At 39.4% G+C, this 72,089-nt stretch overlaps 2 protein-coding genes and 1 pseudogene across 5 annotated transcripts; 1 reads left to right on the top strand and 2 right to left on the bottom strand.

Moving 5' to 3' along the window:
- The first annotated feature begins 36,776 nt into the window (after nt 1-36,776).
- On the top strand, nt 36,777-41,751 carry C1GALT1C1 (C1GALT1 specific chaperone 1). The gene is made up of 2 exons (XM_082680631.1): nt 36,777-36,897; nt 38,979-41,751. Exon 2 carries the CDS (start codon nt 38,984-38,986, stop codon nt 39,938-39,940), a length of 957 nt encoding a protein of 318 aa, XP_082536757.1. The 5' UTR covers nt 36,777-36,897; nt 38,979-38,983; the 3' UTR covers nt 39,941-41,751.
- A 9,547-nt stretch (nt 41,752-51,298) lies between these two features.
- Nucleotides 51,299-59,660, bottom strand: MCTS1 (MCTS1 re-initiation and release factor). 3 transcript variants are annotated; one of them, XM_082681150.1, is made up of 6 exons: nt 59,384-59,660; nt 58,038-58,190; nt 57,408-57,505; nt 54,277-54,410; nt 52,258-52,325; nt 51,299-51,494 (listed from the first exon to the last, which is right to left on the bottom strand). In XM_082681150.1, the coding sequence occupies exons 1-6, from the start codon at nt 59,392-59,394 to the stop codon at nt 51,413-51,415; spliced, it is 546 nt and encodes a 181-aa protein (XP_082537276.1). In that variant the 5' UTR covers nt 59,395-59,660; the 3' UTR covers nt 51,299-51,412. The 3 variants fall into 3 exon arrangements, with proteins under 3 accessions (XP_082537276.1, XP_082537275.1, XP_082537277.1); XM_082681149.1 differs by lacking the exon at nt 59,384-59,660 and adding an exon at nt 58,760-58,896; XM_082681151.1 differs by lacking the exon at nt 59,384-59,660 and adding an exon at nt 58,822-58,848.
- An 11,417-nt stretch (nt 59,661-71,077) lies between these two features.
- LOC309839168 (large ribosomal subunit protein P1-like) lies at nt 71,078-71,407 on the bottom strand (annotated as a pseudogene). The gene has a single exon. The product of its transcript is annotated as a large ribosomal subunit protein P1-like (transcript).
- Between the last annotated feature and the right edge of the window lie 682 nt (nt 71,408-72,089).

Below are 72,089 nucleotides of genomic sequence, written 5' to 3'. Positions count from 1 at the left end.
CATGCTTCTAGGATCCAACCTTCTAAGTGTGTTAGTATCGTTATACAGGGTCCTTGCCAGGGTGTTAAATCCTGTATCACAGGAGAATATTCCTATATTTATAAACTATCTTTTATCCAAACTTGTGTTCTACCCCTCCATGGTTTAGCAAAATCTTTGCACATACCTACTGTCCCAGCTCCCACTGATACATTTTGACAGATGCTGCAGTTTTATCAGGGTATTGTCCCTTTCCTATCTTAGCAGCATAGCACATCCCCAGTTGGATTACATGGTGATTTAACCCTTGTTATTGGAGGAGCAAGGTGGAGAGGTGGGGAGGCAAACCCTGAGGGAGGAAGGCACATATTGTCTTGTAATGGAGAGGCCTCTGTACTGTGTTCAAGCAAATGAGGAGGAATGGGCCACTTCTACAGGCTCAGAGAGTCAAGGCAATCTGGAAATTCAAGGTTTTCAAGGCCCAGAAGTCCCTTTCTCATATGTCAGTCTCATTCTTTCCCCACCAGAGCCCTGACCTTGGCATTGCAGACCTGCCTTAGTTGGGATTTTAACTACCTTTGGAGATTGACTATCCTTATGACTAAGTCTTGGGCCTGATCCTTCCCTTTCTCTCTCATCCTGCTGCAGGAGTGACAGCCTCTTTATATGCTACCAAAGAGGTTCTATGGCTTTCACACTTAACTTTAAATTGCCAACTAATCGCTTTCAGCTTTTTGTAATCTTTTTCCAGAGTGTCAATCAAACTTAGAATAACCACCAAATTCTATTATTTTACAGATTACTAGTCTCCTCATATTTCTAAAATATATATAAGCCAATAGCTAATATATTCCCTTGCACCAACGAAAGTTTTAACTGCACTGTGACCTTGTGTCAGGGAATATCCATGCTCCATCTCTCACCAGTATGGCATCTTCAGTGCCAGCCAGGCAGTGGGTAATCCAGGTCCAAAATCCTGTAACATGTGCTTCTACAGACCACTCTGGGCACCAACTATCACAGAGTCTGGGTTCCCCAGGCAACAGACTCTGAGATAGGGACTAGTGCGTGAGATGTTAATTTGGGAGTGCCCTTCGGATCAACACCTGTGGAAAGGCAGTGGAGGAAACAGCATTGGTCAGTGAAGCTATAATGCAGTCCTAACAAAGGCCTCAGCCAACCCCATGGTAAGCTCTGGAAATAGAATAACTGGTTGTCCCAAACTGGGTTAAGAGGCCTGGGCCTCTGTACCCCTGCATTGATTAGTCATCGGATGTAGGTTTCCCTTGGGTGAGGCACTTTTCTTTAGCTGAGGTGATCCCTAAGGAAAGCTGACACCTGAGGGCCATCTTCTAGATGTGCTCCCAGCAGCTGAGGGAATAACATCTTCATTGCTGAAAGGAGATCTAGGCAGCACATTAGAGCATTCAGCACATGTGCTGATAGCCATACCATGTGAATGCAAACTTTCTGATCTGCTTTCTAATGGGTATAGAAAATAACACATTCATTAGATCAATAGCCACATATGTTAATCTGCTCTAGTGATGATACCACATTTGACACAGCAGTTGGTACTACTACTCAGTAAAATTTTTGGTACTTCATTTTGTCACCTGCCGTGATTCATCTGGTTTTTTTTCAGGGGCCACACAGTGAGTTAAATAGGAACCTGATGGGAACTGCACTGTATAAGTTGTTGAGAGCACTAAATTCTGCAATTCTCCCTGGGATGCGGTATGGTTTTTAAATTTTATTTACTTACTTAACTTACTATCTTGATATGCGGGAGTGAGGAATTTCTGAGGCTTCTATTTGGCTTTTCCTACCACAATAGTTCTTACTCTACTGGTCAGGGAACCAATGTGAGAGTTCTGCCAACTGTTGAACTTCTCCAGTCTAGTTATACAGTCTGGAACTAGGGAAATGACCATCAGGTAGGTCCATACACCCAGCAGACCCATGATGAACCATTCCTGGGCCAGGACTCCATTAGTTATCTGACCCCCAAATGTTCCCTCTCGAACGAACTAAGGGCGCTGGGTTTCTCCACTGTAAAGTTACTATTTTTCCCCTTGCAATCAGTAAGTATCTTGGGGGAGGTACTTTGAGACTACACAAATATCCTATTTCTTCTCAAACTTTTGCCCACTGATGTTAGCATCTATCTTATCCACAACAATTATTATTATGATATTTGTCTAATGGTGATTTTGTATTTTTCTCATTTTTTCTACATTTCTTACTTGGAATTCATCTGTAAGGTTTGTCCCTTCTCCCCAATATTTAGGTGATTTCTAAGCTCACTTAGGAGTCATTGTATTCATCACAACTTGTAACTTTGTTTTTCTGTGTAATTGGTATGGGTCTGTCCCTACAATCAAGTAGTCAAGCAGTCCCTAAGCAGCAATGCATTGGCAGCTGCTAGGTTGACTTACTACACTTTCATGGATTCAGCCAATTGGAAGACAACGAGCCTAAATGGATACAGACAGTTTATTACTTACACAGGCAGCAAAAACAAGATCATCATGGTGTCGGCACCCCATGTCCCTAGTCCCACAGGATGACATTGAATTGGAGGGGCCACGTGACAGATGACATGAGCAGTGGGTCACTGTTGCAGAGGAGCCAAATCTAAACTACAGCCAAGCAGCTTATACTGCAGCTATACTGAAAGGGATTGTGTCCGTGATGGTGGAAAGCTCTATGCCTTACCAGAACCAGAGAGACAGATGAGAAACTGTTTCATGGTAGCCTCCCACAGGATAGGGAGGTGGATAAGAAATGGTCTTGTAACAGTTCCTCACAATGTTGCTTATCTTGCCATGTTCCGGAGAGGATTACAGGGCATTCCTCTAAGACTTGAGTCAGACCATTGTTGAGCCTTGGCTATGTGGCCTGTGTGGAGACATTCATGGTCACCAAGGCACCGTGGAGGAACTATTCTCCTGCACCCACAACTAGGGTGAAAGTTCCATGATTCTAAATTCTATATCTGGCTTGTTCACTGCTATAACCCCACTACCCAGAATAGTGCCTGACATATAGGAGGTGCTCAGTAAACACTTGATTTATGAATTAATTAATTACTAGGGACATAATGTCTGCTCTTCTGAAGTGAGGAGATGTCTGCCATCCCTCTCTCTACCTCAAAGTGGGATCCATGTCCTTCTCTTTCCTGGTTCTTCTTTAGCTCTAATGATTTACCTCTGTCACTGCTATTCAGTTTGCTTGCACTACTAAAATCAGACTCAACAAATGACATTTCTAAGATGTTTTTTTACTCCCCTTCCCTCTTCCCCATTGAATGCCCTGAGACCAGTCTCTGAGAAAGTTGGACTGACTCTTAGAATGTTGAGTCACTGACTTTCTGTTAGAGCAGTGTGGTTCTCAACCCAGGCTGCACCTTAGAATTAGCTTTAAAAGAGAAGAAAAAGGTAACTTTTTCCCAGGTTTCACCCTTAGACTCTGATGTATAATAATTACTCTGCTGTGGGGCCAGAACATGGGTAATTGCTTTAACTCTCCAGGTAGTGTTAATGTACAACCAGGGTGGAGCACCACTGCCTGAAGTAGAGGACAGTAACCCACACCAAGTGCTTTTGGGTGCACCTGCTTTTGAGACCTTAAATATTTTTAACAGGAAACAAAATGTTTCATTCCACAAAAGAGAGAGAACAATGAAATGCAAATGGCACCAGAGATGAATTAGACTGGACCGAAAGACAGTAGTGCTTGAGCGCTGGGTTCTGAAGTCAGATGACCTGGGTTGGAGCACAGACTCAGCCACTAACCAGCCAGGTGATCTTGGGCAATTCACTTAACTTCTCTAACTGAAGTTGGAAAGCACCGATCACCATGCCTGGCATGTAACAGGTCCTCAATATGTGTTTATTTACTCTGAACATGAATCTCTGAACTTCATCTTAAATTGAGGGCAATAATGCCCACCTGCCTGCCTACCTCCTAGACTGAAAATAAATAATGGCTGTAAAGGCACTTTACAGATGTTTAGGTGTTATACAAATGTAAAGTATAAACATTATTTTTCTTTTATGGAAATGTTAAACATATATAACACTTTTTGGAAACTTTTCTAAGAATTTTTCTGCCTGTAGTCTCACAGAGCCTCACAACAGCCCTAGGATTAAACTGGGCAGTAAATTAACTAATAAGAGAACTGAGACAAGAGAAGTTGTTGCTCAGCAGAACTAAGAACTGGATCCTAGAACGGTTAACTCCAAGGCAGAGACTCTCTTCACCAGATGACTGTTATGAAAGGTCTATTCATAGATCCCCTAAATAAGTAGGTTGGTCATCTGATCAGTGCTCTGGACTGTTGAACATGTTGGGACAGTTTCTATTACTTGTCCCTTTCAAAGCAGGGAGGAAATCCAATCACTATTCCCTGGGTCTGTGTTCAGTCCTTAGGTACACAGTTTATTTAGTTTTTGGTTTCCCTCCATCTCTGTTTTCTCATATAAAACATTTCAGTGACCATGCTGCTGATACATCGAGGAAAAAAAAAAGACACCTTCCCCACTTCGCCACCATCACCTTAGTTTCTTGCTATGTGCCACTTTTCTAATTTCAACACTGAAAAACACTGTGACAATGGCAACACTAAAGACCAATAGCCACAAGATGGCAGAGTTTACCATTTCATTTTTTTCTTGCTTACATCATTCATTCATTCATTCATTCAAGAATTATTCTTCGAATGTCCGCTATGTGTCTAGTGCTTTTCTAGGAATCAAAAGGATTACAAAAGAGGCACACTATGTGATATGGTTCCTGTCCTTGATGAGCTTGGGGGAGGGCAGTCTGTGGGGAAGAAAAAACACACCTGAGAACATTTAAATGAAAATACACATTAATGTGTGATTACAGGCCAAATGAATGATACAGGCTGCTGTATGACTTTACAATGAGCCAGAATGGGCAGGAAAGTCTGCATGGAGGGGGTGAAAAATGAGCTGGGGCTTGAAGGATTAATAAAATAGATAGGTTGGAAAGAAAGAATAAATCCTAGGCAAAGGGACCAGTGTGGGTCATGCTACTGAGGTAGAAATGAGCAAAACATGTGCCCAGGTCAGTGATGAGACTAACCTGGTTATAACAAATGGATATTGGGTAAACAAGATTGAAATAAATTAGATCTCCATTGATTTTGCTAGAATGATGCTCACCATAAAAGCTAAAATTGTCTATTAAGTCTGCCAATAACCATAGCCTTTGGGCAGGCAATTTGGTCTAGCTTCAGTTCTGTCGTTTGTGAAATGTGCAGGTTGGACAAGATGACCTCTAACAGCCCTTCCAAATATCCTACCACCTTTTTTCAGAGCCCCTATGTATTTAGATCTATTATTATTATGTAACTATAGTTACCACAGGCAGAGTTATGAGACTCTGAAGTCAGACTAGAACTAAGTCCTCATTCTGCTACTATCTTTGTGACTTTGAACAAGTTGGCCTTTTCTGGGACAGTGTTTGTTCTCAGACTCATGAGACTTTAATGAGATCACACATGAAAAGTGCTTAGTACAGTGTCTGGAATATAACATGCACTCAACAATATTACTGTTACATCTTACAGATGATTGATTAGTCTGAGCAAGTACCTATTAAAATGTACAGCAAAACCAGAATATCAAAGGGCCTGTGACAGTATGCTGTCTCAGCCTGCCGGGGAAAAAACTCCCTCATGATATACAAACATGATTGAATCTTCCTGTAACCTTGAGAAATAAAGGGAACTTTGAAGGAGGCAAGAAAAGCTACAGAAGGTTGAATTGGGGCCTCCGAGAATTAAAATGTATTGTTTACTTTATATGCTAATAACATCATCTGGAATGCAGAAACAATGGAGTAGGCCCCAAAGGATTGACTTTCGAAATGGTAGCAAACCTCTGAGGGTACCAATATAAAATTTATACTTGATCTAATCTATCCTACTTTGGATCTTTGTGTCCCTGATTCTCCAAAACTCCCTGATTACCTTGAGAAAACTGAATTAATTTCCCATGTCCTTTGTTTGGGGGAATTAGCTAACAGCCCATTTTCCTCCACTCCAGTGTTATCTGATGTGCTTAAGCCACTGCTGCTCCTTTGAATAGATATCATTCTAAAAGGGATCTTTGGGTAGGAAAAGCCTTCATGAGGCAAGGGATTGAATCTCCAAAGGTGGAATCTAAGAAAATAAGACATGCAATGGAGGAAATAGATTCAGGAAGAGCACATCACTCTGTGTGCTTCAAATCAGGCAGTGGCCAGGAGCAGGTGTTTAGAATCAGACAGATGGGATTTCAAATCCAATTTCAAGTCCTAGATCTACAACATACTAGCTGGGTGATCCAGGTAAATAAATTAAGTCCATTTCCGGAACTGTAAAATGAGGATAATAAGGATCTATCTTACCAGGTTAGAAAGATTAAATAAGATGACATAAAGTTATCCAAGAAGAATCTGGGTTTTTTTTGTTTTTTTGTGTGTTTTTTTTGTTTTTTTTGCGATACGCGGGCCCCTCACTTTTGCGGCCTCTCCCGCTGCGGAGCACAGGCTCCGGACGCACAGGCTCAGCGGCCATGGCCAACGGGCCCAGCCGCTCCGCGGCATGTGGGATCTTCCCGGACCAGGGCACGAACCCGTGTCCCCTGCATCGGCAGGCGGACTCTCAACCACTGCGCCACCAGGGAAGTCCCAGGTATAATTTTTTGAATGCTTACATATTGTTATTATTTAATCACATCTGGTGATTAAATAGAACTGACCGTGTCCTAGTCTTTTCTGAAACCATGGTGGGCTCCTCCCAGAGAGCCCTGGGGCCTGTGAGGTGGTCTACCCTCTTTGTATTTCAGGCAGAGGGTGGAAGGAGCAGCAATGATGGGAAGCCCAGACCTCTCTCTGGCCACCGGTCCCACTGCATGGGTAATAGCCACATGCAAGACACAAAGAGGGAAACTTAGACAGATGAAACCCATACCTTCCTCACTACAAGTGAAAAATAAAAGCACAATTCAGAATAAATTATGCCCAGACTTCTGCTGGGAGAAGTTTGCCCACTGTTTTACATAAAGGCCACCAGGTCTATTAACACCCTGAGTGCTTAAAGGAGTGGAGTTGGGGGAAGCAGGTAACAGGCAAGAGCTTTCCTCTCCTCTACCCTCCCAACAACTACCCTTCCCAGCAAACCTCAAACCTCAGTTTTTCAGACCCCTTCAGTCTGCTCCCAGAAACCTCAGATGGTTTCTGCTTCCCACTTTGGAGACTCCAGGCTTTTCCCAAGTCGTTCCCCTCTATCAAAATGTACCTATTTGTTCCCTCAAGTCCTTACTCTTTACCAGATGTCAGGGATATAATTCGGGGTTAAAGCACACTAATATTTTGATGATTTTGTTTCCACTAACTGCAGATAAGAGTTTCAAAGAATGCATTATGAAGGATATTAAATCAACAAATATTTCTGAGGGCTTAGTGTGCACCCAGCATTGTGCTAGATCCTTTAACACTGTACCAAGGAACAGAAGATTTGCCACAGTGGGTCTACCCAGGCTACTACCCAGCTGCTAACATTAGCAACAAAGAATATGCTCAGGAAAAAACAGAGATGGAATGTTCATAAAACCTTTCTGGCTGGCAATTTAGCCAAACAAAGCAAAAGCTTTAAATTTTTATATAATCCTTGACCCAGTAATTTTGCTCCTAAGAATTTTTACTAAGGAAGTAACCAGAGATATATACAAAGATGCAAGCACAATGATGTGTATTGCAGGATTATTATCTATAATACCAAAAACTTGAAAACAATCTATCCAGAATAGAGGACTGGGTAAATAATTCATTCTGCATCCACACGATAGAATACTGTATATACATTAAGGTCATATTAATACAAAACTCTTTAAAAAGAGAAAAAAATTATTTATTGCTGAGTGTGAAATTTTTTCTTTTAATTTTATGCATAGAAAAAAGATTGAAAAGATATATACCCTAAATGTTGAAAAAAATGATTATCCCAAAATGACAGGATTACTAAAGACCTTTTTTTCAACTAAATGTTTTAAATTTTCCTGAAGAAACATTCTTTTTTAATTGGAAAAAACAATAAAACTTATCTATTTTTTAAATTTAATATTCCCTGAGGACTGTTTGTCTTCCTTATAACATCAAAGAGTAGCTAAAATCCCAGCTTCTCCTAATGTAGCCATTTATGGTTTTGCATTTATAAGTGTGTCTAACACTTTTAATCCTTTTGATTTCTGGTTAGTAACTTCTTATTATTTTTTAATCACTATACATTCAAAGAAAGTTGCAAGAAATGTATAGGGAAGTCCCATGCAATGTTTCCTTGGTATCCCCAATATTAGCATCTTATACAACTATAATGCAACATCAAAACCAAAAATTGACATTGGTACAATTCACAGTGCTTATTCAGATTTCACTAGTTATACATGTATTCATTTGTGTCTGAGTATGTGTATGGGTGGGTGTTTAGCTCTATATAATTTTATCACATGTATAGCCTTGTGTAACCACCACAACAATGAAGATATAGAATATTTTCATTACCACAAGGATCTTTCATGTTGCCACACTTACCCACCTCCCTCTCCAATTCCCTAACCCCTAGGAACCACTAAACATTCTTCCATCTCTATAATTTTGTTGCTTCAAAAATGTTGTATAAATGGAATCACACAAGATGCAACCTTTTGGGAGTAGCCTTTCTCACTAAGCATAATTTGGTGATTCATCCAGGTTGTCGTATGTATTCACAGTTTGTTACTCTTTCTTGCTAAGTAGTATTCCAAGGTATGGATGTGCCAGTTTGTGCAACCATTCATCCACTGAAGGACAGTGGGCTGTTTCCAGTTTTTGGCTATTACAAATAAAATTTCTATGGGCATTCGTGTACATTTTAGTATTTTTTAATTCTCAATTTATGTCACCCAAGAACCCAAGAAAGCCTCCTTCTCCTGTATACTAGGACTTGTTGAAAAAATCCATGTTTACCTTACCCATACTGGCACAATTTTATGAGAAACAAGTTAGACTAAGAAAAGAACATGGAGTTACACTGTATTTTCTCACTGAATTTTTTAATTTATCTGTCTCTGTCCCTCGACTATGAACTATATGGAGGCAGGGATCATGACTGAATTGCTTCTACTCCTAAGGCAGGGCACAGGACCTAGCATAGAGTAGGTGTTTAGAAAATGTTATGATCTCTAGGGTGGGTGGGGCCCAGGGATAGATGTTCTATGAGAAACTCCACGGATTATAATAGGCAGTCAAGGTTGAGAACTACTATTCAGCTGAATAAATTAATATATAAAGGAGAAGAAGGAAAGCTCATGATAGGAGAGGGCAGACTCAGGACAGAGGTGTGGATAATGATGTTCTATTATCCTTCTCCACCTTAAAGAGAGAGTTCTGTGTCCAGATTAACCTCTAGACTGCATGGTAGAGATCAGTAATTTCCAGTGCTGTGTTTGAGAAGTGCTATTGTTGAATTCCTACCTCTGACTAGGGCAAAGAAAAGCCAGCTTTTGTCTTCCCTGTGGTGTTTTCCCTATTTGAAAGGCTGCCCCACTCATCTCTGGAGGCCCAGACACCTTGAGGAGTTTGATGGAAAAAGCAACTGGTGATATGACTTACCTGGAGGCGCTTATTTGTTTAGATGGCATAATTACATTTGGCAGAGCTTTGGAGGAGAGGAACAATGGCTCCTTATATTACTGGATCGCCTGGAAAACACAGCCTAAAATTGTCCCTTGACAAATGCCAGTCCTGCCAAACCTCAATAAAATACATTGGACATATAAAATCACAACAGGGGCTGGGCACAGACTGGGGAAAGATGACTGAATATCCAGGGCCCAACATTTAAAAACACTGGGGGGATTCTGTAGACACTACAGGACCTGATTGAAGGACTGTTCAAAGATTGCAAAACACCTCAGTGAGTTGGTTCCTGAGATCAGAAACAGAAGACAGAGCTGAAGAAGGAGGGGAAGGCTTGTAAAAATACCAGGGCCTGTCAGTCAGGAAGACTTGTTCTTGGGGCTCAACTGTGTTGCATATCAGAGTAAAGCTGCTGGGGGAGGCCTTCAAGATGGCGGAGGAGTAACAGGTGGAGATCACCTTCCTCCCCACAAATACATGAAAAATACATCTTCATGTGGAACAACTCCTACAGAACACCTACTGAACGCTGGCAGAAGACCTCAGACTTCCCAAAAGGCAAATAAATCTACACGTACCTGGGTAGGGCAAAAGAAAAAACAGACAAAAGAATAGGGACGGGTCCTGCACCTCTGGGAGGGAGCTGTGAAGGAGGAAAAGTTTCCACACACTAGGAAGCCCCTTCACTGGCAGAGGCAGGGGGTGGGCACGGGGGAAGCTTCAGAGCCATGGAGGAGAGCGCAGCAACAGGGCTGCAGAGGGCAAAGCAGAGAGATTCCCGCACAGAGGATCAGGGCGACCACCACTCACCAGTCCAAGAGGCTTGTCTGCTCACCTGCGGGGGCGGGTCGGGGTGGGAGCTGAGGCTCGGACATCGGAGGTCAGATCCCAGGGAGAGGACTGGGGTTGCCTGCGTGAACACAGCCTGAAGGGGGCTAGTGCGCCACAGCTAGCCGGGAGGGAGTCCGGGAAAAAGCCTGGACCTGCCTAAGAAGCAAGAGACCATTGTTTCAGGGTGTGCGAGGAGAGGGGATTCCTTCCCTGTCTGCCCAAAGAAGGCAGAGCACCACCTAAAAGAGCTACAGAGATGGGCGCAAGCCGTGGCTATCAGCTTGGAACCCAGAGACAGGCATGAAAGGCTAACGCTCCTGCTGCAGCCACCAAGAAGCCTGTGTGCAAGCACAGGTCACTATCCACACCTCCCCTCCCGGGAGCCTGTGCAGCCTGCCACTGCACTGTACCATTTTTCTAGGTTCCCATAAATGCATTAATACACAATATTTGTTTTTCTCTTTCTGACTTACTTCACTCTATATGACAGTCTCTAGATCCATCCACGTCTCTATAAATGACCTAATTTCGTTCCTTTTTATGGTTGAGTAATATCCCATTGTGTATATACACCACATCTTCTTTATCCATTCCTCTGTCAATGGCATTTAGGTTGCTTCCATGACCTGGCTATTGGAAATAGTGCTGCAACAAACATTGGGGTGCATGTGTCTGGCTTTCTCTGGGTATATGCCCAGTAGTGGGATTGCTGGGTCACATGGTAATTCTATTTCTAGTTTTGTAAGGAACCTCCATACTGTTCTCCATACCGGCTGTATCAATTTACATTCCCACCAACAGTGCAAGAGGGGTCCCTTTTCTCCACACCCTCTCCAGCATTTGTTGTTTGTAGATGTTCTGATGATGCCCATTCTAAATGGTGTGAGGTGATACCTCATTGTAGTTTTGATTTGCATTTCTCTAATAATTAGTGATATTGAGCAGCTTTTCATGTGCTTCTTGGCCATCTGTATGTGTTCTTTGGAGAAATGTCTATTTAGGTCTTCTTCCCATTTTTGGATTGGGTTGTTTGTTTTTTTAATATTGAGCTGCATGAGCTGTTTATATATTTTGGAGATTAATCCTTTGTTTGTTGATACATTTGCAAATATTTTCTCCCATTCTGAGGGTTGTCTTTTCTTCTTGTTTGTAGTTTCCTTTGCTTTGCAAAAGCTTTTAAGCTTCATTAGGTCCCATTTGTTTACTTTTGTTTTTATTTCCATTACTCTAGGAGGTGGATCAAAAAAGATCTTGCTGTGATTTATGTCAAAGAGTGTTCTTCCTATGTTTTTCTCTAAGAGTTTTATAGTGTCTGGCCTTACATTTAGGTCTCTAATCCATTTTGAGTTTATTTTTGTGTATGGTGTTAGGGAGTGTTCTGATTTCATTCTTTTACATGTAGCTGTCCAGTTTTCCCAGCACCACTTATTGAAGAGACTGTCTTTTCTCCATGGTATACCCTTGCCTCTTTTGTCGTACATTAGTCGACCATAGGTGCGTGGGTTTATCTCTGGGCTTTCTATCCTGTTCCATTGATCTATATTTCTGTTTTTGTGCCAGTACCATATTGTCTTGATTACTGTAGCTTTGTAGTATAGTCTGAAGTCAGGCAGTCTGCTTCCTCCAGCTGTTTTTTTCCCTCAAGACTGCTTTGGCTATTCGGGGTCTTTTGTGTCTCCATACAAATTTTAAGAGTTTTTGTTCTAGCTCTGTAAAAAATGCCATTGGTAATTTGATAGGGATTGCATTGAATCTGTAGATTGCTTTGGGTAGTATAGTCATTTTCACAATATTGATTCTTTCAATCCAAGAACATGGTATATCTCTCCATCTGTTGGTATCATCTTTAATTTCTTTCATCAGTGTGTTACAGTTTTCTGCATACAGGTCTTCTGTCTCCCTAGGTAGGTTTATACCTAGGTATTTTATTCTTTTTGTTGCAATGGTAAATGGGAGTGTTTCCTTAATTTTTCTTTCAGATTTTTCAACATTAGTGTATAGGAACGCAAGAGATTTCTGTGCATTAATTTTGTATCCTGCAACTTTACCAAATTCATTTATTTGTTCTAGTAGTTTTCTGGTGGCATCTTTAGGATTCTCTATGTATAGTATCATGTCATCTGCAAACGGTGACAGTTTTACTTCTTCTTTTCCAATTTGTATTCCTTTTATTTCTTTTTCTTCTCTGATTGACGTGGCTAGGACTTCCAAAACTATGCTGAATAATAGTGGTGAGAGTGGACATCCTTGTCTCGTTCCTGATCTTAGAGGAAATGTTTTCAGTTTTTCACTGTTGAGAATGATGTTTGCTGTGGGTTTGTTGTATATGGCCTTTATTATGTTGAGGTAAGTTCCCTCAATGCCCACTTTCTGGAGAGTTTTTATCATAAACGGGTGTTGAATTTTGTCAAAGGCTTTTTCTGCATCTATTGAGATGATCATATGGTTTTTCTTCTTCAATTTGTTAATATGGTGTATCACATTGATTGATTTGCATATATTGAAGAATCCTTGCATCCCTGGGATAAATCCCACTTGATCATGGTGTATGATCCTTTTAATGTGTTGTTGGATTCTGTTTGCTAGTATTTTGTTGAGGATTTTTGCATCTGTATTCATCAGTGATATTGGTCTGTAATTTTCTTTTTTTGTAGTATCTTTGTCTGGTTTTGGTATCAGGGTGATGGTGGCCTCATAGAATGAGTTTGGGAGTGTTCTTTCCTCTGCAATTTTTTGGAAGAGTTTGAGAAGGATGGGTGTTAGCTCCTCTCTAAATTCTGATAGAATTCAACTGTGAAGCCATCTGGTCCTGGACTTTTGTTTGTTGAAAGATTTTTAATCACAGTTTCAATGTCATTACTTGTGATTGGTCTGTTCATATTTTCTATTTCTTCCTGGTTCAGTATTGGAAGGTTATACCTTTCTAAGAATTTGTCCATTTCTTCCAGGTTGTCCATTTTATTGGCATAGAGTTGCTTGTAGTAGTCTCTTAGGATGCTTTGTATTTCTGCGGTGTCTTTTGTAACTTCTCCTTTTTCGTCTCTAATTTTATCGATTTAAGTCCTCTCCCTCTTTTTCTTGATGAGTCTGGCTAATGGTTTATCAATTTTGTTTATCTTCTCAAAGAAGCAGCTTTTAGTTTTATTGATCTTTGCTATTGTCTTCTTTGTTTCTATTTCATTTATTTCTGCTCTGATCTTTATGATTTCTTTCCTTCTGCTAAGTTTGGGTTTTGTTTGTTCTTCTTTCCCTAGTTCCTTTAGGTGTAAGGTTAGATAGTTCATTTCAGATTTTTCTTGTTTCTTGAGGTAGGCTTGTATAGCTATAAACTTCCCTCTTAGAACTACTTTTGCTGCATCCCATAGGTTTTGGATTGTCGTCTTTTCATTGTCATTTGTCTCTAGGTATTTTTGATTTCCTCTTTGATTTCTTCAGTGATCTCTTGGTTATTTAGTAACGTATTGTTTAGCCTGCATGTGTTCGTGTTTTTTACATTTTTTTCCCTGTAATTGATTTCTAATCTCATAGTGTTGTGGTCAGAAAAGATGCTTGATATCATTTCAATTTTCTTAAATCTACTGAGGTTTGATTCGTGGCCATAGATGTGATCTGTCCTGGAGAATGTTCCATGCTCAGTTGAGAAGAAAGTGTAATCTGCTGTTTTTGGATGCAATGTCCTACAAATATCAATTAAATCTATCTGGTCTATTGTGTCATTTAAAGCTTGTGTTTCCATATTAATTTTCTGTTTGGATGATCTGTCCATTGGTGTAAGTGAGGTATTAAAGTCCCCCACTATTTTTGTGTTGCTGTCGATTTCCTCTTTTAGAGCTGTTAGCAGTTGCCTTATGTATTGAGGTGCTCCTATGTTGAGTGCATATATATTTATAATTGTTATATCTTCTTCTTGGATTGATCCCTTGAACATTATGTAGTGTCGTTCCTTGCCTCTTGTAACATTCTTTATTTTAAAGTCTACTTTATCTGATATGAGTATTGCTACTCCAGCTTTGATTTCCATTTGCATCGAATATCTTTTTCCATCCCCTCACTTTCAGTCTGTATGTGTCCCTAGGTCTGAAGTGGGTCTCTTGTAGACAGCATATATATAGGTCTTGTTTTTGTATCCATTCAGCAAGCCTGTGTCTTTTGGTTGGGGCATTTAATCCATTCACGTTTAAGGTAATTATTGATAGGTATGTTCCTATGACCATTTTCTTAATTGTTTTGGGTTTGTTTTTGTAGGTCCTTTTCTTCTCTTGTGTTTCCCACTTAGAGAAGTTCCTTTAGCATTTGTTGTAGAACTGGTTTGGTGGTGCTGAGTTCTCTTATCTTTTGCTTGTCTGTAAAGCTTTTGATTTCTCCAACAAATCTGAATGAGATCCTTGCCAGGTAGTGTAATCTTGGTTGTAGGTTCTTCCCTTTCATCACTTTAAATATATACTTTTTTCCTATATTTTTTGGTTGCATGTCTTTTGATCACCTCTTCATCCAATACACCTTTTGTAGTACAATTTCTATAGAGAGAACAGAAAAACAACTCGGTTTTTTTCTGAGAGTTTGAAAAGTATTTTGCAGCTTCACAAGTCACCACCACTGGTCAATGTCATGTAAATTTTTTGGATTGTTATAAAATTTGGGAAATCCTCCGTCATTTCTTTTATACGTAAGCTGTAAGATTTTACGATGTGTCACGGTTTTTAAGTAATAACTAATCTTAAATAAGTTTTAGATTTACCACTTCAGAAATGTTTCCACAAGTCATTCCTACAGTCGTACAGCCAGCAATAACTTAGCTATATGCAGAAGTGATAGCAAACCACATAAGTATATCCCACTAACTCCAAATAAATGTATATGCAATTCAATTTCTCTTTGGTTTGATCCCCAAAAGAATAGCTCTGATGAAGACAGAACTCTCCCTAGAAAACAAAGCAAGGTAGGGAATTCCCTCGTGGTCCAATGGTTAGGACTCCATGCTTTCACTGCCGAGGGCCCAAGTTCAATCCCTGGTCAGGGAACTAAGATCCCACAAGCCACTCAGTGCAGCCAAAAAAAAAAAGAGAAGCAAAGCAAGGCAGAAAATATGAAAAGGCAGAAGTGTTTTCTGGGTAGGAAGAAGGTAGAAGACACTCATTCTTAATATACCTTGTATCATTCAAAGTTAATAAAAGTATTCCCTTCCCATGTACGTTTGAAAGTATTCTAGCGTTGTGAATTCTGTTGTAGAATTTGGAACACCACACCCCAGAAGAATGAAGCCTCAGAGGAAAGCTGGTGGACCTAACTTAAGGTAGGAGAGGTTTCACCCCCATTGAACTTCAAACCTATGCTGTGGCAAAAGATTTTCTAAAGGAAGACAACAAGGGAATTCCCTGGAGCTCCAATGGTTTGGACTCTGTGCTTCCACTGCAGGGGGCGCAGGTTCAATCCCTGGGCGGGGAACTAAGATCCCACAAGCTTCACAGCGTGGCCCCCCCCCAAAAAAAAGAAGAAGAAGAAGACAGCAAAGACCAAAATCCTAAAGGAAAAGATGGACAGATTTAACTGTATTAAACTTTAAAACATCTGTGTGGTTAAAGTAAACAAAATCAAACATCAAACAAAAAAACTAGAAGAAAAAGTACCTGTCATTCATATTACAAAGGCTTAATAGCCCCAGTACAGAAACCCATTAAAAATTTTAAAGCATGAGGAATCTAACAGGAGAACCATCAAAGAACATGAACAGGCCATTTACAGAGGAAGAAATACAAAAGGCAAAAGTTGAAAGAACTGGCCAAGATTTAGGGAAACTAAGCCCTCTCACCCTGTTATCAGGAATGTAAATTAGTTCGCCTTTATATGGGGCAATTTGACAATATAAAAATAACACTAACATTTATAAAGAGCTTACTATTTACCAAGTACTCTGTGAAGTGCTTTATACTGATTGAGCTATTCAATCCCCACTCAACTTGTATGGACATTCAATGTGCATCATGTGTAATAACGAAAAACTCGAGATTCCTCAGACACTGAACAATAGGGTTTGGTTAAATAGAACATGGAATCTCTATACAATGGATTGAAATAATTTATATTTACCAACATGGAAAACCCTGTAAAATGTAGTAAGTTTTTAAAAAGGCGACAAAAGAGAATGTACAATATACCTGTTAAGTAACAAAATTCAACTAAGTTGTTTTTTAAAGATTTATTTATTATTTATTTATTTATTTATTTTTGGCTGTGTCAGGTCTTAGTTGTGGCACACAGGATCTTTGTTGAGGCATGCAGGATCCTTCGTTGCAGTGTGCAGGCTCTTCGTTGTGGTGCGTGGGCTTCTCTCTAGTTGTGGCATGTGGGTTTTCTCTTCTCTAGTTGTGGTGCACAGGCTCCAGGGCACGTGGGCTCTGTAGTTTGCAGCACATGGGCTCTAGTTGAGGCACGCAAGCTCAGTAGTTGTGACATGCGGGCTTAGTTGCCCCTCGGCACATGGGATCTTAGTTCCCTCACCAGGGATCAAACCCACGTCCTCTACATTGCAAGGTGGGTTCTTTACCACTGGACCACCAGGGAAGTCCCTCAACTGAGTAAGCTTTAAAGATTTTATTGGCTTTATTCAACAATTCATGAATTGGGCAGCATCTCATCTAGCAAATAGAAAGGAACTCTGAAGAGCAGTACAAAATAGAAGACTTTTACAAGCAGAAGGTGGAGGGACAAGGAAATTACTAGCAACGAGTGGATTGTTTCAAGCAAGGTCACCTTCCTTTGGGGGACAGCAGGGGTCTATCAGGTGGATTACCTCACTACAGCTGACCAGACAATTCCAGACTGACTGGAATTACATTCCTGGGAGAGGCTGAAACTGCAATTAGGTTAGGTATTAAGTCTCAGTTTGGTGATGTGGGCTTAGCACAAGTGACTCCATTTGGGGCCTATTGTCTCTTTTTTAACAATTCCCCCCTTCTGATGAGACTCTCAGCTTAACTGGGAGATGTGATCAAAATTTAAGCATTAGTGGCACTTTCAGCTACCACTCTGAAGTTCCCACAGTTTTTGCTGATCCTCTGTGTAGTATTCACAGGTCATGACTTTTTAGCTGAACCTCTGTGTCATTCACGGGTCATAACTTCAGGTTCACAATTTTTTAGCTGGTCGTTCTCTTCGTTCTTTCCTGACATTCCAGTCTTAGAACATTTGCTTGGTGGTGAGCAGCTGCAACCATGCATTTAAAGCTTTTGAGAGAACACAGCACACCAGGGAGACTACTATGACTGTGGTAAGCAGGATAATTCCCAAAGTCTGGAGTGCACTTTGGAGTCATGGTCCCCAAGACCCAAACCAATCAACTACATCAAAGAAAGAACCCGTTGAAGGAGTTACTTTCTTAAGCCAGTGACTTATTCAGTGATCTTATACAGCTGAGTTTCAACTTCAGCAGTACTAATCCAGGTGCAGCAAATGGTGCTGGCCACAGCACAAACAACTCCTTGCTCAGCTAAAAGATAATCAAGGGTTATCTTTTTATCAAGAGCAATCTTGATCAGAGAGTGTAAGGATTTTTGTTGGGCAGCTATGGCTTTTGCAGTAGATTCTGTAGTATTTTCGAGAGTTAAGGAGAGGTTCCTGATCATAGCCTTACTTGTATTCACTCCTAACCAGGGAAGTAGGGACCTGCCAAAGGAAGTGAATCCTGAATCATGAACACCTCCTGGGAGGTCTTTTCTAACTGGACGATGTAAATTCAGGGGAGTTGACCAATGAGGTGTCTCAGTTTGATTGTGGACAGCTAGGGGCACAGTTAGATAACCTAAGAGGCATTGATTGCTCAGTTATGCACCAGCCATCTAGGCATTCATGGGCTCAAGGAGAATGACAAACACCACAGACAAAGATAAATCCTGTCAGGGCACAAACCATTCCCACCAAGGTGGTATTGTTAATGGATTGTTGCATTTGTCCATTCAAGCCAGGGGTCAGTTAGGTTTTCAGCACAATTGGAAAGTAAACCTCTAAGCCTGAAATTAAAAGTTGTTCTAATTCCTTGCAAAGATGAGTGCTGCTGGTGAGAGCTTTTCATGATTGGGGGAAGATCTGATTTAGATAATCATAAGAACATGGGGGTGCATATGTACTATGATTTATACAGGTATTTGTATCTAACTGGGCAAGTACAGTTATAATTGAAGAAAAGTCAAAGAAGGCACAGGATGTTCTGGCCATGAAAGTCAGACTCTAAGTGACTCCTGGTGGGGGCGGGGGGGGCGTCAATTGGGAATAGAAGAGAAATTGGTCACAGGGAGGACCAGGGGGTCTTCTGGCAACACAGATAGGCATTTTTGATGACAAATCCAGCAGTCTGAAAGGTTAACTCTATTAGCAATGGCCTGGAAGAGTAAAGGAAAGAAAGAGAAGGAGAGAGAGTTTCATGTTTAGCTAAAGTATGAAGTCTTGATCTGGCATCTTGGCAGTCTACATCAATGTTAGCTACTTCTCTTCCTCTGATTTGGAGTCTCCAGTGTCTACACAGGACCAGTTGTCGGGTGCAGCCTTCTTTAGCTGTGAGATGTGTACCCAAGGTTCAAGTCCCTGAAGTTTGGCTGCCATCTGGATAAATGAGGAAGACCTGGTATAGTCCCTTCCAAGAAAATTTAACAGCAGCCTTTATTCTCAGTGATTCCAAATCAGAAGGGTGGGAGAAAATTGGAAACGTTAGTTTGGAGAGTTATAGCCAGATATTTGAGGAAACTAAAAGAATTGAGGATCCAGTCCAGTTTACAGGTATATAACAAAATTTCAAAGACAGTTAACAGGACTAAAATCTAGTATCTACAAAGGTGCAAACATTTTTCTCTCTACAATCACCCCCATTTTTTTACCAAGATAATCACAGTAAAACTAATTTGTTTGCATTAAAACTGGCCTTGTTATTTACATAAGTGCAGCAAGAATAGTGATTGACCATATAAGTTCTTTTTAAGACAGCTTTGCTGGAACTTTTCATAAGAAATCTCAGCTTGAACTCTTAAAAGCCTCTGAGGACAGGAAGCCTAGCCAAGATTTTGCCTATAGTTGTGTGAATTCCTCTCTTCTTCAGATCCCCAAAATATCCTGAGCTTTCTAAGCCTGCCAGGAAGTGACCTTCCTTACTTACCTGGTAAGGCTGCCGGGAATCCAGTAAGCAAAGTACCAGGTCGATGTTTCTGAGAGGCTTTATTGGCTCCATGAAGTCAACCTTAGTACCTTAGAGCTGTCTGGTCATATCTGAGTCTATGCATGTCTCTCTCAAATATGACTTTCCTGTCAAAGCCTTGGTATTGTAATATAGCCAGTGTTTCTAATTGTGTTCTGTTACAAGGAGAACAAACAAATCCTTATTGAACTTATTCAAATAACTAATTAGGGCTTCCCTGGTGGTGCAGTGGTTGAGGGTCCGCCTGCTGATGCAGGGGGCGCAGGTTCGTGCCCCGGTCCGGGAAGATCCCGCATGCCGCGGAGCGGCTGGGCCCGTGAGCCATGGCCGCTGAGCCTGCGCGTCCAGAGCCTGCGCTCCGCAACGGGAGAGGCCACAACAGTGGGAGGCCCACGTACCGCAAAAAAAAAAAAAAAAAAAAAAAAAAAAAAAACTAACTATATTGCCATGAAAAGAATACTCAAGAGTTTCTAAATTATGGAGGGATTGGGTAGGGAGAAAAAGTACATGTTTCATCTTTGCTTACAAAGGTATACTTTACCAAATTGCTGCATGTCATAGCTAGCTTAAGAGAAAAAGTTTCCTTAAATCTGGAAAAACAAAACATTAAGGAACCAGCAATGTTTCAACCAAAAAGTCATTAAAAATTATAATCATCCTCCTCAGTTCATTCAGACCCATGTAATTAATACTTGTTCTGCTTGAATCCAATTTTTCCATTAGCTCTGGAAATTCTCACTGAGTTCAGCTTTATGATATTAAAGTTATCAGAAACCTGTACTTGTCAAAGTTCATTCCGTGAATCTCCTTGAAGATGGAAGTACTTTGCAGGAACATTTTTACAAAAGTATCAGAGTAAAAGAGTAACTGTCTGTAAAAAGACTTAAAAAATGCTCATTGTTAAAGATCTGATGAGAATTAATTACAATGGAATTGATGAAGAAATTTGGTTATTTCTGTGACGTACAACATTTTAAGATAATAACTGGAATTATTACTGATAACATACCAGGACACTTCAAATTCCCAGGAATTTCATACAATTTCTGGATCACATATATCTATACAAATACAACATAAAGAAGGCTTAGTACTACTTATTTGACAATGCTTCCCATGTAATTTAGCATATCAAATATGCCTAATAAGTTTAACATCTCTCTTTTTCTAAGGAGAGTAATTCTGTTATGATTTTCCAGGGGCTTCTGGAAAAATCTCAAAGTTACTTCCAGGTCAAGAAGACTTCATTTAGAATTTGATTTTTTTTTGGTGGGGGGGTAGTTTTCAAAAATATCAAAAGGCTTTAAAAATATTTGGTCAAATAGGATCATAGGTCACTGAAACAATACTTAATTATCTATTTAGCCATAGTGACAATTAGACTTCACAGGCAAATACAGAAAATTAAATACTTGTAAACAAACAAACAAACAAAATACCTTAGCTCTTTTAATAGAGAAGACTCAATTTTCTTAAGTAATCAAAGACTTGATAAAGACAATGTGAAACAGGAAATTATTATTATTATTTTTTGCGGTACGCGGGCCTCTCACTGTTGTGGCCTCTCCAGTTGCGGAGCACAGGCTCTGGATGCGCAGGCTCAGCGGCCATGGCCCACGGGCCCAGCCGCTCCACAGCATGTGGGATCCTCCCGGACTGGGGTACGAACCCATGTCCCCTGCATCGGCAGGCGGACCCTCAACCACTGTGCCACCAGGGAAGCCCGAAACAGGAAATTATTTTGATAAGACACAAAATCTTTATCTTCTAGGCAAATTACTTAAAAGAAAGAAAAACCATTTACAATCTCTTACAAGAGCAGATCAATAGTGCACAAAATCTTTGTCCTTTTAACAGAGAGAAAACCAAATTCTAATATTGCACCAGCTACTTTTGATATTAAAACTCATTTTTCACTCAAATAAGTTCATTTTAATATTAGCCAGCTTAACCATGCATAAAATTATTTCCCAAGATTCCTTTCCCATAAACCTTTTAAAACTTTCTTTTTTTACATTTAGATTTTGTCCTATGTTTTCCTTCTTTTCCATTCTGAAATAACCAGCCTTAGGACAAAATTACTTCCCTTTCCCTCAACAAAAATGCATTTCCATTCCTCATACCTTCTTTTACTGAAAACATACATCCTACTTTCCTTGCATACGGAAACTTTCCCTTATTATTTCTAGTAGTTTTAATTACATATAACTTTTAACCCTTAAAAACTTTAATTTCTACTGAAAATAAATAAGTAAACAATTGTGAACTCTTTTATACATTAGCATTTTGTGGCAAATTTATAAACATTTTATATTTTCTAGAAACATATGCTTTTTCATAGTGATTTTTTTTCAGTGTGGCACAAAACATGTTTACTAATAAACCCAAATATCTTTAGCTGCTCTGTAAAACAAAACCAAAAGTGGATAAACCTACATTCAGTAATTAGTGTTTCAGTATTTCATCTTATTTGGAAATTATCTAGATATTTAATGACTATCATTTAATTTAACTTAGCAAAACTTTAAGGTTTCAGGTTACCAAAAAGATTTGGGGAAACTGCTTAAGCAGATATACTGTAAAATATAATTATTGCTAAAAAGTTCACCTAAAAACTCTTATCTCACTTACATCTATTTAATTCACTTGTTTTCAACAATTATGCTTAGATTACTTCATCATACCAAGTTATGTTTCTTACTGACAAGTTTTATAACAGAGATATCATGAACTTATTTGACTAATAAACCTAGGTAGAATAAAAGTTGTATGTCTGCATTATATTCAATGTTGATAACTCTAAAGACATGTCTATTTTAATTAAACCAACAGATTTAAATTAGCTTTAATACCAAATATTTTCCTAGATCACACGAACCTGAAAAGCATTTGGGTTAGTTTCTATTATATTTTTTGAGAATTTTATAAATACTTAATTCATATAGGCATTCATTTTCTTTAAGCCAATTAAACAGAACTCTTTTACAAATTAATTTTGGCAATACCATCTGGAGGTAAAAAAAAAATACCACACATCTACAACATATATAGAGACACACATAAACATACAGATGCAAACTTTATAGTTGAGACTTTATAGTTCTTGTCCTAAAATTTTAACCATGAGACAGATATGATAATATAAAACTCACTAGCTTATAAAAGAACAGTTGAAATAAGTATACCTGCTCCAATGGCTATGGCTAAAGCTTCTTCTAATATTTGTGGAGAAGACACTGAAGATTTGTATTTGTCCTTAACAAGTAACCTTATAGAAGCTGTAGACCAGATATGGGGCAAGAGAGCTTTTATAGCAGTTTGTATTTTTTAAAAGCCTTCCCCCCACTTTTTTCTTTCATTCTCAGGAATTGGCAATGGTCTAGATAAGAGTTCCCAGAGAAAGACTAGGTAAAACATTTACTTCTCAAAGGCTCAGGGAAAGAATGCAAGTTCCTCCAAGAAGGACTTTTGTTCTTTAAAGACCAGAATTTTTACAATACTTACAAGCTTTCTGAGATAAGTAGGGGAGGTTTTGGGATAGGTAAAAAAGATAGGTGGACTTTGCATTTTTTCTGGAGCCACATTTCTGGTTTTGCAAAGATCTGTAAGATAAGGACAGTTGCTTTTAATTTCTCAAGAAATTGGGTTGCAACTTAAATGGCATCATAGGTTGTTCCACTCATCCAACCACATTATCTTCAATCTGCTTTTCTGTATCAGGGAGAAGATTCCCAACTAAGATGAAAACCAAAATATTTCTATGTTCTGGATTTAGAAATATTTGTCTTTGGAATGTTTTAGTAAATCCTTCCACAAAGGCTTCAGAAGGTTTTTCTTTCCCTCTGGGTGTATAGTTTTCATTTTAGCTTGGGGGAGAAGGCCTTTAAAAAAGTTCCCAGGGCTTCCCTGGTGGCGCAGTGGTTGAGAGTCCGCCTGCCAATGCAGGGGACACGTGTTCGTGCCCCGGTCCGGAAAGATCCCACGTGCCGTGGAGCGGCTGGGCCCGTGAGCCATGGCTGCTGAGCCTGCGCGTCCGGAGCCTGTGCTCCGCAGCGGGAGAGGCCACAACAGTGAGAGGCCCGCGTACCACAAAAAAAAAAAAAAAAAAGTTCCCAATAGGCTTTGAATATCAGCTTCAATTTGGCCAACTTCTGACCACAGAGCTACTTTAAAAAAAAAAAAATCCTTTCAAATATCTTGTCAGGTTTCATCCGGGAAAAACAGTAAATATTTCTGGCAGTATTGAACAATTCCTTGGACTAAAGAGGCGCCCCCAAAGAGGGTGCAAACGTATTTTATTTTCCTTTCTCTACAGGATACAACAGACAGAGATCTGGGAGAGCCAACTGTAGCAAGAATTATTACCCTTAGCCAGCTTCTACCAGTTTTCCCAGGATCCCATCTGCAAGCTCTGAGTGGGGTTTAAAGTAGAGAGTGTAAGCTCTGGTATCTACCAGAATTTGGTAAAGTTTTTGATTGATTTTAACTTTAGTTTCCCCTTGGCTGCTTAAGGGAATAAAGTAGCAGTTTACTAGAAAAATCCCTCAGAGTCTCATCAACTCTGGCCCCTCCTTAGAAGGTAGATTTGGGGGCATTCAAGCTGATGTGAAGAATTTGCATAGGACCTTTGAGGATCTCTTTTCCAGTATCCTAGTTGATTACAATAGATATCAATCTCTAGGACAGCATTTTGATGATGGACCCCTAGGAGGGTGTAATTCAGGAGGCCTTGGTGTTGTTTTAGATACCTTTTGTGTCTTTGATTTTCCATTAGCCTTTTACAACAAAATTTTCACTGAAGCTATTTTGGAATCTAGAAGCCTTTTGGAAGCTTCTACATATCAATTAAAATAGGTATCCCATTCTGTTTGTTTGATTTGGGAACCTTTGCTTTTTAGTGAACCTCTTAACTGAACGATCTTGTCTAGTTGGAACATTCCCCATAATGGCCATTGTAATTCTAGGATTTTTTTTAGCAAGATTCTGCCATTTTTGTAGATATTTATAGCTTCCGGGACCATAGTTCTTACACATAAAATAAGCAGGTGTGCCAAAAGGTGGTGCATTCAACTCTTTGGAATTTAAGGATCCCATTTCTTTTAGCTAAGCCTTTTTGGTCTCTTGGAGCCAAACTACAGTAGTCTGTCCTTAATCACAGGGGAAACATTCCAAGAAAGACCCCTAGTGGATGCCTGAAACTAAGGATAGTACCAAACCCTATATATATTTTTTCCTATACGAACATACATACATATTGTAAAGTTTAATTTATAAATTAGGCACAGTAAGAGAGTTACAATAATAACTAATAACAAAATAGAACAATTATAACAATATACTGTAATAAAAATTATGTGAATGTGGTCTCTGTCACAAAATATTTTATTGTACTATACTCACCCTTCTTGTGATGATGTGAAATGATAAATGCCTATGTGATGACATGAAATGAGGTGAATGACGTAGGCATTGTGATGTAGCATTAGGCTACTATTGACTTTCTTATGATATGTCAGAAGGATCATCTGCTTTGGGTGATCCTAGATCATCGAGCCATGATGATGTTGATGGCTGGATGTCAGGAGCGGACAATGTCACTGGTTGGGGATCCTGGGCAGGATGGAGCTGGAGGGCTCAAGGTTTCATCAAGCTACTCAGAATTGTGTGCAATTTAAAATTTATGAATTGTTTAATTCTAGAATTTTCCATTTAATACTTTCAGACGGGCTTCCCTGGTGGCGCAGTGGTTGGGAGTCCGCCTGCCGATGCGGGGGACACGGGTTCGTGCCCCGGTCCGGGAGGATCCCACATGCCGCGGAGCGGCTGGGCCCGTGAGCCACGGCCGCTGAGCCTGCGCGTCCGGAGCCTGTGCTCCGCAACGGGGGAGGCCGCGGCAGTGAGAGGCCCGCGTACCACAAAAAAAAAAAAAAAAAAAAAAAAAATACTTTCAGACCATGGTTGACTAGGGGTAACAGAAACTATGGAAGGTGAAACTGCAGATATGGTGGGACTACTGTAATACCTAAGAGGGTTGTGCTGCTGCATTGGGGATTGTGTGGTGTTTTACAGCATACCTCATTGCATGGAAATTTTCTTGAGGTTGGTGATCAACTTATTCTAACACAGGAATCTTAGAGTTAGGTGGTGAGTGCTCCATCAGTTTTTAAGTACTTGACCCATGCCCACCAATTTTGCGACTTTTGGCTTCCAAGAATCCCATTAGCAATAGCCCTTATCTACACAAAACAAGACAAACATGTGCACCTTAACACACCAGCAGTAACCAAGAGATGTTACTGTGGCCTGGACAAGAGAAGGCCCTGTACACACCACCAGCAATTCCCAATGTGGAACCTGGGACTCGGGAAAGGACTGAACCAGCAGACCCAGCAAGTGGGGACTACAGACTGGGATTCTAAACAAATGGGGAACTATTGACAGAATCGCCAGCAGTTCCCAACGTGGAATCTGGGGACTAAACTAAGGGCTGGGGTTTTCCAGTCAAATAGGGGATTGTGGTCTAACTACCAGAAGGTCCCAATGTGGAACTGCAGAAAGCCAATTAGATTGGAAGCTCAAGGCAAAGAGAGTGGAGCTCAGAACCAAGAGGAACTTACTCATGGCCCTCGGAAATGGCAAGAAAGAGAACTCAAGGGGTTCACAAGGTATCACTCCTGTGTTTCTCATTGTCCCTGAAGCCATCAGAAGTCTCCTTCAGTCCCACTGCTGCCACCGAATCTGTTAAAGAACAAAGTTCAACTGAGTAAATTTTAAATATCTTATTGGCTTTATTAAACAATTCATGAATTGGGCAGCATACCGTCTACCAAATAGGAAAAAGCTCTGAGGAGCTGTACAAAATGGAAGACTTTTACAGGTAGAAGGAGGCAGAACAAGGAAGTTATTCTAACAAAGAGCTGGTTGTTTCAAGCAAGGTTACCTTCCTCTGGGGGACAGCAGGGGTCCATCAAGGAGATTACCTCTTTAGTGCTAACCAGGAAATTCCAGACTGACTGGTTAAGATTACATTCCTAGGAGAGGCTGAAACTGTAATTCGATTTCCTATGTATTAAGTCTCCATTTGGTGACATGGGCTTAGCACAAGTGACTCCATTTTGGGCCTTATCTCCTTTTTTTAAAAATAAATTTATTAATTTATTTGTTTATTTTTGGCTGTGTTGGGTCTTCGTTGCTGCACATGGGCTTTCTCTGGTTGCAGCGAGTGGGGGCTACTCTTCGTTGAGGTGCGTGGGTTTCTCATTCCGGTGGCTTCTCTTGTTACGGAGCACAGGCTCTAGGAGTGTGGGCTTCAGTAGTTGTGGCACGTGGGCTCAGTAGTTGTGGCTCGCGGGCTCTAGAGCACAGGCTCAGTAGTTGTGGCGCATGGGCTTAGTTGCTCCACGGCATATGGGATCTTCCTGGACCGGAGCTCGAACCCATGTCTCCTGCATTGGCAGGCGGATTCTTAGCCACTGTGCCACCAGGGAAGCCCCCTTATCTCCTTTTTAACATACAATTTCTATAGCATAAAAAACTGTATGAATATGTGTCTATATATGTATATGTATACAGAAACATCTCTTGGATATGTACACCAAAATAACAAGGGTTGTTTCTACGTGGTGGGAGTTTTAGATGATCTTGATTTTCTGCTTTATACCTTTCTATTATGTCTTTGTTATCACTATTCCTGCTGCCCAGGAGTAAGGTCAGCTTGATGAGCATACAACCTGTGCTATCACACAGGGTCCCATGCTTAGAAGAGCCCATGTTTGGTTTAATATTCTGCTGTCACTATTTTGAAATTCTGAGTAATTCATGAACAAGGGGCCCCACATTTTCATTTTGCACTGAGCCCTACAAATTACATTGCTGGTCCTGTCAGGAGTATAGCTTGCCTCTTCAACTCTCATCCGGAAATGTGCTGTTCTACAACCACCACGTGAGAACTTGCTACTCTCATTTTTGTTCCTTCAAGTAGAAGGGTGATACCTCTCAACAAGGAGGCTTTTCACCTATTTTTTCCACTGTCAGCAAGACCATCAATCCTCTCTCTGAAGAGAAGGGAAAGCCTCTGAGGGCAGATTATTTTTTCTTCCCTACTAGATTTTAGTTTTACGCTCTCTCCCAGCCCCTGACAGGATGGATTGCAGGTGTCCATAATAGAGTACCTACGTTCCAACATGCCAATTCTAGGAGGAGAAAAATCTGTTCTCCTGTGATCCACGATCAATCCCAGCCACTACTCTAGCATCAAATGCATATGTGTACATTTACATATGTGAATTATTGTTAAGTCATTCTATAATGAGCCTTCGTGCCTAGAGCCTTGCCAAGCAAGGTTTTCATAATATCCCTAAGTAGTTTAGCAACAACTCAGAGCAACAACTAAAGCCAATCTTCATAGCTATCAGTGAATATACCCACGCCCATATTCATGAGATTTCCTTATAGTTTATTCCCATCAACTAAGCTTTTTATTGTCAGGAAGTTTTATGTAATTCTCCACCTGGAGATTTCACTGTGCATTCCTTCCTTTGGATCTTTTATAAAGATTTTTTTTTAAACTAGCCTCCCCACCAATCCCTAAGAAATCGTATTTTCAAAATGTCAAAATAATGTCCTTAACCTCCTTTAACTCTACGTCTGTTTCTTATTTCTAAGGTGATATCTACTGAGAGGAAAGAGGGTCAAGGTCCTATAGTGACTCAATTCCCTTACAAACAGTGGTCATGGGAATTCCCTGGTGGTCCAGTGGTTAGGACTCTGCGCTTTCACTACTGTGGGCCCGGGTTCAATCCCTGGTTGGGGAACTAAGATCCTGCAAGTGTGGCATGGCCCCAAAACAAACAAACAAAAACCTAAAAAACAGTGGTGGTAAGATCTTGTCAAAAACTTTTGGAGGTCAATTTATATTATATCCATCAAATGTCATATCTGCATGCTGTTTAATCCTTCAAATAAACCCACTTAGCGAGATAAGAATTATAGAAATCACCACATTTCCTCTAAGGAGTTCTTTTGGTTCAAATATCCTCTACTAGCTTTACTGACATGACATCAAACTCCCCAGTTTTTGAGTGACCTCCATTGTTCCATAACTGTCACATAAACAAAAAACTTTTAATTATGGATATTTTCAAACACACACAAAAGTATAGAAAATAGTGCAATGAAGTTCCAGGTAGCTACTACTCAGCTTCAGCAATTACATTTGCCTATCTCAATCATCACTTTTAAATTTTCTTTCTCGATTTAGAGGAAATTTTGAGCATTAGATTCTAACTAGGAATACAGCCAAATTCATATTCTCACTTGAAATAAAGCTGTCACCTAAGTAGCAGTTATCTAGTTAAAATCAAAGAGCATCCCCATTTCCATCTCTAACCAACCTGCTTTCTAACTCCCTCTCCTCCTGCCCCTGAGCTGCAACTGGCACTTGTCCCAGCTAACTGGTCTAATCCTTTCAACTACTTAAATGTAGGACAGGAGGACTTTGAGAATAGATTTGCTTAGCATACTGCAGAAGAGGCAAAATTGCCCTCTGACCACTGCATCCCAGGGCAATTCCATTTCAATTCTTCAACTTCTGTAGAAGTGAACAAATAACAGCATTGGAATAAAGCTTATTTTTCAGAACTTTTGTTCAAAGCTCAGTGTAAAAGTATGCCCACGTCTATCCATGTGAAAGTGGATATTACACAAAGTAGGCAAGAAGAGCAAGGCTCAGAGGGAATAAGATGGAAGATTAAGTTATGGATCAAGGGAAAGGAAGTAATGTTTCTAGGCTCCCTCTGGGAGACTTTATCTCCTTTATCTTCCCAGCAACTTCAGGTATAATCTAATTCCCATTTTACATATGAGGAAACTGAGGAAATTCAAACCTCAGAAGTCCTATGGCTCAAGACACCAGTTTGTTAATGTTGCAGGAGGAACTGAATCTGATCTATTTGACTCCAGAGCCATGCCTTTCTAAGTCAGGAGCACTGGAAATTGGTTGGGATCCCCAGGACAATCCTTTCTGAGGCTTGAGCCTGCAAACAAATACCACTTTGTAATAAGACTTTCTCTCTTTCTCACCAGATGGTCCCCTAAATTAGTTGAAGCCTGTGGGCCTTAAATATAAAATAGGCAGATGCATCTTGATTATAATACAGCAGTTTGGTTTTAGTTGCAAGTGTTATGCTTAAAATGCAAGAATGTGATTGATTTACAGAATTTTTTTTAAAGGATAGGGGTTTTTTTGTGCTTGGCCAGCCCAGCTCCTGAATGCCTGGCTGCTCTCCAAAACAGACAGAACTACACCTAGGCAGGCCACCAAAAGTAAGGGTTCTATTTCTCTGGGACAGCCCTGAGCAACAGGACCTTCGCCCAATCCATACTGCTGATGCTGCCTCTATGAGACCCACCGGAGGCAGTTCTTGCTCTTCCTCCCTTAACCAGACTAGGCAAGAGGTATTTCGTCAAGAAGTCCCCAGCTTGCTGGAATAATATCCATCCAGCTCCTTCTTTGCCATTGGCATTTACCCTAGCCTGCCTGGATCTAGAAGCTGATCCCTCTGGACTAAAGATCGTGCCTCTTCTTCTCCAATGAGTTGAGGGGACAAGAGGCAGCTTTAAAACTTGCTTCTCTTTTACTCACACTTAGTATGCCTGTTTCGTCTGTATATAAAGACTCCACTCACCTACAGCTATGAAAAACCCCGCTCTAACTTTGGAACTGAGAAATCATTCTTTATTCAGACACGTGCTTCCTCCACAAAGCATAGCAGCTGGGTGCATTGGAGGCAGCAGTGAGGGTGCAGGATCCAGGAGGGATGGGGAAGAAAGCAATTCTGAAAGGGAGTGAGGAGCAGTCTCAGGGAAGGGAGATGTCATCAGAGGGTTAAGCAGGCAGCAGGAAGGAAGAGGAATTCACTATAGAGGAGAAATGGAGAAGGGACTAAGTACCAAGCACTATGCTAGATGCTTCACATATACCAAGTGAGGAGGGACTGGAAATGGAGAGAAATTTATGAATGCTATTAAACTAGTGCAGGCAAGAAGTAATTAGGGACTTAAGAGAGTGGTGGCAGTTTGAATGGGAAAGAGAGGACAGAAGCAGGATTCACTGTGAAGTGAGGCTCGGCCCGACTTAGCAATTGATTGGGTGTAGAGGTCAGGGAGAAGGAAGAAACCAAGAGCTTTGGTTTTCATAATAAGTGACTGGGAAGATAAGAGGAAATGATTGTCAGGAGATGGATTTAGACAAGGTTAATCAATTCAGTTTGGGGCCTATTTAAGCTCTTAAAATTTTTTGTTATGCAAATTTCAAAACAGACGAAAAGAGAGAATAGGATATTGAAGTCCCATATACCCACTACCTAACTCAACAATTATCAACTCACAGCCAATCAATACCCTTACCTATTCCTTCTCTCCCCAACGGGATTATTTTGAAGTAAATCCCGGACATCATATGATATTATCCATAAACACTTCAGTATGTATTTCTGAAAGATATTCCTAACATAGCCACATATAATTATCTCACCTAAAAAGGTAACATTAAGCCTTTAATGTCATCAAATACTTAATGTCATCAGTAATTATTCAAACTTCCTCAATCGGCCCCTTGTTTGTTTGATTTATATAGTTGATTGGTTAAAACCAGGATCCAGATAAACAGTCCCATTGAATGTAAGATTCTGTCTGAAACAGCCATATGGAGATATCAAGCAGGCAACTGAAATTTTGGGTCCAAAATTCAAGAGGTAGAGGCCAGAAATATAGATGTGGAAATCATCTTCCCAAAGAGAATCGTTGAAGCTATTTGAATAGATGAAGCTATTGAGTATGTATTAAAGGGGAAGAATATAACAATAAAAATGGCCCAAGGATAGAACCCTGGGGAAAAACTACATTTTGAAGAGAAGAAAGAGACTGAGGATGGGGACGAGGAGGGATTAGTCTGGGAAAGAAACAAGAAGCTGAAAAGTTGAAAAAGAAAACAAGATAGTGTTGTCCCCGGAACCAAGAAATGAAAGTGTTGCACAGAGGGAGGACCACACAATTTTCCTCACTCAATGTTTTCCCTCAAAAGAGCCTTGTACTAGGACTCAGTCCCTACTCTACTGTGTGACTTTCTAGCTGTGTTACAAGTTGAGCAAGTCACCTCCCTAAGTCCAAGATTCTTCAGATTTAAAAACAGATAAGACCAGTCCTGATTAACAGGCTGCTATGAGGATCAAATGAGAATGGAATCATGTGAAGAAGGCCTTTGTTAACTGCAAAGCACTGGACAACTAGGAGAGGCTGTTCGTTCAATACATCCTTATTGTTATTTTTATTAATTATGTGAAAATATAACTGCTGAGTGGAGGATTTAAAGTTTTTAATATTAGGAAATCCTGAATTTGAAAGGCCATGATTCTTCAAGAGTCTCAGATATAATAGCCGGCTCTTAGGAGCATCTATTGTGTGCTAGACACCTTTCTAAATCCTCCACATACCTTAACTCATTTGATCCTCAAAAAAAAATCTTATGAGATAGGTACTACTATTAACCTTGTTTTACAGATGAGGAAGCTAAGGCTGAGAGAAGTGACCTAAGTTGCCCTAGGTCACACAACTAGGAAAGTAGCTGAGCCAGAGCTTAAGCCAAGTCTTTCCTATGCCAGAGCCTGACTTCTTAATCACTACACCAAACTTCCTCTTAAAAATATGCCTTGGAAAATTAGAAGACCACCATATTGCAACCCTAATGAATTATGGATCTAGGCATCAATGGCAGCTACCATCACAAAGACAACCAGACAGGGCTTCCCTGGTGGCACAGTGGTTAAGACTCCACCTGCCAATGCAGGGGACACGGGTTCGAGCCCTGGTCCAGAAGATCCCACATGCCGCAGAGCAACTAAGCCCATGTGCCACAACTACTGAGCCTGTGCTCTAGAGCCCATGAGCCACAACTACTGAGCCTGCGTGCCACAACTACTGAAGCCTGCGCACCTACAGCCCATGCACTAAAACGAAGAGCAGCCCCTACTCGCCGCAACTAGAAGCCCGTGCACAGCAACAAAGACCCAATGCAGCCAAAAATAAACAAAACAAAATAAATAAAACATAAAAAAAAGACAACCAGACATAATGTTCCTGAAGGAAGCACATGCCACCACCTATGAGGTAATTTTGCACCCCCTCCCTCCCCCGCAAAAAATTGAACCTGAATCAAACAAAGCTTTTAGATTAGGGTTATGGTTGCCAGATGAATTTCAGGATGCCCAGTTAAAACTGAATTTCAGATAAACAACAAATAATATTTTTAGTGTAAGCATGTCCCATGCAATATTTAGTATGTCCCATACACTAAATTTGGGACACAGTTATACTAAAAAAGTATTCATTGTTTATCTGAAATTCAATTTTAACTGGGAACTCTGTATTTCTATTTGCTAAATCTGGCAACCCTACTTTAGATCCAACTACCCATTTATAAGGAACACAAACAGCAGAGAAACACATTAAAGGAACCAGAATAAGGCTATCTGCACCAGACTGGGTAAATGTACAAGACAAACAACCAGACTTCTTTAACAAAGAAATGTCAAGAGCGAGAGAGAAAGAGAAACCTATAGACTAAAGAGACTTAAAAGACACAAAACTCCATCACTATGTGTAGACTATTTAGATTCTGCTTCAGATTATTAAAATACCACGACACTTGTGATATTATTGGTAATTTGATCACTGTCAAGTAATTCCATAAGTATATTAAGGCATTATTCATTTTTTAGTTTTCTAGTGGTATTGTGGGTTTTTTTAAGAAGCCCTTATCTCTTATACATTTTGAAATGTTTATGGATGAAATGACATGTCCCAGAAGTGCTTCACAATAATATGGAAAGGAGGGAAGTGGAAAGAGTATAGATGTAATAAGATTGGCTTTGAATTGAGGATGTTGAAGCTTCCTTAAAAAGTACACGTGATTTCATTATACTTTTCTATTTCGGTATATGTTTGAAGTTCCCCATAATAAAAAAAGGCTTTTGAAAAAAACAATACCTAAAACAGAGCCTGACCTACTGTAAACACTTAATACATATTTGTTGGCAGGCAAATGGGTTTAATTTTAAAACAGGAAAGCTTCCAGATGGTCATCAAATGGAAAAACATTTTAAAATGAGATTGCAAGCATGAATATGCCTGAAAACACAAATGAGATTCATTTAGGGACCAAACTATACTCAAATGGAACCAATAATGAATTTGCTCAGACAAGGGAATTTGTTTATTAAAGATGAACAGTTGTGAAATTCTGGGCAGAAGAGGTTCATATATTATAGCTATTAATTTTGGTAAACACAGAAGACATTTTTAACCCTTCAAAAAGATGTTATGCAGAAAACAATCCACCTTAGATTTTCTTCAATATTTATTATTCCACTGAACTGTTGTAGAAAGTCATGTTAATTTCCCAAAGGCCTTTGGACAGATTTCGAAAATTTGAATGTTCAAATGCAAGTGATCGCCAATTACTAAAAATTAATGACTTCTCATGCTGAATAATGCATGCACTTGGCAGGAGGACTTTACCAAAAATGCAGTGTTGTCAGTTTTTAATGCAATCTTGCCTTAGCTGCTGGGTACATGAAGGCAACCAAATTCAAAAGCAACCCTCAGCCCCCCACACACAAGGAGCAGGTTAGTGTGTTTACTGAAGTGTTTAGTGCAGGTGAGATAAGCTGTTTATTTTATGCTTAATGTTACACTATATGGATGCACCGTAATTAATTCAACCATTCTCTTATTGATGGATATTTCCCACTATTATCAACAACAATGCATTTGACCTTATACATTTAGCCTTACATTCTGGTGCTTTAATTTCTGGGGGAGAGATTACAAGAAATGGGTTAGCTGGGCCAAAGAATATTTATAAATATTTTTAATTTTAGCAGAAACTAATTGCATGTATTTTTAAAATTAGGGCTACGATGTGGAATGGCATTTTAAAAATGAATCACCTAACTACAAATCAACCATCTCACTAACCTCACTTCAAATGCAAAGTATGTTTAAGCTCTGATTTAAGTAGAGAACTGGGTTCTTAGACAATCTCTCATTGACAGCACTTTTGGTGTTGAAAATTCCATGGTTTATTCTGTTTCAGAGCATCTTGTATCAGTACTTCCAGTTTGGTATTCCTTCCTGTACTAGAAGGAAGCAGCATCTTAAACTGACTCCTTGCCACTGTCTCTGAATTCTGAGTGCCATTTCTGTCTTTCCTTGGTCCCTTTTTGCAAGGAGAGACTGGCTGTCCGCACTCTTTAAAAGGTATTTTTATTGGTATCTTTTCCTCTTATTCTTTTTGTCCCTCTAATTTTAAAGATCTTTTTATTTGCTGTTCTTCAAATTCAAAAATAACAAATGCTTGTTATAACCAGTGAAACAAGGCAATAGGAGGATGTATAAACACAAAGCTAATCATCACACGTCGACCTCCTGATGTGATCAATATTAATAGCCTGCTGAGCAGCCTTCCACAACTCCCCTTGCTCATACAAACAGATCAAACATATGTGCACATATGTAAAATTCTGTTTGTTTTCACCAAAGTATAATCATACTATACACATTATTCTGCAACTTGTTTCACTTAACTCTCTCTCTCTCTCTCTATATATATATATACACACACATATATTTATATATATGTGACAATAGACAATATATGTTATTTAAGAAAATATAGTGGAGATACTCTGCAGTCATAAGTTCTTTTCCAGTTCTAGAATTAATTTTTGTATTCCTTTGGAGAACATACAACCATGTATTTGTAATGAATTGTTTAATGTCTTTCTTCCCTGCTAGACTGAGAGCTCCTTGAAGGCAGGGGGCTAATTTTGTTCACCACTATATCTCCAGAATTTAGGGTAGTGCTGCCAGGACAGTAATTGCCTTTATAAAATCTATTTGTTCATTGTTTCAGTGCTTCTTGAAACCTTCAGTCTACTTAAACTGGGTCATTGCCAATACTCAAATGTACGTGTCTTTAGGAACTCAGGCCTGAGTAAATCACCACTCAAAGTTATTTAGATGGAAACTGGTGACAGTACATTTTAAAAATTTGTAAGACTTCGTGCTTTTTAGCAAAAAAACCCTTTCTGCCACACAAAAAAAAATGAATTTTAAAGGACAGAGCACATGTTTAGCAGAAAGAGAGCTCTACACTTATAATTAGAGCTGAATTCTAGTCCCACCTCTGCCATTAATTACTGTGTGGCCTTTAGAAAGTTCCTTATCCTTTCTGGTCCTGGTTCATCTGTTGCTCTAACATTCATTAATTCCAAAACTATGTACTGTCCCCTGCGTGCGGCACTAGGTTAAGTGCTAGTGATACAGGGGTGAGTGATATAACAGCTAACAGTTAACGAATGCTTACTGCATGCTTGGCCTTTTGCTAATGGAGTCAAAGGCACTATCTCATTTAATCTTCCATGATAGCACTACCGTGATACTTTCTGTACTTTACAAAGGAGAAAACTGAGGCATAGCGAGGTAAAGTAACTTTCCCAGCATACCAAAGGACGCGGTGAAGACAGGATTGGAAGCCGGACAGTGAGGCTTCAGATGCCGTTCCAACAACCTTAGTGATCCTTGCCCTCATAATTCAACGACTATTGGCCTGCATTTAATCCCAGCCCAGTACTGGGTGGAGCGCCCTCTTGTCAATGGGAGGGTGCAGTGCCTCAGGTGCTTGTCAGAGAAACCATTGAGAGACCTGACACGATCTCAGTCAGGTGAAACACTACCTCGCTCTCGCAGTTTCCACAACCGGAAAATGAAGCGGTGGGACGTGTCAGCAGGTCGTACGCACGCACGCCTCTCTGGGCGTCCCATTGGGTACGGGTGAGCGTGCGGGTCACGCCAGCAGGACGCGCTTCTCTGAACTCGGCACGGGGCGGGGAGAAAGGGCGCGCTGCGTGCGCGCGGGCCCTTCCGACGTCGGCGCGGGCGGGCGGCTCCGCCTGGCCTAGGGCTCCTTTGCCCCGCCCCGCTGCCCGCGCCGTTGTGGCGTCTACTTCCGGGTCCTCACCACCTTTAGCGAAACCAACGAGAAGAAACCGCCTGCATGTAGAGCAGCCCGACCAGGAACGTATCCGAGTGGCGCGCGAACGTGAGAGGAAAGCCGTGCGCGGCTGCGCTTTACCGCCCCTGAGCCGCTCTAGACGCGGGTGAGTGCTGGGGCATCGGCTCGCACCTGGAGCTGCCCGCGGAGCAGCCCCCGGAGCGGCCTGACCCCGCCCCTCTCCGGGGAAGGCTTGGGCCCTGGCCCACTCCCAGCGTACTCCACGCGGTGTGTCCGGGCAGGTGCAGTGTGAGGAACAGTGAGGGGGCTAGTTAGAGCGCCTGCTTCCTAGAGGCGCTCCCTCGGCCCCTCCTTGGGGTGTTGAGATGACCATGTCTCTCCCTCACTTTTGTTCTCCATTTCATTCTCTTCCTTTTTCCATACTCCGCCCCAACCGCCTTCATCTAAAAGGATTCATCTCAAAAACCACTCCGGTCGTTTCTGCCTCGCTTGTGCTTGTGTGCGGTTTTAAGTTTCCCTTGCCTCTGCACCAAATATCCTATCATGTGCATCTCTAGATGCTACTCCTTAGAAAAATTTGTGCAAATGATTCATAAGTAGTATCCCCATCAGGAAGAATTCTGACATACATATACCATTATCAATCTAAGAGACACTAGTGAATTATTATATAATGGCCAGACATATTGAAAATTGTGTAATATGAAATGCCAAAATCCTATATAAAATAATTCATTTTGGAGTGCATCTGACAATTCTAAAACAAGCAGAGCTTGTTTCCTGTGAATTTTCTTTTCCTTATTAGAGCTGTGTTTGTTGACCAAGTTCTGTGAGTGACACAGGAAACCTGTCCTGCCTCTTTCCCACCCGACTTCCCACCCCTCCTTAGGAATTACATCTGTCAAGTTGTTCCACACGTTGTCCTTCTAAGGTAATGGAGGTCAAAGTCCATTTCCTCTAGAAGAAAACCAAGGGATGGTTTCCTTGTAGCAGTACGGTGATGCTGGATGCAAAATATCAATTATGGTTAACAGATCCTACATGTTTTTACATTTGTAGGAAAACAAGGTTATTCAGTAACTTTTTATTAAATTCTCAATAATATGGGTGGAAGCACTGTTGAAATCTTTATTCTGTAATAGAAAAACCATTAAACTGATGCCAGGATATCTGATTTCTAGTTCAGTTCTATTGCTGACTGTGACTTTGGGTCAGTTACCTAACCTCTGTGGACCCTCTGTTTCCCTATCTGTAAAATGAGAAAAGTGACATTAGATAGCTTCTAAGGCCACTTTCAACTTTAAGAAACAAAGGGAAAATCTAAGTAGCTCAGTAGAACATTCCTTGTGGAGATAGAAGGGAGATTGGGAAAATCTCAACAGTTGTATTTAATGTTGGGTTTTCTTTTAATTTCTAATTGAAATAAAAGTGTAGACTTTTCCCTTTTTACTTCCCCAAAGAATAAGAAAATGCCTTTGGAGGAAATAAAAATGTTCATTAATAGTCCCCAGATATGCCTATATTGACTCAGTTCTCATCCAAATAATTTAGCTATTTTCATTATGGGCTTTTATTATTATATATCAGTTAGTTGAGATACTGTATTGGAAACCATTTAGTCTTAGGAACAAAAGGGTAAATATTAACATATATGGTATCAATTCCAAGATGTACTCAAAACACCTAAGGACAGCAGCCATCAGTTAAATAAAGCACTAGGTTGAGAACAGAGGCCAGCACAGATACCATTGGTGATTTACCAATTGTATGTGGTTTTATCTGTTCAATTTAAGGTTTTGTTGTAAAAGTCCATTTACATCCACAGAGGTATTTAAATAATATAATGCAAGCTTGTGAAATGAAATTCCTTTAAAGAGAATGATGGACAGACAACCTCTGTAATATCAGTTTCTGGGGTTAGTGCTTTGGTTTAGTACTTGGTTAATTAAATCCCTATAGATGAAGTGCAAAAATAGCCTCCCAGAAAATTCTATGGCAGCAAGGTGTTGCTGCAAAGTTCCACTTTGTACTGAACAGTAATCAGGTATCATTGGAAGCAAAAAAATTCTTAAGACTCTCTTGTGCTACTTGCACTGACTCGATTTCAAGCTTGGGAGCCTTTTTTTTTTAACATTAAGAGCAAAATGTAAGTATGGGGGAATATCAAATCAAATCACTAGACTCCTTTTCTATTAAGTATCCTAAGGATCTTTTTCTTCTTTATAGGAAAAATGCTTTCTGAAAGCAGTTCATTTTTGAAGGGTGTAATGCTTGGAAGCATTTTCTGTGCCTTGATCACTATGCTAGGACACATTAGGATTGGTCATGGAAATAGAATGCACCACCATGAGCATCATCACCTACAAGCTCCTAATAAAGAAGATATCTTGAAAATTTCAGAGGATGAACGCATGGAGCTCAGTAAGAGCTTTCGAGTATACTGTATCATCCTTGTCAAACCCAAAGATGTGAGTCTCTGGGCTGCAGTGAAGGAGACTTGGACCAAACACTGTGACAAAGCAGAGTTCTTCAGTTCTGAAAATGTTAAAGTGTTTGAGTCAATTAACATGGAAACTAATGACATGTGGTTAATGATGAGAAAAGCTTACAAATACGCCTTTGATAAATATAGAGACCAATACAACTGGTTCTTCCTTGCACGCCCCACTACGTTTGCTATTATTGAAAACTTAAAGTACTTTTTGTTAAAAAAGGATCCATCACAACCTTTCTATCTAGGCCACACTATAAAATCTGGAGACCTCGAGTATGTGAGTATGGAAGGAGGAATTGTCTTAAGTGTAGAATCAATGAAAAGACTTAACAGCCTTCTCAGTATTCCTGAAAAGTGTCCTGAACAGGGAGGGATGATTTGGAAGATATCTGAAGATAAGCAGCTAGCAGTCTGCCTGAAATACGCTGGAGTATTTGCAGAAAATGCAGAAGATGCTGAAGGAAAAGATGTATTTAACACCAAGTCTGTTGGGCTTTTTATTAAAGAGGCAATGACTAATCACCCCAACCAGGTAGTAGAAGGATGTTGTTCAGATATGGCTGTTACTTTTAATGGACTGACGCCTAATCAGATGCATGTAATGATGTACGGGGTATACCGTCTTAGGGCATTTGGGCATATTTTCAATGATGCATTGGTTTTCCTACCTCCAAATGGTTCTGATAATGACTGAGAAGAAATAAGAGCATGTATATGATCACCGTGTAGGACATGTGGTGTTATTTGTAGTAACAACTGCATATCCAACACAGCAGAATGTTTCTTTTCTTTTTTTTTTCGTTTTCAGTTTGGTGGCACTGGTTTATTCACACATTGAAGTTTAGTAATACATTTTAAAATAGGGTAGGGTTTTTTCCCTTAAAACACACATGAGAATTTCAACTGTGTTGGAAAGAAATGTTTTAATAATAATAATTTTACAAATAAAGAATATATTTATAAATAATATATTTATGTGATAAATTCTAAATTATGAACATTAAAAATCTGTGTGGCACATGTTTTTGCTGATTGGTTAAAAAATTTAACATGTCTTTTCAGCTTTCTAAGATACGCAAATGAAATCTCTAGTTGTGAATTTGTGATTAAAGTAAAACTTTTAGCTGTGTGTTTCTGTTACTTCTAACGTTGGTTTATGTTCTAAGCCTTCGCAAGTGCCATGGATTTGCTTTCTCAAAATGCACAACCAAGCAATAAAGGGAATGTTCCCAACCACTGTTAAAGTGAAAGTTGAAATCTATCCCTGAGAGAAAAAGTGAAAATTAATTATAAAGGTTAATAATTTTCCTGGGAGCTAATTTAGTGGCCTCCCTCAGCATACACAATTTCAGTGTAACCCTCTGTACTTCTCTATGCAGATATTGAAGTTGGAGTGGTGACTGTAAAGAATGTAATGTCATTTAACTGTATTGTTTCCCAGTTAATCAAGCTCTCAGCTGTGGCTTGGATAAAAATATATCAGTTGAGATTTATTTACTCCTGCAGAGCAAACGAGTTCTGTGGAAGTCTTCTTTGAAGAACTCCTTTCGGAAGTCTGGCAGTTTCACTTACTTGAATTGAGTCTGTCCTGGCTTTTGTTTACCTGTTCAAATTTTTAGATTTTTCCCATGTTCATGATTGCACCATATCCAACAGTTTTTGGTGTGGAGGTCTTAACCTCACCATTCACCTTGGATTACTCTGCCATTTGCCTGATTTCGGTGGCTACCCAAAAGCTTTATGGATGGTGGATACAACAGCTTCTGTGTTTATAAATGTGTGAAACACTTGGAGCTGACTTGTCCTAAAATCAGGCCTGCACATGCCATATTAAGTCAGATCCATAAGCCCCCATAGGGTGTGAAACCATGACATTTTAGAGGTTAATTTTTCTTATAACTGGCTTCATGATGTTAATGGTCTCCTACAGCTTTTGCAAGCCAGAAAGAATTTCCTCAAGAGGGCCTCGGGCTTCAAATTATTGATCATCAGAGTAGTGTGTAAAACCCTTTGTTTTAATTTATAGATTTTCCTCACTGGGGCTCTTGATTAAAATGAAAGGTTATTAATTTTGAAAAATAATAAAACCCTTTTATCAAGCACCAAAATATGTGGTCTCAGATGTAATTACTACAAACCAAATCATATTCAGTGTGAGTGCAATGATAAACAGTATCTCACTGAGTGTGACACCCAGTTTACAAGTGTCACATTGCCCCCAACACCAGTATCTTAAAACTTTTTCTACTATATTTATCGCCTTCAATTACATTAGTGTATCAAGGTATAGTTGTAATAAATATATCAGAAAATGCATTCCATTGTTTGATTTCCTAGTGGGTACTAAAGTAACAATTGCTTTTTAAACCAAATTGATGCTCTTGATTGTATTTTTTTTTTTTTTTTTTTTTCGGTACACGGGCCTCTCACTGTTGTGGCCTCTCCCACTGCAGAGCACAGGCTCCGGACGCGCAGGCTCAGTGGCCATGGCTCACGGGCCCAGCCGTTCCGCGGCATGTGGGATCTTCCCGGACCGGGGCACGAACCCGTGTCCCCTGCATCGGCAGGCGGACTCTCAACCACTGCGCCACCAGGGAAGCCCTTGATTGTATTTTTATACATGAATATTCCTTTATAAAATGTTAGTTGTCTTAAATAATATGCTGTCTCCTTGAACTTATTTGTACCTAGTCTTGTAGATAAATTTGGAATCAGTAACACAGAAAATTGTGCTACAGAAGTCATGGTTACAGATTTGATCATCATGCATTCAACAGCCAAAAACTATAACCCTAACTCCACTCTGTTATTGGGAAGAGAGTCGGGAAGAGTGGAGGTCTAATGGGAATTGATCATGATTGTGAATATATTTTACATATGGCTGGGTAATGCCTACTATATTGGACAACACAGGTCTAACCAGTTCTGGAAGTGTGAGGCCCACTGGCTGAGATGTGAATGAGAGAAAACTTCAAGTTTCTTCTAAAAGTTATATTTATCTTTCTGGTTTTCTTGAATGCAGGGAGACTGCAACCTGACTTTCAGCAGGCCCCAGGCCATCTCCTTGCACAAGTTCAATCGCTAGACCTTCTTTCTCAAAACATTGGATTTGGAGCAAAATATAGATTAGACCCCTTGGCTTTTTTTTTAATGTAGCTAAAATACTGCTTGTGTATCAAATCTGATTTATAATGCCCAGATTCAGGGAACACCTGTATTAGAAAAGTTACTGAAAGCACAGAGTTTAGTAATGGTGTACCACTAATTGTCCACTCAGTTAAAGTATTGTGTTCCTTTTAGTGCTAGCTGACTTGGATTGATGCATTCAACGCATGTCTGAGTGTTTATGTGAAGAGCCTGTTTGTAAAAGTTTAACTTTCTTTTGGCATTCAAAGAAATTCAGGGAAGGTTTTGCCAACCTTCCCACCAAGGAGTCCCCCAAAGTCTAATGAAAAAATAATCACTCAATTCCAGTATCATCAAAGATAAAATACTATAAAGTGTTCAAAGGGTAATGGGGGAAATGACTTATTTAGAAAGTATGAAATAATGGTGTATGTCTGGGGTCTCTAGCATAATAGAAAGGAAAGTCCACTTTTATTAGTGTGGAATCTATATACTATACTACTCCTTGTATATATTGGGTATCTATGAGCTTAACACTAGACCTGGTATTTTGTGGAAAGCAAAAAGAGCCCAAACACATGATTCATACAGGGAGTCAAATAATCATTTCATGTAAGCTTTGCACGAGCAATAAAACAAGCCATTGTTTACTATTAGAATATGGTGGTCCTCTTTGCCTTAAAAGTCCTCAATTTGATAAGTGTTATTTCTCTTAACCCACATAATTCCCATTTCTTTGATAGTTTTCACTGATTCCATGCAAGGATGGCCACATTGGTTTTGCCATTGCTTTGGCAATTTAGTGAAAGCCCTGGCAGGAAGAGCAGGGCCTAAAAATAAGACTCAGATTTTCTATGAATGGATGGATGGATGGGAGTGAGGACGGATGCCATTAATTATGGGACAGGCTTGTGTTTGGAAAAAAGTAAGAAATGCTTCTAATGAGTGACTGATAAGAGACATCCACAAAGGTACTCAAAGTGCTGAATAAATGGGGATGTTCTAACAGTCAAAACACCAACCCCATACCATCTGAGGGGAAAAGGGGAAAAGTGGTCCTAACTTGATGAAGACTTTATTTTTTAATTAATTTTTACTGGAGTGTAGTTGATTACAATGTTGTGTTTCAGGTGTACGGCGAAGCGAATCACTTATACATATACATATATCCACTCTTTTTAAGATTCTTTTCCCATATAGGCCATTACAGAGTATTGAGTAGAGTTTCCTGTGCTATACAGTAGATCTTTATTAGTTATCTATTTTATATATAGTAGTGTGTATATGTCCATCCCAATCTCCCAACTTATCCCTCCCCCCAATGGAAGACTTTAAATACTGGCACTGAGAATCTTCTTTTCCATATTTGCCACTCTAAGGTATTCACCTCCAGAAGGAAGCTTCAGGGAATACTGCCTGTTCTCCATCCCAATGCCATCCAACAGAAATATAATGGGAGCCGCATGTGTAGTTTAAAATTTTCTAGTAGCCACATGAAAAAAGACAGAGGTGAAATTACTTTTAGTATTATATTTTACTTAACCCAATATATCCAAAATATTGTCATTTCAACATGTAATCAACAGAAAAAATGAGATAGTTTACATTCTTTTTTTTATTAAGTCTTCAAAATCCAGTGTGTATTTTACAGTAACAGCACAGATCTAACCAATTCCAGAAGTGTGAGACAACACCCCACCCCGGGGCTGTCATGTGAATGGGAGAAAACTTGAAGTTTCTTCTAAAAGGCCTGTTTATTTTTCTGGTTGTCTTGAAGGCTACGGAAATTGCAACCTGACTTTTAGCAGGCCCCAGGCCATCTCTTTGCATGAGTTCCATCACTGGATCTTCCTTCTCAAAATTAAGTCATTGGATCCTCCTTCTCAAAATTAACTCATTAGATCTGGAGTAAAATATTGATTAGACCCCTCAGCCTTTTTCCTTAGATTATAATTGAACCAAATTGCTCCTGTCAATTTTAATATTCACTAATCCTTTTCCCAACCTATCTTTTGGATGTATTGATAGTCACAAAGCAGCTGCTAGTTCTGCCTTTGCACTTACACTCTACCCTCATCTCCCCCACTTAACCAACCCTCCCCCTTGTATCCTTTTCTTTAAAAATCCAGGAAAGGCTTCTAAATGGTATAACCTTTAAATGGTCACAAATCACCTAGCCTGAAGGTGACAGAAAAAGTTCCGACCTCAGGACTAAGTTCAATTTCAAAAGATTCTCCCAGAATACCCTGCTAATGAAGAGGGAAACAGAACATTCCTCAGAAGCACACTGCAAGCAACCCAGTCTTACTGCATTCTAATCCTACCCATATTTTCCCACTGTGGAATAGAGGCTTGGCTAACTTACACTTCTCTACAATAGCCCATAAACAAAGATGGTGATGCAACTGTGGGCCAAGATTAACATTTTATGAAACGTGAGGGGAGATTTTCTGCAAAACAGGCATTGCGGGAGGGAGGTAGGGAGGTTTAAGCAAATTCTGAGTGTAAATTCTTTATACGTGAAGTATGAATGGAAGGTAGAAAATGTCTCTTCTAGCATGTAATCTCTTTGTCAAAGAATATTTCTCTTGACTGTTTTAACACTTTACCACTCAAGTATTTTTACAAGTTCTGAATTAATTCCAAGTGTTTTATGTATTTTTTCATATTTACATACCATCTTGCCTGAAGTTCTTGCTATTTTTTTTTACATCTTTATTGGAGTATAATTGCTTTACAATGGTGTGTTAGTTTCTGCTTTATAACAAAGTGAATCAGTTATACATATACATGTTCCCATATCTCTTCCATCTTGCGTCTCCCTCCCTCCCACCCTCCCTATCCCACCCCTCTAGGTGGTCACAAAGCACCAAGCTGATCTCCCTGAGCTGATCTCCCTGTGCTACGCGGCTGCTTCCCACAGCTATCTATTTTACATCTGGTAATGTATATATGTCCATGCCACGCTCTCACTTTGTCACAGCTTACCCTTCCCCCTCCCCATATCCTCAAGTCCATGCTCTAGTAGGTCTGTGTCTTTATTCGTGTCTTACCCCTAGGTTCTTCATGACTTTTTTTTTTTTTAGTTCTTGCTATTCTATTCAACCATGGTTAAATTTTAGAAAAATTCCAGCTTGTTCTAAAAACTGTTTACTTGCATATCAGTGATACTTAGCTTTATTATCAATAAATTAAAAGCTTAATTTTGAAATTTTGGTGCATTTTCAGGTGGCCTCTCATCTTCCTGAAGGTTGATACTTATTTGCTAAAGGCCTTACAGATGTTGAGATACTTAGCTTTTAATGCATTTGTATAAGCACATTTATAGATTTCAGAAAAATTGTCTAGAATTATCCTACTTTTAATGGTGAGAAAAGGATGCTGTGTTTAAATTTTATTTTAATATTAAAATATTAGATTTTTTAAAATAAAAAATATATGATAATGTAAAAATAAAAAAAACCAGGCTTTGCAATCAGGGACACTTAGGTTCAAATCCCAACTCTGCCATTTATTAGCAGTGTATCTTCAGGAAAGTTATATAACCCTTCTGGAGCCTTAGCTTCCTCACTTATCAAATGAGAATTAAAATCTACCTCATGGAATAGTCATAAAGATTAAGCAAGATATATAAGTAGAGCTTGTGCGTATAGGAATGTTATTTATTTCCCTTTCCCTCTGACCCATTTGAACAAGTTTAACTAGCACTTTACACAGTTAAATATGTATCAATCCTTTTATTAAGTATCTTTCTGGTAAAATATTAAAATATTGATGTGAATAACAGCTGGTATTGAATATTCAAAGTCACAAGGGAACTCCTTAATTAATAGTTCTAAGATAACATCTGTACATTGAATCTGTGCCATGCAATAAAACAGCTCTTCCTCAAGCAGCTTTTTAATAAAGTAAATATTTTTTAAGGAGAAATTTGGAAGTTGCTTTTAAGAACATTAACTTAGAACATATTCCCCCTTCACAGTAAATTAGACATTATTGGAGCCGAAATTGCCCAAATCAGTATGGTTTCTATCTCCTCACACTTTAATCAAGATGCTTCTATTTATATTGACAAAAACCACTGCTTAAGTGACACTCTTGCATCCCCAGTAAATGCATCTGGGCATTCGGTACTTGAGAGAGAATTGGATTTGACAACACCCAGAAGCTCACGAGGCCATGTGCCTTCTTTCAGACCTCTGCATTTGGGAGCAAGAAAGCAGAATTACTTTGTGGACTCCTTTCAAAACATTTTACAAAATATAAAATTTTTATCTTGTAAAGCACAAAATAAGTGCAGTGTAAGTTTCCAAGTTTTTACTGTATTTTAACCCCTACTTTTTTTAAAACAATAAAGCATTGCCAGTGAAAAATATCTTCCAGTCATGTGCATTTTTGAAAGCGATTTAGGAGATAGAGATTAATTTGATGGGTTAGAGACTGCTGTTATCCCACCAAATGAAGCTGTTTCTACTCTATATTCAGATACAATTCAGGTCGAACTTTTTGCAGGATCTTAGTTCTCCGACCAGGGATCGAACCCGTGCCCCCTGCAATGGAAGCACGGAGTCCTAACCACTGGACCACCAAGGAATTCCCAGGTTGAACTTTCTTAAATCCAAAATGTTTACACAAGCAAACTTTAGAAAGATCTCAGTCTCACAAAAGCATTCTTTTTCCTAATCCTGGATAAGTTAGCTCTCTAAGAAAGCTGTCCAGAGCCTACAGGGCAAAAAGGACTCTCCTCCCATCCTCCTCACCCTGCCCAATTTAATCCAGATGTTTAAGTGAACAGTGAATTTTGGCTTTAAAAAATGAATTCTGAATGGGGCAGCATTAGAACTGATGAGAACAGTGTCCAGACTAACAAGTACAAACCAAATCTTTCAGATCATGAAAAACTAAAAATTTGTTAAAACATTGGTATGAAGGGACTTCCCTGGTGGCGCAGTGGTTAAGAATCCGCCTGCCAATGCTGGGGACACAGGTTCAATTCCTTGTCCGGGAAGATCTCACATGCCACGGAGCAGCTAAGCCCGTGCGCCACAACTACTGAGCCTGCACTCTAGAGCCCGTGCTCCACAACAAGAGAAGCCACCGCAATGAGAAGCCCACGCACTGCAATGAAGAGTAGCCCCTGCTCGCCGCAACTAGAGAAAACCCACGCACAGCAACGAAGACCCAACGTAGCCAAAATAAATAAATAAATTTAAAAATAAATTAGGGAACCTAGATAAACAAAGTTAAATATTTACTACATTTTGTTTGGGCATACATTCATTTCATATTCCCATTAATATATAATTGCTACATTATTAATATTCTCATGAACAAAAGAGTGAAATATTTACTATAATGAAATACATCTATAAATTTAGTCATTTGCCATTCTTGTATCTTCTGAAGTACTATGCTTAGAAATATTGTATCCTCGGTAGTGGATTTCTACATGCAGGGGGAACTTGGCTGGATATAATCATTATTTGACAAATGCCATATGACTTTATGTTTGGGGATTATCAAATCCCTCAAATTAGAAATGTTCATAGCTGTCCTTTGGATAAATCCAGCTGCTTGTTTTGGGTCCAGAACATTAAAAAAAGGAAAAATGCAGCTGCCAACAGAACACCACCAAACCACTATAATAGTCTGCTAGAAGAGGGTTTATCAGGCCTTTATATTACCACACAATGGGACAACAATCTGAGTTGGAATGCTGAATTGTTGCAACTCCAAGACATCTGGATTTTTTTTAACCTCACATTGGATATAATCTAGGAATATTTTTATATCTGGTTCATGTATAATTTGCAAATTTTAATGACTGAAATTGGAAATGTATTAGTAACTTCCTACTGGCTTTATAAGTTGCTATTGGGCTGTCACCATTACCCAGATTTTTTTAAACGTAAATTTACTCACTAGACTGGAAGCTCCTTAAGGATAAGGGCCACTTGTCTATTATTCATCTTTGTGCCACATGCCTAGAACCTAGTGGATATTCAATAAATGTCTATTGAGTTGAACTGACCTCGGCTGAGGAAAAGTGTGTCAGATGCACAAAAATGACTAGGTTGTAGGTTGGCTTGACACAAAATGTGTCAAGCTTGACACCCTAACTAAAAATGAACTGAAGACACATTGCCTGTGAGAAAAACAGGCTCTCCCTGTATTCCTACTCTCAGGAATATGGGAAAACTAAGTTGCCTTTAAGCATAGTGCATAAAGAGGCTGATAGTTAAACCTCTTTGAATTGGCTTCCTTGCATGACCTAATGTTTAGAAACAGACTGGGCTCCAACCTATGGAGTGACACCCCGGATTAACTCTATAACCTGAGGCCTCAGACACAGGGGGAGCAGGAAATATACATATTTAGTCCATATTACCAAGGCAACAAAGTCAATGTACCTGAACATAGTAGGAAAACAAGCACAGATGATGTTGAATATTTTAAAAGTGTTCCCCACACCCACCATAACAGTGGTTAGAAACATGGATAAATTATTTCTGAAACCACACAATTAAAACTTCTCTAATATATGTGTGTGCTTTGTTTTTCATTGCTAACACTCCATAGGCAATCTTGGTCAATTAACATTATCTTAGTACCAAAAATAAGGTTCAAAGTTTGGTTTTGACATAAATGACTTATTTTCTTTTTAAGCATATAAGGAGCTATAGACCTCGAATAGGCTGCCTCTCCCCCAAATGGGGAAACATCTGAATTTGAAACTAGTAAATCAGCATAAAATGAGACTATCTGTTGAAGAAACCTACCCTGAAAGATCATTTATAATTGTGCTACTGATGAGATTATTTACACTTTTATCCACCAGGAATAAATAATAAAATATAAAAATATAGTAAGCTGTAGAATATAACTGTCATAACAAAGAAAAATATTCTACATAGAACTAAAAAAGGATATAGGAAGAAAAGTTATCAGGGCACCTCTACAGGCTAGGAAAGATTGATTTTGGCAGACATAAGCATTCTAATTAATGATGAAGCAGGAAAAATTCTCCAAGCCTTACCCTGGCCCAGATGAAATACTCCCCCAAATTATCAACCTTCCTTTACTCTTATCCATCTTCACCAAGAAACTTCCTGTTTACTAATTGTTTACCCTAAGCAGACTTACCACTATAAATTAATACATTTACATTCTAACGTGGGAATCTCCAAGTCTTATAGGTTTTGTTACTGGAAAATAGTTTCTCAATCTGAGTCAGACCCTGGATCTATACCCTTCACCCATGTTATATCTTGGGAGGCCCAGCTGCAACAGCCAGCCAAATGGTGTCTCTCTTTTTACTATCCACCCTCACCTTTCTCACCAACTTATAACCGTAACACAGGTCACCACAATCTTGTAAATGTCTGTATCCATCTGAAAAATAAAATCACATGTCATATATTTGTAAACAACGAAATGAAGATGGCTGAAACACAGTATTGGGTTGGCCAAAAAGTTCGTTCGGGTTTTTCTGAACAGCAAACTTTTTTCCAAACAAACTTTTTGGCCAACCCAATATAACAGCAATGTTATTAGGAAGAAAGACCTGTTATCACTGTATAAATTCATAACTGCTGTTTAATTCTCAAAACAGCTTACTGTTCTCACTGAAGTAGGTCCATGGTCTTCATATGCCACTTATGATAGGAGATACGCATTCTTTGGGGAATACAGTGGGGACTCAAATCTGGAAGTTCTGGGCATCTGTGTAGTATGATTCAAGAGAGGGCATTAAATAAATTGAACTGGAATCTGATCAAGCCGATCTGTTTACAGGCTATACAGGGAGTACAAAAACAAGTTAAATTACTTTACAGTGATACAATCAACAAAATCCAGAATGTGGGAAGAAACGCTATATGACAAAACAACTAGATTTCTTACATAATTAATTTAAAGGGAAAACGGACGGGGAACTTAGAGATTAAAACAGACAAATAACAACCAAATGCAATATATGGACCTTGTCGGATACCAATTTCAAGCAAACCAATGGTTAAAAAAATAAAAAGAGAAACAATTGGGTCCATCTGTCACATAATTGAACACAGTTCAGATATTTGACCTTATTAAGAAATAGCTGAGACTTCCCTGGTGGTCCAGTGGTTAAGAATCTGCCTTCCAATGCAGAACATGGGTTCGATCCCTGGTCGGGAACTAAGATACCACATGCTGCGGAGCAACTAAGCCCGCATGCCGCAACTACTGAGCACGCAAGCCACAACTAGAGAGAAGCCCACGTGCCACAACGAAGATCCCGTGTGCCACAACTAAGACCCGATGCAGCCAAAAATAAAAAATGAATATATATATTTTTAAAAAGAAATAGCTAAAATTTTTAGGTGTGATGATATTATGGGTTTTTTTAAAAAATACATATTTCAAAGACATATTAAAGAAACTGGATGAAATGATATATCTGAGATTTGCTTCAAAATAATCAGAGAGTGGGGTGGGAAGGAGTGAGATAGAGATGAAATAATATTGGCCACGAATTGAAGCTGGGTGATGGATACAGAAAAGGTCCATTATACTATGCTACCCATACTTTTCTATACGCTCAAAATTTTCCATAATGAAAAGTTTAAAAACAGCAACAGCAAACAAAAAACACATACAAAAGAGAAGGGGAACTTCTAGGTGCCCTGGGGTAATGGGATAAAAATCCCAGTCTAGCTTCCAGCCCCATTAAGTAGTCAGATTCTCTGGGGGGGTCAGCCATATACTAGCAAGTTCATTTACCAAATCTTGCCCTTCATCTTACATCATTAGCCTGAGAAAGGACATTAAGTTGTCTGAGTTTGGTTACTTACCAGACACCTTTTAATGTCCAAGTTTGTGACCCAAATTTAACTTGAGTTTAAGAAAAAATAAAATAATTTTTGAAGCTAACAGAATTTTAGCATCTGTTGAATTTATTCAGCATAACCACAGAGGTATTGTCTTCATGTTGTCACACACAGACACAAACACAGATACAACACAATATCCATTTTTAGCCCAAGTGCATTCCTTCTGAGGCTCATTTATATGTCTTCATATGCCACAGCCCATCATTTAAATAATGGATATTTTCAATGCCAATTCCTTTGTTGACTTTCTCACTGCAGAAGGAATAAAGCACATAAACATATTGTTAAGTATTTTTATAGGCTTACTCATGGTAAATATAATTCAGGGTGCATTGCTATCTTGAAATTATTGAGCCACATGTAGGGAATTTATTTATATTACACTAACATTATCATCTACATTAAACTACATTACTCTGCTGCAGTTCATGTCTTAAAGCGATTCTAGTGATCTAACTAGTGGGTCCACAGAAACAGAGTAATGATGTCACCAAACCAGGAGAACATCGAAGTGTTATAATTAACCCTGAAACAAAATTAATAGGAATATTTTGGTCATGAGTTCCAACGTTTTTAAGTATATTGACTATATTTTGGTAATATATCTTTAATATTTCCTTAATATTTTATACCACCATGTTAAAATATAAGATAAATACTGTGTGGTACTAAATTATGTCACCGTTTTTAAAAACTAGCAGTAAAATATCTTTCCCCACACCTAATCTAAATCATACTAAATAAAAAAAATTCCTAAAATACCACACACATACATATAATACAGCTGTGTTGGCACACAGGTTCTTTTCAGAATGCTAAAGGAAGAATGCAATCCCAGAGACAAAATAGGTTTCAATGGCTTCCTAAGTGTTAGGAAAAATCAGAAATGAGGCTTCTGTGCTTAAATATTTATAAGATATGGTATGAATGAGAGCAAATTTCACCTGTAATTCTGATTCTTCCTGCATAGGTTACCTATATCTTAAAAGCTAAGGAGGCCTAACAGGAGACTTACATATCTTCTGCAGACATCTTCATGACTCCAACACACAGAGCATGCTGTTTTCCTTCTGCCATGATTGCCTGAAAACACACAGCTAAGAAAACTATTTATCTATCAAAATGCCTTGGAGAGGGGGTGTCACATTACTACTTAAGCCACTGTGAACCCAACTTGCACCTTCGCCTAGTCCATTAACTCCTTGAGGGCAGGGACCTAGCAAAATTTATGGGCAGATTGCAAATACTCAATACATGCTAAATGAATGAATCTAATAATCATTCTCTGTTTTTAAGTCAAATGTTAATAATACCATAACCCAATGCCAACAAAAGAAGAAGAAAAAGAAGTCATGCAAAAAAGGAGACAACATTTCTTGCATATAAATATTAAAAATGGAAATAAATATCAATTGTTCTAGTGCTTTAATCACTAAATGGTGGTTTTATATAAAGGATACATTAAAACAATAATTATATCCCCAATCAATCTTTAAGAGTCCAATGTAAGTTGCAATCTATCCAGAACAACCAGAATGTTCTTGGTTATCATTTGAAGTGTCTAGAATGTTAAACACTGCAGTACATATTTTAAAAAGTAAAGGTTCAAGGGTACACAGCCCCTCTCTGTACTAGTTTTGCAACTTTCCCAAAGTCTATAATTATTTCAAAATAAAAATTATTTTAAAAGTAAAGGCTAAGTACTAGGAAAATTTTCCATTTAGGGGAAACCCCAGAACTATAAACTTTAAAAACAGAAAAATCATAAACATAAAAGGGTAACCTGTCCTCACAGAATACTTTTCTCCCTTGGTTTTCAAGTCATTCATTCATTCAATGTTCCACAAATATTTGATCACCCATTATGTGACCAGTATCTATATCAACACAAGCTGTTCCTAAGATATAAATATATTGATACAACTTATACTACCCCTTAGATATAACTGCCACAAGAGAGAACACCCTCCTTTTGAGCACAGGACACACTCTTAAACCCACTCTAATGGCCTTTCCGCTGCAGTGATTTCCCCATTCCCACCAAGTATGGTTCCTTTTCTCAACCTGAGGCAAATGGCCACTTTATCTATGACAGAGGAGAAGATGTCCTCCTGTCCAGACTAGGTGATAAAAAACTAATCTGGAATATAGCTGAAACAGCACTGTAGAAATGGAAATAATGCAGAATTATTCAGCTCCATCATGAGTTGAATAGATTCTTAAGGACTATCTGGGACTTTATCATTTCTCTTTGAGAAAACATGTTCTGAGGCCCAAACAACCAACTTAAAAATGAACTTTAGGGGGCTTCCCTGGTGGCGCAGTGGTTGACAGTCCGCCTGCCGATGCAGGGGACACGGGTTCGTGCCCCGGTCTGAGAAGATCCCACATGCCGCTGAGCGGCTGGGCCCGTGAGCCATGGCCGCTGAGCCTGTGCATCCAGAGCCTGTGCTCCTCAACGGGAGAGGCCACAACAGTGAGAGGCCCATGTACCACAAAAAAAAAAAAAAAGAAAAAAAATGAACTTTAGAATAAAAGCTCATTGGAACTTCAAAATAAAACCACTGGGATTGCCAATGGTTCCCACTACTCACTTCTAACATTCCACCTGGTGCTTAAGTTCTTTTCCCTTTTGAGTGCTTTTACTCCAGGGTATCTGGGGTAATTCAAACATAAAAGTAGCAAGATGATGTCCAAATAAGTGATCCAATCATATCATATACAACCTCTCTATTAATAATTAAGAGTTTTATACTGTGTCCTGAGTCTGATAACACTGGTCTCTAACTGAGCTGAAATGCAGCTGGGACTCTTTTGTTACTTGTTCTCATTTAATCTCTAAGATGGGACAGAATTTAGTCTCAAGAAATACTGTTGCTTCCCACATCTTCAAATGTAGCCAGAAAGGCATGAGATAACAGTAAGAGTAACCTCCAAAAAAGTACATCTAATGTTCTCCGGGATGACAGATCTTTCAGCAATAACAAGAATACAATGAACACATTTTTCAACAGTTACAGCCTGGGAAGGATACAACAATCGTATCTACTGCAGCAGGGTAAAGTTTAGCTCCAGGAGAAGTTAAGCCTGGACACATGATATTTGCTCCACTGAGTACAAATTTGATGGCTCCTTTATCAACCTGCTGGTGTGGCAGGATAAAAGGATCTAGAAGAAAAGAAATGCATTACATAAATTAGTAAGACTAATGACTCAACAGAAAAAGGCAAAGGACATGAACAAATATTTCCCCAAATTACAGTATTCTGTGACACATGCAAAATAAAACTGAAACACCCTCCTTCACTTATCAAATTGGTATATATTTTTAAGAAAAGTATTTCCCAGTGCTAGCAAGAGTGTAGGAAAACTGACATTCCCATATACTGCTAGAAGACTTATAAATGGGTACAAGCTTTCTTTAGGACTACCTGGCAACATGTATCAACAGCCTCGAAAAGGTTCAAACTCTGACTCAGTAATTCTACTTCTAGGACTTTATCCTAAGAAAAAAATGAGAGATGTACAATATATTTAGATAGAAAGATATTCATTATAGCACTAATATTTATATTAGAAATAAACTGGAATCAACCTAAATGTCCAGCAATAAAGTAAGAGATAAATGACTTAAAGTATGTCTATAATACCTATATAATAGGACCATGTTTTTGGAGAATACCCTGGGAAATATTCAAAATATATGATAAGTGAAAAAAGCAGAATAAAAACTGCCAGAAATGGGGCTTCCCTGGTGGCGCAGTGGTTGAAGAGTCCACCTGCCGATGCAGGGGACACGGGTTCGTGCCCCGGTCCGGGAGGATCCCACGTGCCGCGGAGTGGCTGGGCCCGTGAGCCATGGCCGCTGAGCCTGCGCGTCCGGAGCCTGTTGCTCCGCAACCGGAGAGGCCACAACAGTGAGAGGCCCGCTTACCGCAAAAAAAAAAAAAAACTGCCAGAAAGACCAGTGGTTGCTAGGGGTTGGAAGAGACGGGGAGGTGGGAAGGATGAATAGGTAGAGCACAGGGAATTTTTAGGGCAGTGAAACTATTCTGTAAGATACTGTAACAGTGCATACATGATATATGCAATCGACAAAAACCACAGACCGTACAACACAAAGAATGAACCCTAATGTAAACTATGGACTTTCGTTAATTATAATAATGTATCAATATTGGTTCATCGATTGAAGCACGGCAATGCAGGATATTAATAAGAAAAGAAGGATGGGAAGGAAGTATATGGGAACTCTCTGTACTTTGTTCATTTTTTCTGTAAATCTAAAACTGCTCTAAAAAAGAAAGTCTATTAATTAAAAAACAAAAACTATTTAACAGAGAGCCCAATTTAAAAAGGAAAAAAATATGCATTTACACATAACACACAGACACACACACAATACAGGAAATAATGGGATGGAAGTACACTGATATACTAACCATGGTTACCTCTAGGTCATGGGAATACAAGTGATTTTACTTCCGTATTTTACAAATCTCTAGAATGAACACATACTCCTTCTGTAATCTTAAAAAAATTTGTGTGTGTGTATGTGTGTCTATTAATAATTCATAACCTAAAAACTAAAGGATCCCCAAAGGATTTAAAACAATATCTACGGGAAAAACTTTTTAGGCCTCTCAGGGCTCTCCAGGAATAATAACAATAATTGGTAAAATGTATTCATTTTAATGTCTTACCACTAGCTCTCCCACTAGTCAGAGAACAAATAAGTCTTTTTCCTACCAAGACTAGAAATTAATTTAAACACAGCTCCAAATTAAACATCTTACTGAAAAAAAGGAAGCTGAATGAATGAATGTGTTTACTACTCAGAAGCCATAATTTGTTTTCTAGATCTCCATCCTCATTAATATCTGTCCTTTAATAATAATGATAATGATGATCCTGATCATGGGGATGATGACAAGTAGTAGTAGTGGATGGACATTTACTGAACAATTACTATATCATAATAATGGCTATTATATATTGAGCACTTACTATGTTCCAGGCATTGTGTTAGGTGCATTACATGTGTGTTACTATCTTATTTAATCCTCACAACCCTGGGAGATGTAACATAAAATTGCTTCCACTTTTAAAGATAAGGAAACAAAGCTTAAGTGACTTGACAAAAGTGACATGCACTGGGAATTGAGCCCAGACCTGCCTAACTCCAAGTTCACACTTTTAACCACCATATCATCCTGCTTCTTGCACAAGAATAACTTTAAGATGTTCTAAAAGGTTGGTTCCCAGCAAAATATTATTAAACAGGAACATCTTTTTCTTCCAACTTATTGTGAAAATGCTTAACATATAGAAAAACTGGAAGAATAGTTTAATGAGCACCTGGATACCATCCACTTAGTTTCAACAATCGTTCATTAGCACTTTGCTATATTTGCTTTATCTCTTTCTATTTATACACACATATTTTTTTCCTCTACCATTTGACACTTCAGACACAATGCTTCACCATAAATAAGCACACATGCCAGACACATACTGGCTTGAAAAGCAGAAATTTTACTTTGCAGTTGAAAAACTCTTGTACACTGGGATAGCATCTTCCTTTGGGTTTTCTTTTGTAATGTAATCAATCTAACAACATGCAAATGTGGGTACATAATAAACATTATTTTGTTTCTTAACACCTGACCTTGGCACTCAACTAACAATAACTGGGATTCCATGCTTTCCCTTATACAGACTTACCTCTATGAGGCAAATCTGGATACAAATGTAAAAGAAAATGCTCACAGCACTTATTACAGTTTGTGAATATATATTCGTGTAATTATCTAATAGTTGTCTATTCTCCCAACTAGACTGTTAGCTTCCTAGGGACAGGGACCATATCTATCTTTGCTTCCTATCACATTCTCAGTACCTAGCTCAGTGCCTGGCACAGAGTAAGTTTAAAAAATAGTTTTTGAATTAAGTAATGAATGAATGAATGCTCTTTCTTGGGCTTTCTGGAATGCATAATGAGAGAATTTGCATTTTTCAGATTTACCACAAGATGGGGAGGGGGGATATCTTTTTAGTTTTATATTCCATATACCTTAGTACTAATAAGTTAACTACCAGAAGTCACTTTCAACTCCTTTTGTGTCTTCCTATATGCCCAAATACATATTTTCTAACAAGACTTACATTTGTGAAGTAATCTTAGAGTTGGATAAAAAGGCCCTTCTCTTTGTCTAAAAAACAGTAACTCTCCATTTACTGTAAGGATCTCTATATGTTCATGGCTGTAAGACAAATGTCACAAAGTACCAAGTTAGATATTTTCTTTCAAAAATGAATGTGCCAAACATCCTTTAAATAATGTATAATATGAAGCATGCATATACAGAGATAACAGTAAGCATTAAAAAAAAATTTCAATAAAGATCCAGGGCAAAAAAACATTTTTTTTAACTCATACCAGTCCAGTAGAGAAAAAGGAAAAATATGACCTGCTACAATTTTATTTCACATTTTATTATTTTAAATTCCTTTTCAGATAATTAATAAAACAAATCTCTAAAGCACAAACTGAAATAAATCCAACTCTGAATAAAAACATTTAATTAACTCTTTAATAAAACAATCAGTACACAAAGCCACATTTTCACAAACATAGAAAAACACTTGAAAATACAAATATTGATAAGTTTTAGAGTTACTCATTTAGAGTAGATAAATAGTTAATGTGACGATAATTACATTTATTATGAGTGCAATCTAATCATTCAATATTCAGCTTCTCTGAACTTTACATAGAAAAAAATAAAGACTTACCATCGCACTATTTTGACAGGATCTTTCTTAGGCATGATTTGATTAAGCCATGGTTCAATACCTGGAAATTGTTCTAACAATTGGTTCTTAATACCCTTTATAACTGAGGTTTTCAACTGGATGCAGTTGGACACATTTTCTTTTTCATCAAATCTGCCAAATGATTTTTGCAAGGAAAAAAAAAGGCATTTCCAAGAAGACATATCAGAATAGCTAAAGGTATTGTTTTAATTAGTCATCTATTTCCAAGCAAATATTTAGACGTCTAAAATAATTATGAAATAAATTGTTTTTTTAAATACCATTTCCCTTTTATTGTGTCCAGCACAAAACCAAAGTCTTAATACAATATTAAAATAAACTGTCATAAAGTCACAATTAGCTGGGGGGGGGGGGCGAGGGGAGAAGGATATGAGGCATATTTCACATTATAATCTGTAATTAGCTACACAAATGCCTCTCCTGGAAAATCTTACTCAACTCTACCCAGGAAGAAACAGATTCCCACCTATAACAGAACCTGTGTAAAAAAACAAAAGCAAAACAAAACAAAATGAAAATACCCTCAAGCGTTGATATACAAAAGACCAACCCAAATATAACAGTGAAAATCGGTCCCTCCTAGGCTATGTAATCTGCTGAGATTCTTTTTTAAGTGATGATGACGACGGTATTTAACATTCCTATTTATTTTTGCTCAAAATGTCCTGCACAAAACCCACCTCCCTTTGCCCATGATCCCCCTTTGCTTTTTGCGTCTACCAAATCTGGAAGGCAAACCCACTAGGTAGGTTCCAAAGAATTTTTGTCTTCCTCACACTGAATAGCCTATGGGGCAGTCACGCTATTTTCAAGACAAGGTTCATCTGGCAGCTAGGCAATAGGTATCACAGTCCGCTAGCTTCCTGTCACCCAGACTCCTTCACTCCCATGACCCAGGAAGTCAAGCCTTCCCTTATTCAGTTCATAACTAGTAACCACAAGGCAGTGAGTGCAGGGCTCTCCTCTCTGCTAAAGAGGATATGTCCCCAAATCACAGTGCAAAGATGTGATTGGTAGAACCCTAGGAACGGAGATAGGACTAGGAAAGGGGGCAAAAGAGAAAGAGAGGTAAGGAGAAAGAAAATGAGGGTGGGAGGACCCAAACCCAACTGAGGATTAGGGACGAAAAGCTTAAAGAAGTGTTGCTAGTTGCCAGTTGAGAGAATAGTACTATAGAAAACCTTAGGGAGTAAGGATGGCAGGGGCGGGGGAGAGAGAAAGAGAATCTTTGCTCTCGCCCTCTTCCCCACCCCCACCCCCACCCCCTTTGTGAGCAGCCAACGGAGGCCACAGCATGTCCTTACTTCTTGAACATGATCCAAGGTGAAGGGGGCGACGATAGGGAAGGGCCCGGAATGGGGAAAAAATTGAATTAGCAAGGGTCCGGCAGATCCCCTTACACGAGGAAGGCCGGAACTGACAGTCGGAGCTGTTGTCGTTATCCGGAAAGGGAGACAGCCAGCCGCACTTTACGGTTCTCAGAGAAATTTGACTACTTCCGCTCCTTAAAATCGTCGGCTCTTTTGCCGGCCCTTTTTGGTTTACCGATCCCTATCCAGAGCGGGTAGCTGAAAAGGCGGGACTTGTGAAGGAAGAAGAGATAGAGCAATCATTGTAAGAGCAGGAAGAGAAGATGGAGGGGGCGGGGCAATCAATCAAGGCAGTATTTAAGGCCGTTGCGTCACTACGGGTTCCTCAAAGGGTCAAAATTCTTCCGTGTTTCATTGCTACCTACAGTTATTTTTTAGTGGGAATGGTTTTTGTTCCCTGAGACAACCGAATGGATTGGTGCTTACCGACCAGCTTGAAGCCAAGCAAGCCTCTTGACATCATGTTTATGTACTCGTGGGCTTGCCAAATTTAGCAAATAAAAATATAGGACGCCCTGTACAGGACATTTGGATTTCAGAAAAACAATGAATACTTTTTTTAGTATAACTATGCCTCATCCAATATTTGGGACATACTAAAAAAAGAAAAAAAGTACGTGCTATCTGAATTGAATTGGGCGTCCTGCATTTTAATCTGGCAACCATATTCACTGGCCACAGTGAGGTGCCCCCAAAGAATTATTCACTAGGCTGCTGTCCCCTGCCTCACCCCCATGGCTATAAGTTGAGCTATTATAAATATAAAGAGGTACCTTCCCTGAATGATAGAATGTCCTGTAGCCGATCGATACTAGACTAATCCGATTGAAGAGGTAACAGTTAAAGAAACACGTTTTACTTACGTGATTTTAAAAAAGAGCAAATCAAGGGTTTTGATCAGCAAAGAAAGCATAGAAAAATGCAAAACCTAAACAGGCACTACCCAGGCGGTGGGATGGGTGTGCACTTATCTGTAAAACAAATACACCAGTCTCTCCAGGGAGCAAATACTCTATACTGGGGAGATGGGCCTTGGCAATGACAGCAAATGGTATTATGTGTTTGAATTGTACTGCTAACTCACCTTGCCTTGATTCTATGGTAGCAACAATCTTCTGATTATAATTTAGCTTCCCACGAAGATCTGCCCGGAAAGGACTTGCTATTTTCAAATCATATCTGCGTGAACAATTGTCTTTATAAATTAATAAATTGGCATTATGGTTTATACATCAATCTCTTGAGAACGTCCTTAGCGTGAATCCGCATTCCCAGCATCAGTCAACTCTGTGACATTTAAATATCGTTTATGAACATACAAAACTGAAGCCCAGACCCCAAGCTGTGGTTAGTGCTACACTGTTAGGCTTCTTACAAAACAGGAGAACTTTCCTCTACTGGCAACTCACATCGCCCTGGGAGCCTGCCATGTAACAGTAAATATATTATAACAACTATAAACAGTTATAATTAAGCGGTTGGAGGTAGGAGAAAATAAATATTTTGTGTTCAATCTAAACATAACACCTTAGTAATAACAATGTATTCCACTAGTAAATAAAATTTAACTTGATGAACTCCAAAATTAATAATACCTAGATGGACTTCCTAATTTCTTGAACTTCCTAATTTCTTGAACCTACTAATTTTAGACTTATTAAAAAGTATTATGCTGAGTATTTGCAGTGCTAGAAATAAGAGCTAACTTTTAATTCTATAAAAATTATACATAAGGACTTCCCTGTTGGGCCAGTGGTTAAGACTCCACGCTTCCACTGCAGGGGGTGCCAGCTTGATCCCCGGTGGGGGAACTAAGACCCCACATGCCGTGTGGGGCGGCCAAAAATAATAATAATAAGGTTTTAAAAAATAAAAATAGGGCTTCCCTGGTGGCGCAGTGGTTGAGAGTCAACCTGCCGATGCAGGGCACACGGGTTCGTGCCCCGGTCCGGGAAGATCTCACATGCCGCGGAGCAGCTGGGCCCGTGAGCCATGGCCGCTGAGCCTGCGCGTCCGGAACCTGTGCTCCGCAGCGGGAGAGGTCACAACAGTGAGAGGCCCGCGTACCGCAAAAAAAATAAATAAATAAAATTTATACATACTCTAAATTATGACAAATCCCACATGCATGGAATAGATATATAGCTACATGTGCATACATATTTTAATCCACTTTCATATACTCTGATAATCACAGAAACTGAATCTGAATTATGACAAATGCCAAGTTAGGTCATTAGTATTAACGAGGGAGATATTTAGTTGTGTATGTGTACATGAATACCTTTATTCATAACCCATCTACACAGATACATAAGCAGGGCCCACTTTTCACTTTTAATGTGTTTCTGGTTTTGTGTTGTAAACAGGATTATTTTTCCAAGGTTATAATTGGGTGTTTACTCCTGACAGAACTCATCTTCAAATAAATCACTGCTACAACAAACAATATGTCATAAAAGAAGAAATACCTCAAAATAAACCTCTTCCAAAATTGAAATAATGAACTTCATTTATTCATGCAATAGTTATAAAGGACCTTTATGTTTTAGACATATATGCTGTCTATACTGGAATTCATGCATAGATGTTCTGTGCAATTTATTTTACAAGGGACATCAATGTACATGCAGCACAGGACACAAAAAACCCAAGTCTAGCATACAGTTTACTAAAATAAGTAACCTAGCTATAATAAGCATTAAACATTTAATGATTGTATTTGCTGTCTTAGAATTTTGAAGCAATTTTATAGGATCATCTTGACATAAGGCTCTAAAATGCTGCCCAAGGAAGTTTACAGTAAGGCCTCCTTTTCTTCTTCATAAGCTTCCTTGAGCAATAAGCATGGTACCAAAACCCTTCAGAGTGTCCCGTAAAAAATGGTTTCTTTAGGAGGTGGGCCATAGCTTTGAACACTGGAGGAGGTGCTTTCACTGCAAGAAAGAATTGGGCCACTGCCAGACCCCTACTGGGTCTCTCATCTCTCAGAATCTACAGCCTGTGAAGTCTTCCATTAAGGTCACTTTTCCCACAAACCGCCCCGCAGCCTTATACTTCAGAGCCACCTGCAGCCTGACTTTATATCCCCCACAAGGTCAAGACATACCTAAGAATCACACCACTACCCCCACCACCAATCACTGTGCAGAGCACAGGTGAGAAAATGCATTGGCCACGGCCTGGATCTTTCCATACAGAGCAATATAAGGAACACCAACCAAACAGCATCATCAACCTCTAGTCCCAAATACAGCTAAATTTGGAGAAACCTGAGAGACCCCTATTTATCAAAAGACTGTCAGAAGTAACCATCTTGACAAATTTATGATAAGCCAAACTCACTGTGCCTCACTTACATCCCTATTTTCTTTTGTCATCGCCCAATATGTAAGCACCAAGTTCAATCTATTATTATGTGACCTTGGGCAAGTCACTTAAACTCGTGTGCCTGTCTTCTCATCTGCAAAATAAAGGCTCTACTTTATGAGGTTGTTATGAGGATTAAATGAGAGAATACAGGCAACGCATTGTTAAATTATTAGTATTGTTATTATTAAATTACTATTGCTGTCATTGTTATTCCTCTCTTCTAACCTCATTCCCATATTCCTCTGTGCTTCTTCTCCTGCCACCTGACCTCTCATTACTACCTTAATTTCCAGGTGCTTCTGCTATGCCTCCCTGGAACACAATTCCATGATTAACAAACTCTCCTACCCATCCTCCAACTTATCCCTGAATGTCCAGTGATGTTCCTGGCTTTCCCATGAGATTGGAGCTTCCCTTACAGCCCTTTCAAGTGAAAGTGATTTACACCAAGACGCTGCATGTACTAGGGAGTCAGGAGGTGATGTGATGCCCTCTTCCAGCCACACTACAACTTCTAGACAATTCCTCCTTCACCCTCAGGTAAAAAAAAAAAAAAAAAAAACCCTGATTCTTCTTCCTCCAAGTTTCATACTATCTGGTTACACCTCGACTTCCTCTTTGCTGTCCTCTACTCATTCATTGAAGATCCTGGTTCACAGCCTTTCCTCTCCACCCTAGAGTCGTTAAGCACTGCAAGAGAAAAATCACAGTTAAATAAACAGGTACCACCCTGAATTCATAGTCACCAGCCTCAAATGGACCTTCAATATTCCTGGGGAAATCCTTTCATGTTTTCAGGTCACTCTCTCATTCTCCCCAGTGATTCTTTCAAAGCTTGCCCATTTTCCTCAAAACTCCAACACCTCAACAGCCCCTTCAATCTACCAAATAACTCACCTCTTAAAGATAAGATAGAAGTCTCCATATGGGAAACCAACTTCCTACTACCTACTACTACTAAACTAGGAATATATTCAGAGCCATCCTCTACTGTTAAAATGAGAGAGAGCCCTCTTCCAAGCTAGGTCTAATTCCTCCATCTTCCAAATCCCTTTCATGTACAGGTCCTCAGTAACCTTACTCAAGCTGTCATTACCTTTGTCCTATACCTTCAACCTCTCCGTCTCTACTGGCTCCTTCCTCTCAGCTCTTTCAACGGAAATACATGAATACACCCACATCGTATAACATTCAAACAACATGGAAGTATAATGACCATAATCATAGCTAGCATCTACTGACTACTTACGCTATGTCAGGCACTGTTGTGAGTGCTTTCATGTATTAACTTATTTAATTCTCAGAGTGACTTTATGAAGTAGATACTATTATTATTTCCATTTTATAGATGAGAAAACTGAGGAAAAAAGAGGTAAAGTAGCTTGCCCAAGATTACCAAGCTATGAAGTACCAGAATCTGAAATATATATATATATATATAGTCACTTTGCTATACACCAGAAACTAACACAACATTCTGAATCAACTATACTTCAATTAAATTTTTTTTTAAAAAACACACACAGGGCTTCCCTGGTGGCACAGTGGTTAAGAATCCACCTGCCAATGCAGGGGACATGGGTTCAAGCCCTGGTCCGGGAAGATCCCACATGCCCCAGAGCAACTAAGCCTGTGTGCCACAACTACTGAGCCCACGTGCCACAACTAGAAGCCACCGCAGTGAGAAGCCCACACACCGTGCAGCAACAAAGACCCAATGCAACCAAAATAAATAAATTAAAAAAAACAAAAAAACAAAACACACACACACACACAGCCATGCTAACCAGCTTCATTTTAAATTCATGATCACTAATCTCAAGTGGGCCCTTAATGCTGCCTGGCAATTATAGTATATATCCTTAGACTAGTGCTGTCCAATAGAACTCTCTGCAATGATGAAATATTCTGTAATCTGTGCTCACCAAAACAGTAGCCATTAGCACATGTGGCTACTTATGTTTACATTTAAATAATTAAATTAGATAGACTTTGAAAAACCAGTTCCTTAGCCATATTAACCACATTTCAAGTACTCAGTAGTCACATGTGGCTAGTGGCTAAGTATTGGACAGCTCAGAATAAGCCATTCAGTCTCCCCTAGATGACTATTTCTCTCCTTCAACCCCCAACACCTTTCACAGACTCCCACCACCCCATCTACCCACTTCTACCAGCATCTCAAACACATGTCTAAAACTGTACTTCTAGACTCTCTCCATTCTGTCCCCTCATACACTCATCTGTCCCCAAACCTATTTTATCCACAGTCGTCAGTTATTGACAACTCCATCCTTTCATGTGCTCAGACCTGAAATCTTAGGAATTTCCTTCACTCCTCTTCCTCTCACACTCCACCCCCAAGTCATTGGTAAGTCCTATTGATTCTTCAAAATATATCAAAAATTCAACCACTTCTCATGACCTTCACAGCTACCATCCTAGTTCAAGCCATCATTATCTACTGCCTGGATTGTTTCAATAACCCCCAAACTGGTCTTTTACCTCTGTCTCGCACCACAATCTGTTTTCAACACAAGCCAGATTTTCCTATTAAAAGTGAAATTCAAAGTAAAGTCTTTTCTCTGCTCAAACCTCTCCAACAGCTCTCCATCTCAACTAGAGTAAAACCGGTATCTGTACAATAGCTTACAAGGTCTTTAATTGTCTAGGTTCCTGTTACCTCTTCAATTTCATTTTCTGCTACTCTTCCTTCCCTTTTCTTACTCTTCTCCAGTCACACTGACTGCCTTGCTATTTTCCAACACACCACATCTTAGGGTCTTTGCACTGGTTGGTACTTCTACCTGGAAAGCTCTACCCCAGATCTCCACATGACCAATTCCCTCACCTCCTTCAGACCTTTGCTCAAATGTTACCTTCTCAATAAGGTATTGCCATAGTCTCTCCTTTTAAAAACGCCATCTAGGGACTTCCCTGGTGGTCCAGTGGGTAAGACTCCACGCTCCCAATGCAGGGGGCCCGGGTTTGATCCCTGGTCTGGGAACTAAATCCCCGCATGCATGTAAAGATCCCGCATGACGGGCTTCCCTGGTGGCGCAGTGGTTGAGAATCTGCCTACCAATGCAGGGGATACAGGTTCGAGCCCTGGTCTGGGAAGATCCCACATGCCACGGAGCAACTGGGCCTGCGAGCCACAACTACTGAGCCTGCGCGTCTGGAGCCTGCGCTCCGCAACAAGAGAGGCTGCGACAGTGAGAGGCCCACGCGCCGCGATGAAGAGTGGCCCCCGCTTGCCACAAATAGAGAAAGCCCTCGCACAGAAACGAAGACCCCACACAGCCAAAAATAAATAAATAAATAAATTTATAAGATCCCGCATGCCACAACGAAAAACCAGCGTGCTGCAACTAAGTCCCGGCGCAGCCAAAATAAATAAATAAATAAGTATTTTAAAATGCCATCTACCACCCGCCCCCATCTCTTTACTCAGTTCGGTTAATAATGACCTCCGCCTTGCCAAAACCAAAAATCATACTCAGTTCTCATTTTACTCAAACTCTCAGTAGTATTTGAGTTGACCATGATCTCCTTCTTGAAACACTTTGGTACCTTGACTTCCTTAACACCACCCTCTCCTGATTCTCCTTAGCCAGATTCATAGCTTTCCATACCATCTATATACCTTGGACTTCCAATTTGAAATCTCCAGCCTGGATATCTCTTCTACACTTCAAACTATCCAAAGTTGACATCTCCACTTGAATAATAGACACTGCAAATGAAACATGTCCAAAATAGAATCCTTGATTTCAGCCCCTTCCCCAACACGCAATCTTCTTCATCTCAATAAATGGGAGTCCCACCCACCTATTTTCTTGGATCAAAAATCCCTGAAGCCCTCTCTTTCTCTCACATCCTTCATTTAGTCCATCATCAAATACTATCACCTTTACTTTCAAAATATATCCAAAATCTGATCGCTTCTCACATACCTCCAACACTATGACTCTAGTCAAATTCACTATCATCTGTCACCTTGACTACCAAACTCATCTCTTACTTATTTTGCTTCTTGCTTTCACTCTTATGCCTGCTGCCTTACAGTCTATTTTTTACACAGCAGGTAGGATGAACCTTTTAAAACATAAGTCAGATCGTGTAACTCCCTTGCGCAAAACCCCCAGTGGCTTCCCATCTCAGTTATAATAAGATCCAAGGTCCTCATCCTGCCCTGAAGGCTCTACACAATCTGGCCCCCATCTACCACTCCATCTCATCTACTACTACTCTCCCTTTCTCTGCTCCAGCCACATTGGCTTTCCTGCTATTCCACAAGCATGCCAAGCATGGTCCCTTGCTTCTCAGAGTCTTATTTTTTTTCATTGGTTCTTGGATGAATAGAATTAAATTAATCATAATCTTTGATTCATGGCACATTCTCTTTATTAATACAAGTATGGTTCATTTTTAATTAGTTTTTTAAATAACGTAATAAGTATCCATGAACCTAATAACTAAATCTAACCATATGGCCCTAATCTCATTCCTCTGCCTCCCCCCACCCCCTGGCAAAGAATCATTATCCTGAATCCTGTGTTCATTGTTTTGTGGTGCTCCATTTAATACAATTTTATGTCATACATATATATGCACACACACACATATATATATACACATACATATATAGATATGTACATATCTACATACATATATGGATATATATATATCTTTCTTAAAAGTATAATTTTTATTATAATGTATTTTAACTTTATACAGCTGTATGCTGTATGTACTCTTTGGGAACCTAATTTTTCCCCCTCCATATTTACTTTTCTAAGATTCACCCATGTATATTTGCATGTTGCTGTGGTTCATTCATCTTGATTGTTGTATAATATTTCATTGTATGAATAACACTTCAAGGCCTTGGCACTTTTGCCCTCTGCCTAGATTGTGCTTCTCTTAGATATCCACATGACTACCTCCTTCACTTCACTCACTCCATTATTCAAATGCCACCTCATCTTAACACTATCTAAAATAGTGCACCATTTTACACTCTCTCTTTTACTCTTCTTTACTTTTCCCCATAGCACTTATCACTACTTCTCTGAATATTCTCACTTTGCCTCTCCGGATCCACTCTCCCCCTTTCCACCCTGCTCTGTGCCCTGCAGCAGATCTTTATGATCTGCAATAATAGGCTTCCTTGCCTTCTGGTTTCCCCTTTGGTTTTGCCTGTGAGAGATACCCTCAAGAGACAGGAGGGTGGGAGAGACTGGAGTTGTAGCATTTATTCCCCAGCTCCCTCCCTGCTGTGATTTTCCAGCAGCTGTGACGCTCCTGTCCGGTGACTCTCTCCTATTGCCATACTCCTCTCCAGGTTGACTCAGGGCCAAGCTACGGTAATGTCTTCTCATTCCCCTCCCACCTGTGGCTGCTGAATCATTTCTTGTCCTTTCACTTACTATTGTTTACAACTTTGTAAATACTCCTTCATTAAATGCTTATCAATCCTTCTGTTTGAATGCACCTCTCTTTTCTGCCAGTACCCTGAGTGACAGGACTGCCTGACGTTAAAATTATTTATTTTTGTTGTTGTTGATTGTCTGTTTCCCCCAGTAGATAGTAAGCTTCAAGAAGGTAGGGGCTTCCCTGGTGGTGCAGTGGTTAAGAATCCGCCTGCCAATGCAGGGGACACGGGTTCGATCCCTGGCCCGGGAAGATCTCACATGCTACGGAGCAACTAAGCCTGTAGGACACAACTACTGAGCCTGCGCTCTAGAGCCCGTGAGCCACAACTATTGAGCCTGCATGCCACAACTACTGGAGCCCACGTGCCACAACTACTGACACCTGCACGCCTAGAGCCCGCGCTCCGCAACATGAGAAGCCACCGCAATGAGAAGCCTGCACACCACAATGAAGAGTAGCTCCCACTAGCCGCAACTAGAGAAAAGCCCACGCATGGCAACAAAGACCCAATGCAGCCAAAAATAAAATAAATTAAAATAAAATAAATTTTTAAAAAAAGAAGGTAGGGACTTTGGGACTTCCCTGGTGGCGCAGTGGTTAAGAATCTGCTTGCCAATGCAGGGGACACGGGTTCGAGCCCTGGTCTGGGAAGATCTCACATGCCATGGAGCAATTAAGCCTGTGCGCCATAACTACTGAGCCTGTGCTCTAGAGCCTGCGAGCCACAAGTACTGAAGCCCGTGTGCCTAGAGCCCATGCTCCGCAACAAGAGAAGCCACCGCAATGAGAAGCTCACACACCACAACAAAGAGTAGCCCCCACTCGCCACACCTAGAGAAAGCCCATGTACAGCAATGAAGACCCAACACAGCCAAAAATAAATAATAAATAAATAAATAATTTTATTTAAAAAAAATAAAATAAAAGAAGAAGGTAGGGACTTTATCTGACTCCCTGCTATATCCCTAAGGCCTAGAATAGGCTGAACTCATAATAAGCATGCAATAAATATTTAAGTGAATTATCAATACATATAATACTGCATTTTAAATGCTTACACACAAAATATTGCTTGCACATACCTCTTTCAAAACAAATGCCATTATTTCTTTAAGCTACAGACCTAACAGAATTGCAGAGTTGAGGGTTAAGTGGATATTTCATTTAGTAGATAGCACCAAATTTTCCTCCATTCTCCTATAGAAGGAATCAGGGCTCCATGGAGAAATGGCTGACTCTAGGACTGGAGCATGGAAAATATAAAATGAGTCGGGAGCACCATAAAATTTTTTTTAATTATAAAAAACTGAACAAACATAAAAACAAAAACCGCCTGCAATTATAGAGGTATGTCAAAGGGATATAGGAGCCAACTGAAAGAGCTTCCAATGGCCAAATTTGAAACAATATGAGCAACAAAATTATCATTGGATTATAATTCAAAGTATAAAATAAATATCAACAAATCCATACTGATATTAATAAATGATTGAATAAATAAATTAAAGGAGAGTACACAAATCTCTTGTACAGAAGAATTCCAAATAATTTATGTAGATACTTTCTCAAGCCAGTGGAGCATAACTGCCCACTCCTTAAGTGTAGGATGTGCATAATGACTTCCTTATAGACGGTGGAGTTTGGAAAGAGAGAAAGAGAGTAGTGTTGCAGTAGAGAAACAAGCCAAACACTGTCTCAGCCAGGCAGTCAAGGTTCACCTCATCAATGATAAATCATGTTGATAGCATGTACCCTTGGTATGATGTATAACTATGGAAAATGCATCAGACAAACTCAAATTGAAGGATATTCTACAAAATATCTGACTGGACTCCTTAGAACTGTCAAGGTAGTCAAAAACAAGGGAGGTCTAAGAAATGGTCACAGCCAAGAGGAGCCTAAAGAGATATGACTAAAGATGATGTGGTCTCCTGGATGGGATCCTGGAGGAGAAAAAAAGGGGCATTTAGGTAAAAACTAAGGAAATCTGAAGAAAATATGGACATTAGTTATGAATAGTGTATCGATATGGGTTCATTAGTTGTGATAAATGTACCACAGTAATACTAACAATAGGAAAAACTGGGTACAGGGTATATAGGAGCTCTCTGTAATATTCTTACATATTTTCGGTAAATGTAAAACTATCTTAAAAGAGTTTGTTAAATGTTTTAAAAATACCCTATCAGGATGGCTATAATTAAAAAGACAAATAATATCGTGTGTTGGCAAGGATGTGGAGACACTGGAACCCTCACACATTGCTGTGGGAAGATAAAACAGTACAACCTCTTTGGAAAACAGTTTGACAGTTCCATATAATGTTAAATATGGAGGTACCAAATGGTCCAGCAATTCCACTCTTAGGTATCTACCCAAGAAATGAAAACATATGCCCACACAAAAACTTGTACATGAATGTTCATAGCAGCATTATTCATAATAGCCAGAAAGCAGAAACAACAGAAATATCCTTCAACTGGTGAAATAAATAAATATGGCTTACCCATACAATGGAATATGATTCAGCCATAAAAAGGAATGAAGTTCTGATGCATGCTACTACATGGATGAGCCTTGAGAATATTAGGCTAAGTAAAAGAAGCCAGTCACAAAAGACCACACATTGTATAGTTCCATTTATATGAAACGTCCAGAATAGGCAAATACATAGAGACAGAAAGCAGATTAGTGGTTGCCAGGGTATGGGGAAAGGTGGGAATAGGATGTGTCAGCTAATGAATACAAGATTTCTTTTTTTTTTTTTTTTGGTCAGCAAAGAGCTCTGCTCTTTATTGAACGTGTTACTAAAGAGGTTTAGTCAAAAAGACCAAAGCCCATGTCATCATCAGACTCTTCACATTCTTCTTTCTTTACTTCTACTTTCCTCAGCTGGGGCAGCAGTGGTGGAGGGGGCAGGACTTCCTGCTGGTGCTGGTCCACCAGCTGCTGAGGTTCCACATTGCAGATGAGGTTCCCAATGTTGACACTGGCCAAAGCCTTTGCAAACAAGCCTGACCAGAAAGGTTCAACATTTACACCAGTTGCTTTAATGAGGGCATTGATTTTATCCTCCATGACCATCACCTCATCGTCGTTCAGGATGAGGATGGAGTAGATGCAGGCGAGCTCTAAGACGGAGGCCATGGTGCGGGGGAGTGCTAGGCAGGGGCTGCCCGGCGCAATTCTAGTCGCCCGATGATGTGAGGGCCTCACCCCAACGCGGCCTTAGACACCTAAGTGGCAGCTGAGGAAAGGGACAGGATTTCTTTATGGGGTGATGACAATGTTCTAAAATTAGAATGTGGAAATGGTTGCACAACTCTGTGAATATACTAAAATCATTGAACTGTATGCTTTAAAGGGGTGAATTTTATGGCATATAAATTCTATCTCAAGAAAGCTGTTATCTAAGGGACTTTAACCAGAAAAAAATTCTAAGTGTGTTGATTTTGGGGGCTCTTTCTGTTGCTAATTTGTAATGTTATTGCACTGTGATCAGAGACTGTTACTCCTATGATTTCTGCATTTTTGCAGACTAATAAATGAGTCATTTTGGAAAATGTTCTATGGGTATTTGCAAAGAAAACACAATCTATGTTTGGACAGGGTAATCTCATATATATTATATATATATATGTGTTTATATATATATATATTCAACCTTGTTGAGTAGTGTTATGATCTTCTGTATATCCTTACTTATTCACATGATCTGATGATTTCTTAGAGAAATATTTTACTTCAAATATGCCTGAAAGTCTGGCCAGCAACTCCAATCTTATCTCTTATTAAGTTATTCTGAATTATTTCAAACCTTCTCCACTTT

Source organism: Grampus griseus (assembly GCF_964374135.1).
Source record: "Grampus griseus genome assembly, chromosome: X".
Taxonomy (NCBI): domain Eukaryota; kingdom Metazoa; phylum Chordata; class Mammalia; order Artiodactyla; family Delphinidae; genus Grampus; species Grampus griseus.
The sequence above is the reverse complement of the archived record's forward strand: the minus strand, read 5'-3'. Positions and strand labels throughout refer to the sequence as shown.

Coding starts and splice junctions, on each gene's coding strand:
- C1GALT1C1 (XM_082680631.1), top strand. CDS start 38,984: ATGCTTTCTGAAAGCAGTTCATTTTTGAAGGGTGTAATGCTTGGAAGC.
- MCTS1 (XM_082681149.1), bottom strand. Junction 54,411..57,407: donor TCTAAGATTACTTCACAAAT/GTAAGTCTTGTT, acceptor CTTTTCTTCTAG/ATCCTTTTATCCTGCCACAC. Junction 51,495..52,257: donor AAGATGTCTGCAGAAGATAT/GTAAGTCTCCTG, acceptor TTCCTTCTGCAG/TGAGAAAGTCAACAAAGGAA.